Here is a 72,089-nt window from a genome sequence, read left to right as displayed (position 1 = left end):
AACAGTAACAAAGCTTTTTACAACTTCAAATCAATGTTTTCTCGGTGTTACCATATTTCGGGACAAATTGGGTATAATTTTTGGCTAAACACATCAAATTCAAACCGAACTCTTATAATTAGTCATATTCATTGGATTGTTACATATTTTGACCCTAGAAACAGTAAAAACGCTGTTTACTGCTTCGAATCAATGTTTTCTTGGTTTAAGCCTGCTTTGGGATATAACGGGTTTAAGTGTTGTCAAACACTCCAAATTCATCCCAAACACTTACAATTAGTCAAATGCATTCGATTGTCACACGTTCTGACCCTAGAAACAGTAACAAAGCTGTTTACTGCTTCGAATCAACGTTTTCTCAGTTTTAGCCTGTTTTGGGACAAAATGGGTATAAATGTTGTCTAAACAGTTCAAACTCAACCCGAACTCTTGTAATTAGTCAAATGCTTTGGATTGTTAGATATTTTGACCCTATAAACATTAACAAAACAGGTTTAAGTGCTGTTTAAACATTCCAAATTCATCCCAAACACTTACAATTAGTCAAATGCATTCGATTGTCACACATTCTGACCCTAGAAACAGTAACAAAGCTGTTTACTGCTTCGAATCAATGTTTTCTCAGTTTTAGCCTATTTCGGGACAAAATGGGTATAAGTGTTGTCTAAACAGTTCTAATTCAACCCGAACTCTTGTAATTAGTCAAATGCTTTGGATTGTTAGATATTTTGACCCTATAAACATTAACAAAGCTGTTTACTGCTTCGAATCAATGTTTTCTCGGTTTAAGCCTGTTTTGGGATAAAACAGGTTTAAGTGTTGTCTAAACACTCCAAATTCATCCCAACCACTTACAATTAGTCAAATGCATTGGATTGTTACATATTTTGACCCTATAAACAGTAACAAAGCTGTTTACTGCTTCGAATCAATGTTTTCTCAGTTATAGCCTGTTTCGGGACAAAATGGGTATAAGTGTTGTCTAAACAGTTCAAATTCAACCCGAACTCTTGTAATTAGTCAAATGCTCGGGATTGTTACATATTTTGACCCTATAAACATTAACAATGCTATTTACTAATTCAAATCAATGTTTTCCTTGTTTTAGCCTGTTTTCTCGGTTTAAGCTTGTTTTGGGATAAAACGGGTTTAAGTGATATCTAAACACTCCAAATTCATCACGAACTCTTACAATTACTCAAATGAATTGGATTTTCACACATTCTAACCCAGAAACAGTAACAAAGCTTTTTACAACTTCAAATCAATGTTTTCTCGGTTTTAGCCTGTTCCGGGACAAAATGGGTATAATTGTTGTCTAAACACTTCAAATTCAACCCGAACTCTTATAATTAGTCAAATGCATTGGATTGTTACGTATTTTGACCCTAGAAACAGTAACAAATCTGTTTACTCCGTCGAAACAATGTTTTATCGGTTTTAGCTGGTTTTGGGATAAAGTAGGTTTAAGTGTTGTCTAAACACTCCAAATTCATCCCAAACACTTACAATTAGTCAAATGCATTCGATTGTCACACATTCTGACCCTAGAAACAGTAACAAAGCTGTTTACTGCTTTGAATCAATGTTTTGTCGGTTTTAGCCTGTTTCGAGACAAAATGGGTGTAAGTGTTGTCTAAACACTCCAAATTCAACCCGAACTCTTATAGTTAGTCAAATGCATTGGATTGTTACATATTTTGACCCTAGAAACAGTAACGAAGCTGTTTAATGCTTCGAATCAATGTTTTCTTGGTTTTAGCCTGTTTTCTCGGTTTAAGCCTCTTTTAGGATAAAACAGGTTTAAGTGTTATCAAAACACTCCAAATTCATCCCAAACTCTTACAATTAGTCAACTTCATTGGATTGACACACATTCTAACCCAGAAACAGTAACAAAGCTTTTTACAACTTCAAATCAATGTTTTCTCGGTTTTACCATATTTCGGGACAAATTGGGTATAATTGTTGGCTAAACACTTCAAATTCAAACCGAACTCTTATAATTAGTCATATTCATTGGATTGTTACATATTTTGACCCTAGAAACAGTAACAACGCTGTTTACTGCTTCGAATCAATGTTTTCTTGGTTTAAGCCTGCGTTGGGATATAACAGGTTTAAGTGTTGTCAAACACTCCAAATTCATCCCAAACACTTACAATTAGTCAAATGCATTTGATTGTCACATGTTCTGACCCTAGAAACAGTAACAAAGCTGTCTACTGCTTCGAATCAATGTTTTCTCAGTTTTAGCCTGTTTTGGGACAAAATGGGTATGAGTGTTGTCTAAACAGTTCAAACTCAACCCGAACTCTTGTAATTAGTCAAATGCTTTGGATTGTTAGATATTTTTACCCTATAAACATTAACAAAACAGCTTTAAGTGTTGTTTAAACACTCCAAATTCATCCCAAACACCTACAATTAGTCAAATGCATTCGATTGTCACACATTCTGACCCTAGAAACAGTAACAAAGCTGTTTACTGCTTCGAATCAATGTTTTCTCAGTTTTAGCCTATTTCGGGACAAAATGGGTATAAGTGTTGTCTAAAGAGTTCAAATTCAACCCGAATTCTTGTAATTAGTCAAATGCTTTGGATTGTTAGATATTTTGACCCTATAAAAACATTAACAAAGCTGTTTACTGCTTCGAATCAATGTTTTCTCGGTTTAAGCCTGTTTTGGGATAAAACAGGTTTAAGTGTTGTCTAAACACTCCAAATTCATCCCAACCACTTACAATTAGTCAAATGCATTGGATTGTTACATATTTTGACCCTATAAACAGTAACAAAGCTGTTTACGGCTTCGAATCAATGTTTTCTCAGTTATAGCCTGTTTCGGGACAAAATGGGTATAAGTGTTGTCTAAACAGTTCAAATTCAACCCGAACTCTTGCAATTAGTCAAATGCTCGGGATTGTTACATATTTTGACCCTATAAACATTAAAAAAGCTATTTACTAATTCAAATCAATGTTTTCTTTGTTTTAGCCTTTTTTCTCGGTTTAAGCCTGTTTTGGGATAAAACGGGTTTAAGTGATGTCTAAACACTCCAAATTCATCACGAACTCTTAAAATTAGTCAAATGAATTGGATTGTCACACATTCTAACCCCGAAACAGTAACAAAGCTTTTTACAACTTCAAATCAATGTTTTCTCGGTTTTACCCTTTATCGGGACAAAATGGGTATAATTGTTGTCTAAACACTTCAAATTCAACCCGAACTCTTATAATTAGTCATATTCATTGGATTGTTACATATTTTGACCCTAGAAACCGTAACAAAGCTGTTTACTGATTCGAATCAATGTTTTCTCGGTTTAAGCCTGTTTTGGGATATAACAGGTTTAAGTGTTATCTAAACACTCCACATTCATCCCAAAAACTTAAAATTAGTCAAATGCATTCGATTGTCACACATTCTGACCCTAGAAACAGTAACAAAGCTGTTTACTGCTTCGAATCAATGTTTTCTCGGTTTTAGCCTGTTTCGAGACAAAATAGGTGTAAGTGTTGTCTAAACACTACAAATTCAACCCGAACTCTTATAATTAGTCAACTGCATTGGATTGTTACATATTTTGACCCTAGAAATAGTAACGAACCTGATTTGAATCAATGTTTTCTCGGTTTTAGCCTGTTTTCTCGGTTTAAGCCTCTTTTGGGATAAAACAGGTTTAAGTGTTGTCTAAACACTCCAAATTCATCCCAAACTCTTACAATTAGTCGAATGCATTGGATTGACACACATTATGACCCTAGAAACAGTAACAAAGCTGTTTACTACTTCGAATCAATGTTTTCTCGGTTTTAGCCTGTTTCGGGACAAAATGGGTATAAGTGTTGTCTAAACATTCCAAATTCAACCCGAACTCGTATAATTAGTCAAATGCATTGGATTGTTACATATTTTGACCCTATAAACAGTAACAAAGCTGGTTACTGCTTCGAATCAATATTTTCTCTGTTTTAGCCTGTTTCAGGACAAAATGGGTATAAGTGTTGTGTAAACAATTCAAATTCAACCCGAACTCTTGTAATTAGTCAAATGCTTTGGATTGTTACATATTTTGACCCTATAAAAAATAAAAAAGCTGTTTACTAATTCAAATCAATGTTTTCCTTGTTTTAGCCTTTTTCTCGGTTTAAGCCTATTTTGGGATAAAACGGGTTTAAGTGATGTCTAAACACTCCAAATTCATCACTAACTCTTACAATTAGTCAAATGAATTGGATTGTCACATATTCTCACCCAGAAAGAGTAATAAAGCTTTTTACTACTTCAAATCAATGTTTTCTCGGTTTTAGCCTGTTTCGGGACAAAATGGGTATAATTGTTGTCTAAACACTTTAAATTCAACCCAAACTCTTATAATTAGTCAAATTCATTGGATTGTTACATATTTTGACCCTAGAAACAGTAACAAAGCTTTTTACTGCTTCGAATCAATGTTTTCTCGGTTTAAGCCTGTTTTGGGATAAAACAGGTTTAAGTGTTTTCTAAACACTCCAAATTCATCCCAAACACTTACAATTAGTCAAATGCATTCGATTGTCACACATTCTGACCCTAGAAACAGTACAAAGCTGTTTACTACTTCGAATCAATATTTTCTCAATTTTAGCCTGTTTCGAGACAAAATGGGTATAAGTGTTGTCTAAACAATTCAAATTCAACCTGAACTCTTCTAATTAGTCAAATGCTTTGGATTGTTACATATTTTGACCCTACAAACATTAACAAAGCTGTTTACAGATTCGAATCAATGTTTTCCTTGTTTTAGCATGTTTTCTCAATTTATGTCTGTTGATGGATAAAACGGGTTTAAGTGATGTCTAAACACTCCAAATTCATCACGAACTATTACAATTAGTCAAATGAATTGGATTGTCACACATTCTCACCCAGAAACATTAACAATGTTATTGACTACTTCAAATCAATATTTTCTCGGTTTTACCCTCTTTCGGGACAAAATGGGTTTAAGTGTTGTCTAAACACTCCAAATTCATCTCAAACACTTACAATTAGTCAAATGCATTCGATTGTCACACATTCTGACCCTAGAAACAGTAACAAAGCTGTTTACTGCTTCGAATCAATGTTTTCTTGGTTTTAGCCTGTTTTGGGATCAAACAGGTTTAAGTGTTGTCTAAACATTCCAAATTCATCCCAAACACTTACAATTCGTCAAATGCATTTGATTGTCACACATTCTGACCCTTGAAACAGTAACAAAGCTGTTTACTGCTTCGAATCAATGTTTTCTCATTTTTAGCCTGTTTCGGGACAAAATGGGTATAACTGTTGTCTAAACAATTCAAATTCAACCCGAACTCTTCTAATTAGTCAAATGCTTTGGATTGTTACATATTTTGACCCTTTAAACATTAAAAAAACTGTTTACTGATTCGAATCAATGTTTTCCTTGTTATAGCCTGTTTTCTCGTTTTAAGCTTGTTTTGAGAGAAAACAAGTTTAAATGTTGTCTAAACACTCCAAATTCATTACGAACTCTTACAATTAGTTAAATGCATTCGATTGTCACACATTCTAACCCTAGAAACAGTGACAAAGCTGTTTACTGCTTGAAATCAATGTTTTCTTGGTTTTAGCCTGTTTCGAGACAAAATGGATGTAAGTGTTGTCTAAACACTCCAAATTCAACCTGAACTCTTATAATTAGTCAAATGCATTGGATTGTTACATATTTTGACCCTAGATATAGCAACGAAGTTGTTTACTGCTTCAAATCAATGTGTCTCGGTTTTAGCCTGTTTTCTAGGTTTAAGCCTCTTTTGGGATAAAACAGGTTTAAGTGTTGTCTAAACACTCCAAATTCATCCCAAACTCTTAGGATTAGTCAAATGCATTGGATTGACACACATTATGACCCTAGAAACAGTAACAAAGCTGTTTACTACTTCGAATCAATATTTTCTAGGTTTTAGCCTGTTTCGGGACAAAATGGGTATAAGTGTTGTCTAAACATTCAAAATTCAACCCGAACTCTTATAATTAGTCAAATGCATTGGATTTTTACATATTTTGACCTTATAAACAGTAACAAAGCTGGTTACTGCTTCGAATCAATATTTTCTCGGTTTTAGCCTGTTTCAGGACAAAATGGGTATAAGTGTTGTGTAAACAATTCAAATTCAACACGAAGTCTTGTAACTAGTCAAATGCTTTGGATTGTTACATATTTTGATCCGATAAACATTAACAAAGCTGTTTACTAATTCGAATCAATGTTTTCCTTGTTTTAGCCTGTTTTCTCGGTTTAAGCTTGTTTTGGGATAAAACGGGTTTAAGTGATATCTAAACACTCCAAATTCATCACGAACTCTTACAATTAGTCAAATGAATTGGACTGTCACACATTCTAACCCAGAAACAGTAACAAAGCTTTTTACAACTTCAAATCAATGTTTTCTCGGTTTTAGCCTGTTTAGGGACAAAATGGGTATAATTGTTGTCTAAACACTTCAAATTCAACCCGAACTCTTATAATTAGTCAAATGCATTGGATTGTTACATATTTTAACCCTAGAAACAGTAACAATGCTGTTTACTGCTTCGAATCAATGTTTTATCGGTTTAACCTTGTTTTGGGATGAAGCTAGTTTAAGTGTTGTCTTAACACTCCAAATTCATCCCAAACACTTACAATTAGTCAAATGCATTCGATTGTCACAAATTCTGACCCTAGAAACAGTACAAAGCTGTTTACTACTTCGAATCAATGTTTTCTCGGTTTTACCTGTTTCGAGACAAAATGGGTGTAAGTGTTGTCTAAACACTCCAAATTCAACCCAAACTCTTACAATTAGTTAAATGCATTCGATTGTCACACATTCTAACCCTAGAAACAGTGACAAAGCTGTTTACTGCTTCAAATCAATGTTTTCCCGGTTTTAGCCTGTTTCGAGACAAAATGTGTGTAAGTGTTGTCTAAACACTCCAAATTCAACCTGAACTCTTGTAATTAGTCAAACGCATTGGATTGTTACATATTTTGACCCTAGAAACAGTAACGAAGCTGTTTACTGCTTCGAATCAATGTTTTCTCGGTTTTAGCCTGTTTTCTAGGTTTAAGCCTGTTTTGGGATAAAACAGGTATAAGTGTTGTCTAAACACTCCAAATTCATCCCAAACTCTTACAATTAGTCAAATGCATTGGATTGACACACATTTTGACCCTACAAACAGTAACAAAGCTGTTTATTGCTTCGAATCAATGTTTTCTCGGTTTTAGCCTGTTTCGGGGTAAAACAGGTTTAAGTGTTATCTAATCACTTCAAATTCATCCCAAACACTTACAATTAGTCAAATGCATTCGAGTGTCACACATTCTGACCCTAGAAACAGTAACAAAGCTGTTTACTGCTTCGAATCAATATTTTCTTGGTTTTAGCTTGTTTCGAGACAAAATGGGTGTAAGTGTTGTCTAAACACTACAAATTCATTACGAATTCTTACAATTAGTCAAATGAATTGGATTGTCACATATTTATACCCATAAACTGTAACAAAGCTTTTTATAACTGGTTTAAGTGTTGTCTAAACACTCCAAATTCATCCCAAACACTTACAATTAGTCAAATGCATTCGATTGTCACACATTCTGACCCTAAAAACAGTAACAAAGCTGTTTACTGCTTCGAATCAATGTTTTCTCGGTTTTAGCCTGTTTCGAAACAAAATGGGTGTAAGTGTTGTCTAAACACTCCAAATTCAACCCGAACTCTTATAATTAGTCAAATGCATTGGATTGTTACATATTTTGACCCTAGAAACAGTAACGAAGCTGTTTAATGCTTCGAATCAATGTTTTATCGATTTTAGCCTGTTTCGGGACAAAATGGGTATAACTGTTATCTAAACCATTCAAATTCAACCCAAACTCTTGTAATTAGCAAATGCTTTGGATTGTTACATATTTTGACCCATTAAACATTAACAAAGCTGTTTACTAATTCGAATCAATGTTTTCCTTGTTTTAGCCTGTTTTCTCGGTTTAAGCTTGTTTTGGGATAAAACGGGTTTAAGTGATATCTAAACACTCCAAATTCATCACGAACTCTTACAATTAGTCAAATGAATTGGACTGTCACACATTCTAACCCAGAAACAGTAACAAAGCTTTTTACAACTTCAAATCAATGTTTTCTCGGTTTTAGCCTGTTTAGGGACAAAATGGGTATAATTGTTGTCTAAACACTTCAAATTCAACCCGAACTCTTATAATTAGTCAAATGCATTGGATTGTTACATATTTTGACCCTAGAAACAGTAACAATGCTGTTTACTGCTTCGAATCAATGTTTTATCGGTTTAACCTTGTTTTGGGATGAAGCTAGTTTAAGTGTTGTCTTAACACTCCAAATTCATCCCAAACACTTACAATTAGTCAAATGCATTCGATTGTCACAAATTCTGACCCTAGAAACAGTACAAAGCTGTTTACTACTTCGAATCAATGTTTTCTCAGTTTTAGCCTGTTTCGAGACAAAATGGGTATAAGTGTTGTCTAAACAATTCGAATTCAACCCGAACTCTTCTAATTAGTCAAATGCTTTGGATTGTTACATATTTTGACCCTATAAACATTAACAAAGCTGTTTACAGATTCGAATCAATGTTTTCCTTGTTTTAGCATGTTTTCTCAATTTATGTCTATTTTGGGATAAAACGGGTTTAAGTGATGTCTAAACAGTCAAATGAATTGGATTGTCACACATTCTCACCCAGAAACATTAACAAAGCTTTTTACTACTATAAATCAATGTTTTCTCGGTTTTGCCCTGTTTCGGGACAAAATGGGTATAATTGTTGTCTAAACCCTTCAAATTCAACCCGAACTCTTACAACTAGTCAAATTCATTGGATTGTTACATATTTTGACCCTGGAAACAGTAAGAAAGCTGTTTACTGCTTCGAATCAATGTTTTCTCGATTTAAGCCTGTTTTGGGATCAAACAGGTTTAAGTGTTGTCTAAACATTCCAAATTCATCCCAAACACTTACAATTAGTCAAATGTATTCGATTATCACACATTCTGACCCTTGAAACAGTAACAAAGCTGTTTACTGCTTCGAATCAATGTTTTCTCAGTTTTACCTGTTTCGGGACAAAATGGGTATAAGTGTTGTCGAAACAATTCAAATTCAACCCGAACTCTTCTAATTAGTCAAATGCTTTGGATTGTTACATATTTTGACCCTTTAAACATTACCAAAACTGTTTACTGATTAGAATCAATGTTTTCCTTGTTATAGCCTGTTTTCTCGTTTTAAGCTTATTTTGGGATAAAACAAGTTTAAGTGTTGTCTAAACACTCCAAATTCGTTACGAACTCTTACAATTAATTAAATGCATTCGATTGTCACATATTCTAACCCTAGAAACAGTGACAAAGCTGTTTAGTGCTTCAAATCAATTTTTTCTCGGTTTTAGCCTGTTTCGAGACAAAATGGGTGTAAGTGTTGTCTAAACACTCCAAATTCATCTCAAACTCTTATAATTAGTCAAATGCATTGGATTATTACATATTTTGACCCTAGAAACAGTAATGAAGCTGTTTACTGCTTCGAATCAATGTTTCTCGGTTTTAGCCTGTTTCCTAGGTTTAAGCCTGTTTTGGGATAAAACAGGTTTAAGTGTTGTCTAAACACTCCAAATTCATCCCAAACTCTTACAATTAGTCAAATACATTGGATTGACACACATTCTGACCGAACAAACAGTAAAAAAGCTGTTAACTACTTGGAATCAATGTTTTCTCGGTTTTAGCCTGTTTCAGGACAAAATGGGTATAAGTGTTGTCTAAACATTCCAAATTCATCCCGAACTCTTATAATTAGTCAAATAAATTGGATTGTCACATATTATAACCCTAGAAACAGTAACGAAGCTGTTTACTGCTTTGAATCAATGTTTTCTCGGTTTTAGCCTGTTTTCTAGGTTTAAGCCTGTTTTGGGATAAAACAGGTATAAGTGTTGTCTAAACACTCCCAATTCATCCCAAACTCTTAAAATTAGTCAAATGCATTGGATTGACACACATTTTGACCCTACAAACAGTAACAAAGCTGTTTACTGCTTCGAATCAATGTTTTCTCGGTTTTAGCCTGTTTTGGGATAAAACATGTTTAAGTGTTATCTAAACACTCCAAATTCATCCCAAACACTTACAATTAGTCAAATGCATTCGAGTGTCACACATTCTGACCCTAGAAACTGTAAGAAAGCTGTTTACTGCTTCGAATCAATATTTTCTCGGTTTTAGCCAGTTTCGAGACAAAATGGGTGTAAGTGTTGTCTAAACACTCCAAATTCATTACGAATTCTTACGATTAGTCAAATGAATTGGATTGTCACATATTCTAACCCATAAACTGTAACAAAGCATTTTACAACTTCAAATCAATGTTTTCTCGGTTTTACCCTGTTTTGGGACAAAATGGGTATAATTGTTGTCTAAACACTTCAAATTCAAACCAAACTCTTATAATTAGTCAAATTCATTGGATTGTTACATATTTTAACCCTAGAAATAGTAACAAAGCTGTTTACTGCTTCGAATCAATGTTTTCTTGGTTTAAGCCTGTTTTGGGATATAACAGGTTTAAATGTTGTCTAAACACTCCAAATTCATCCCAAACACTTACAATTAGTCAAATGCATTCGATTGTCACACATTCTGACCCTAAAAACAGTAACAAAGCTGTTTACTGCTTCGAATCAATGTTTTCTCGGTTTTAGCCTGTTTCGAGACAAAATGGGTGTAAGTGTTGTCTAAACACTCCAAATTCATTACGAATTCTTACGATTAGTCAAATGAATTGGATTGTCACATATTCTAACCCATAAACTGTAACAAAGCATTTTACAACTTCAAATCAATGTTTTCTCGGTTTTACCCTGTTTTGGGACAAAATGGGTATAATTGTTGTCTAAACACTTCAAATTCAAACCGAACTCTTATAATTAGTCAAATTCATTGGATTGTTACATATTTTAACCCTAGAAATAGTAACAAAGCTGTTTACTGCTTCGAATCAATGTTTTCTTGGTTTAAGCCTGTTTTGGGATATAACAGGTTTAAGTGTTGTCTAAACACTCCAAATTCATCCCAAACACTTACAATTAGTCAAATGAATTCGATTGTCACACATTCTGACCCTAAAAACAGTAACAAAGCTGTTTACTGCTTCGAATCAATGTTTTCTCGGTTTTAGCCTGTTTCGAGACAAAATGGGTGTAAGTGATGTCTAAACACTCCAAATTCACCCCGAACTCTTATAATTAGTCAAATGCATTGGATTGTTACATATTTTGACCCTAGAAACAGTAACGAAGCTGTTTAATGCTTCGAATCAATGTTTTATCGGTTTTAGCCTGTTTCGGGACAAAATGGGTATAACTGTTATCTAAACAATTCAAATTCAACCCGAACTCTTGTAATTAGCAGATGATTTGGATTGTTACTTATTTTGACCCTATAAACATTAACAAAGCTGTTTACTAATTCGAATCAATGTTTTCCTTGTTTTAGCCTGTTTTCTCGGATTAAGCATGTTTTGGGATAAAACGGGTTTAAGTGATATCTAAACACTCCAAATTCATCACGAACTCTTACAATTAGTCAAATAAATTACATTGTCACACATTCTCACCCAGAAACAGTAACAAAGCTTTTTACTACTTCAAATCAATGTTTTCTCGGTTTTAGCCTGTTTTGGGACAAAATAGGTATAATTGTTGTCTAAACACTTCAAATTCAACCCGAACTCTTATAATTAGTCAAATGCATTGGATTGTTACATATTTTGACCCTAGAAACAGTAACAAAGCTGTTTATTGCTTCGAATCAATGTTTTCTCGGTTTAAGCTTGTTTTGGGATAAAACAGGTTTAAGTGTTTTCTAAACACTCCAAATTCATCCCAAACACTTACAATTAGTCAAATGCATTCGATTGTCACACATTCTGACCCTAGAAACAGTAACAAAGCTGTTTACTGCTTCGAATCAATATTTTCTCGGTTTTAGCCTCTTTCGGGACAAAATGGGTATAACTGTTGTCTAAACAATTCTAATTCAACCGGAACAATTGTAATTAGTCAAATTCTTTGGATTCTTACATATTTTGACCCTTTAAACATTAACAAAACTGTTTACTGATTCGAATCAATGTTTTCCTTGTTATAGCCTGTTTTCTCGTTTTAAGCTTGTTTTGGGATAAAACAAGTTTAAGTGTTGTCTAAACACTCCAAATTCATTACGAACTCTTACAATTATTTAAATGCATTCGATTGTCACACATTCTAACCCTAGAAACAGTGACAAAGCTGTTTACTGCTTCAAATCAATGTTTTCTCGGTTTTTGCCTGTTTCGAGACAATATGGGTGTAAGTGTTGTCTAAATACTCCAAATTCAACCTGAACTCTTATAATTAGTCAAATGCATTGGATTGTTACATATTTTGACCCTAGAAACAGTAACAAATCTGCTTACTGCTTCGAATCAATGTTTCTCGCTTTTAGCCTGTTTCCTAGGTTTAAGCCTGTTTAGGGATAAAACAGGTTTAAGTGTTGTCTAAACACTCCAAATTCATCCCAAACTCTTACAATTAGTCAAATGCATTGGATTGACACACATTCTGACCCTACAAACAGTAACAAAGCTGTTTACTACTTCAAATCAATGTTTTCTCGGTTTTACCCTGTTTCGGGACAAAATGGGTATAATTGTTGTCTAAACACTTCAAATTCAACCCGACCTCTTATAATTAGTCAAATTGATTGGATTGTTACATATTTTGACCCTGGAAACAATAACAAAGCAGTTTCCTGCTTCGAATCAATGTTTTCTCGGTTTAAGCCTGTTTTGGGATCAAACAGGTTTAAGTGTTGTCTAAACATTCCAAATTCATCCCAAACACTTACAATTAGTCAAATGCATTTGATTATCACACGTTCTGACCCTTGAAACAGTAACAAAGCTGTTTACTGCTTCGAATCAATATTTTCTCAGTTTTAGCCTGTTTTAGGACAAAATGGGTATAAGTGTTGTCTAAACCATTCAAATTCAACCCGAACTCTTCTAATTAGTCAAATGCTTTTGATTGTTATATATTTTGACCCTTTAAACATTAACAAAACTTGTTACTGATTCGAATCAATGTTTTCCTTGTTATAGCCTGTTTTCTCGTTTTAAGCCTATTTTGGGATAAAACGGGTTTAAGTGTTGTCTAAACACTCCAAATTCATTACGAACTCTTACAATTAGTTAAATGCAGTCGATTGTCACACATTCTAACCCTAGAAACAGTGACAGAGCTGTTTACTGCTTCGAATCAATGTTTTCTTGGTTTTAGCCTGTTTCGAGACAAAATGGGTGTAAGTGTTGTCTAAACACTCCAAATTCAACCTGAACTCTTATAATTAGTCAAATGCATTGGATTATTACATATTTTGACCCTAGAAACAGTAATGAAGCTGTTTACTGCTTCGAATCAATGTTTCTCGGTTTTACCTGTTTCCTAGGTTTAAGCTCGTTTTGGGATAAAACAGGTTTAAGTGTTGTCTAAACACTCCAAATTCATCCCAAACTCTTACAATTAGTCAAATACATTGGATTGACACACATTCTGACCGTACAAACAGTAAAAAAGCTGTTAACTACTTGGAATCAATGTTTTCTCGGTTTTAGCCTGTTTCGGGACAAAATGGGTATAAGTGTTGTCTAAACATTCCAAATTCATCCCAAACTCTTATAATTAGTCAAATGCATTGGATTGTTACATATTTTGACCCTAGAATCAGTAACGAAGCTTTTTACTGCTTCGAATCAATGTTTTCTTGGTTTAAGCCTGTTTTGGGATCAAATAGGTTTAAGTGTTGTCTAAACATTCCAAATTCATCCCAAACACTTACAATTAGTCAAATGCATTTGATTATCACACGTTCTGACCCTTGAAACAGTAACAAAGCTGTTTACTGCTTCGAATCAATATTTTCTCAGTTTTAGCCTGTTTCAAGACAAAATGGGTATAAGTGTTGTCTAAACAATTCAAGTTCAACCCGAACTCTTCTAATTAGTCAAATGCATTTGATTGTTATATATTTTGACCCTTTAAACATTAACAAAACTTGTTACTGATTCGAATCAATGTTTTCCTTGTTATAGCCTGTTTTCTCGTTTTAAGCCTATTTTGCGATAAAACGGGTTTAAGTGTTGTCTAAACACTCCAAATTCATTACGAACTCTTACAATTAGTTAAATGCAGTCGATTGTCACACATTCTAACCCTAGAAACAGTGACAGAGGTGTTTACTGCTTCGAATCAATGTTTTCTCGGTTTTAGCCTCTTTCGAGACAAAATGGGTGTAAGTGTTGTCTAAACACTCCAAATTCAACCTGAACTCTTATAATTAGTCAAATGCATTGGATTATTACATATTTTGACCCTAGAAACAGTAATGAAGCTGTTTACTGCTTCGAATCAATGTTTCTCGGTTTTAGCCTGTTTCCTAGGTTTAAGCCTGTTTTGGGATAAAACAGGTTTAAGTGTTGTCTAAAGACTCCAAATTCATCCCAAACTCTTACAATTAGTCAAATACATTGGATTGACACACATTCTGACCGTACAAACAGTAAAAAAGCTGTTAACTACTTGGAATCAATGTTTTCTCGGTTTTAGCCTGTTTCGGGACAAAATGGGTATAAGTGTTGTCTAAACATTCCAAATTCATCCCAAACTCTTATAATTAGTCAAATGCATTGGATTGTTACATATTTTGACCCTAGAATCAGTAACGAAGCTTTTTACTGCTTCGAATCAATGTTTTCTTGGTTTAAGCCTGTTTTGGGATCAAACAGGTTTAAGTGTTGTCTAAACATTCCAAATTCATCCCAAACACTTACAATTAGTCAAATGCATTTGATTATCACACGTTCTGACCCTTGAAACAGTAACAAAGCTGTTTACTGCTTCGAATCAATATTTTCTCAGTTTTAGCCTGTTTCAGGGCAAAATGGGTATAAGTGTTGTCTAAACAATTCAAATTCAACCCGAACTTTTTAAACATTAACAAAACTTGTTACTGATTCGAATCAATGTTTTCCTTGTTATAGCCTGTTTTCTCGTTTTAAGCCTATTTTGGGATAAAACGGGTTTAAGTGTTGTCTAAACACTCCAAATTCATTACGAACTCTTACAATTAGTTAAATGCAGTCGATTGTCACACATTCTAACCCTAGAAACAGTGACAGAGCTGTTTACTGCTTCGAATCAATGTTTTCTTGGTTTTAGCCTGTTTCGAGACAAAATGGGTGTAAGTGTTGTCTAAACACTCCAAATTCAACCTGAACTCTTATAATTAGTCAAATGCATTGGATTATTACATATTTTGACCCTAGAAACAGTAATGAAGCTGTTTACTGCTTCGAATCAATGTTTCTCGGTTTTACCTGTTTCCTAGGTTTAAGCCTGTTTTGGGATAAAACAGGTTTAAGTGTTGTCTAAACACTCCAAATTCATCCCAAACTCTTACAATTAGTCAAATACATTGGATTGACACACATTCTGACCGTACAAACAGTAAAAAAGCTGTTAACTACTTGGAATCAATGTTTTCTCGGTTTTAGCCTGTTTCGGGACAAAATGGGTATAAGTGTTGTCTAAACATTCCAAATTCATCCCAAACTCTTATAATTAGTCAAATGCATTGGATTGTTACATATTTTGACCCTAGAATCAGTAACGAAGCTTTTTACTGCTTCGAATCAATGTTTTCTTGGTTTAAGCCTGTTTTGGGATCAAACAGGTTTAAGTGTTGTCTAAACATTCCAAATTCATCCCAAACACTTACAATTAGTCAAATGCATTTGATTATCACACGTTCTGACCCTTGAAACAGTAACAAAGCTGTTTACTGCTTCGAATCAATATTTTCTCAGTTTTAGCCTGTTTCAAGACAAAATGGGTATAAGTGTTGTCTAAACAATTCAAGTTCAACCCGAACTCTTCTAATTAGCCAAATGCATTTGATTGTTATATATTTTGACCCTTTAAACATTAACAAAACTTGTTACTGATTCGAATCAATGTTTTCCTTGTTATAGCCTGTTTTCTCGTTTTAAGCCTATTTTGCGATAAAACGGGTTTAAGTGTTGTCTAAACACTCCAAATTCATTACGAACTCTTACAATTAGTTAAATGCAGTCGATTGTCACACATTCTAACCCTAGAAACAGTGACAGAGGTGTTTACTGCTTCGAATCAATGTTTTCTCGGTTTTAGCCTCTTTCGAGACAAAATGGGTGTAAGTGTTGTCTAAACACTCCAAATTCAACCTGAACTCTTATAATTAGTCAAATGCATTGGATTATTACATATTTTGACCCTAGAAACAGTAATGAAGCTGTTTACTGCTTCGAATCAATGTTTCTCGGTTTTAGCCTGTTTCCTAGGTTTAAGCCTGTTTTGGGATAAAACAGGTTTAAGTGTTGTCTAAAGACTCCAAATTCATCCCAAACTCTTACAATTAGTCAAATACATTGGATTGACACACATTCTGACCGTACAAACAGTAAAAAAGCTGTTAACTACTTGGAATCAATGTTTTCTCGGTTTTAGCCTGTTTCGGGACAAAATGGGTATAAGTGTTGTCTAAACATTCCAAATTCATCCCAAACTCTTATAATTAGTCAAATGCATTGGATTGTTACATATTTTGACCCTAGAATCAGTAACGAAGCTTTTTACTGCTTCGAATCAATGTTTTCTTGGTTTAAGCCTGTTTTGGGATCAAACAGGTTTAAGTGTTGTCTAAACATTCCAAATTCATCCCAAACACTTACAATTAGTCAAATGCATTTGATTATCACACGTTCTGACCCTTGAAACAGTAACAAAGCTGTTTACTGCTTCGAATCAATATTTTCTCAGTTTTAGCCTGTTTCAGGGCAAAATGGGTATAAGTGTTGTCTAAACAATTCAAATTCAACCCGAACTCTTCTAATTAGTCAAATGCTTTTGATTGTTATATATTTTGACCCTTTAAACATTAACAAAACTTGTTACTGATTCGAATCAATGTTTTCCTTGTTATAGCCTATTTTCTCGTTTTAAGCCTATTTTGGGATAAAACGGGTTTAAGTGTTGTCTAAACACTCCAAATTCATTACGAACTCTTACAATTAGTTAAATGCAGTCGATTGTCACACATTCTAACCCTAGAAACAGTGACAGAGGTGTTTACTGCTTCGAATCAATGTTTTCTCGGTTTTAGCCTGTTTCGAGACAAAATGGGTGTAAGTGTTGTCTAAACACTCCAAATTCAACCTGAACTCTTATAATTAGTCAAATGCATTGGATTATTACATATTTTGACCCTAGAAACAGTAATGAAGCTGTTTACTGCTTCGAATCAATGTTTCTCGGTTTTAGCCTGTTTCCTAGGTTTAAGCCTGTTTTGGGATAAAACAGGTTTAAGTGTTGTCTAAAGACTCCAAATTCATCCCAAACTCTTACAATTAGTCAAATACATTGGATTGACACACATTCTGACCGTACAAACAGTAAAAAAGCTGTTAACTACTTGGAATCAATGTTTTCTCGGTTTTAGCCTGTTTCGGGACAAAATGGGTATAAGTGTTGTCTAAACATTCCAAATTCATCCCAAACTCTTATAATTAGTCAAATGCATTGGATTGTTACATATTTTGACCCTAGAATCAGTAACGAAGCTTTTTACTGCTTCGAATCAATGTTTTCTTGGTTTAAGCCTGTTTTGGGATCAAACAGGTTTAAGTGTTGTCTAAACATTCCAAATTCATCCCAAACACTTACAATTAGTCAAATGCATTTGATTATCACACGTTCTGACCCTTGAAACAGTAACAAAGCTGTTTACTGCTTCGAATCAATATTTTCTCAGTTTTAGCCTGTTTCAGGGCAAAATGGGTATAAGTGTTGTCTAAACAATTCAAATTCAACCCGAACTCTTCTAATTAGTCAAATGCTTTTGATTGTTATATATTTTGACCCTTTAAACATTAACAAAACTTGTTACTGATTCGAATCAATGTTTTCCTTGTTATAGCCTATTTTCTCGTTTTAAGCCTATTTTGGGATAAAACGGGTTTAAGTGTTGTCTAAACACTCCAAATTCATTACGAACTCTTACAATTAGTTAAATGCAGTCGATTGTCACACATTCTAACCCTAGAAACAGTGACAGAGGTGTTTACTGCTTCGAATCAATGTTTTCTCGGTTTTAGCCTGTTTCGAGACAAAATGGGTGTAAGTGTTGTCTAAACACTCCAAATTCAACCTGAACTCTTATAATTAGTCAAATGCATTGGATTATTACATATTTTGACCCTAGAAACAGTAATGAAGCTGTTTACTGCTTCGAATCAATGTTTCTCGGTTTTAGCCTGTTTCCTAGGTTTAAGCCTGTTTTGGGATAAAACAGGTTTAAGTGTTGTCTAAAGACTCCAAATTCATCCCAAACTCTTACAATTAGTCAAATACATTGGATTGACACACATTCTGACCGTACAAACAGTAAAAAAGCTGTTAACTACTTGGAATCAATGTTTTCTCGGTTTTAGCCTGTTTCGGGACAAAATGGGTATAAGTGTTGTCTAAACATTCCAAATTCATCCCAAACTCTTATAATTAGTCAAATGCATTGGATTGTTACATATTTTGACCCTAGAATCAGTAACGAAGCTTTTTACTGCTTCGAATCAATGTTTTCTTGGTTTAAGCCTGTTTTGGGATCAAACAGGTTTAAGTGTTGTCTAAACATTCCAAATTCATCCCAAACACTTACAATTAGTCAAATGCATTTGATTATCACACGTTCTGACCCTTGAAACAGTAACAAAGCTGTTTACTGCTTCGAATCAATATTTTCTCAGTTTTAGCCTGTTTCAGGGCAAAATGGGTATAAGTGTTGTCTAAACAATTCAAATTCAACCCGAACTCTTCTAATTAGTCAAATGCTTTTGATTGTTATATATTTTGACCCTTTAAACATTAACAAAACTTGTTACTGATTCGAATCAATGTTTTCCTTGTTATAGCCTATTTTCTCGTTTTAAGCCTATTTTGGGATAAAACGGGTTTAAGTGTTGTCTAAACACTCCAAATTCATTACGAACTCTTACAATTAGTTAAATGCAGTCGATTGTCACACATTCTAACCCTAGAAACAGTGACAGAGGTGTTTACTGCTTCGAATCAATGTTTTCTCGGTTTTAGCCTGTTTCGAGACAAAATGGGTGTAAGTGTTGTCTAAACACTCCAAATTCAACCTGAACTCTTATAATTAGTCAAATGCATTGGATTATTACATATTTTGACCCTAGAAACAGTAATGAAGCTGTTTACTGCTTCGAATCAATGTTTCTCGGTTTTAGCCTGTTTCCTAGGTTTAAGCCTGTTTTGGGATAAAACAGGTTTAAGTGTTGTCTAAAGACTCCAAATTCATCCCAAACTCTTACAATTAGTCAAATACATTGGATTGACACACATTCTGACCGAACAAACAGTAAAAAAGCTGTTAACTACTTGGAATCAATGTTTTCTCGGTTTTAGCCTGTTTCGGGACAAAATGGGTATAAGTGTTGTCTAAACATTCCAAATTCATCCCAAACTCTTATAATTAGTCAAATGCATTGGATTGTTACATATTTTGACCGTAGAATCAGTAACGAAGCTTTTTACTGCTTCGAATCAATGTTTTCTTGGTTTAAGCCTGTTTTGGGATCAAACAGGTTTAAGTGTTGTCTAAACATTCCAAATTCATCCCAAACACTTACAATTAGTCAAATGCATTTGATTATCACACGTTCTGACCCTTGAAACAGTAACAAAGCTGTTTACTGCTTCGAATCAATATTTTCTCAGTTTTAGCCTGTTTTAGGGCAAAATGGGTATAAGTGTTGTCTAAACAATTCAAATTCAACCCGAACTCTTCTAATTAGTCAAATGCTTTTGATTGTTATATATTTTGACCCTTTAAACATTAACAAAACTTGTTACTGATTCGAATCAATGTTTTCCTTGTTATAGCCTGTTTTCTCGTTTTAAGCCTATTTTGGGATAAAACGGGTTTAAGTGTTGTCTAAACACTCCAAATTCATTACGAACTCTTACAATTAGTTAAATGCAGTCGATTGTCACACATTCTAACCCTAGAAACAGTGACAGAGCTGTTTACTGCTTCGAAACAATGTTTTCTCGGTTTTAGCCTGTTTCGAGACAAAATGGGTGTAAGTGTTGTCTAAACACTCCAAATTCAACCTGAACTCTTATAATTAGTCAAATGCATTGGATTATTACATATTTTGACCCTAGAAACAGTAATGAAGCTGTTTACTGCTTCGAATCAATGTTTCTCGGTTTTAGCCTGTTTCCTAGGTTTAAGCCTGTTTTGGGATAAAACAGGTTTAAGTGTTGTCTAAACACTCCAAATTCATCCCAAACTCTTACAATTAGTCAAATACATTGGATTGACACACATTCTGACCGAACAAACAGTAAAAAAGCTGTTAACTACTTGGAATCAATGTTTTCTCGGTTTTAGCCTGTTTCGGGACAAAATGGGTATAAGTGTTGTCTAAACATTCCAAATTCATCCCAAACTCTTATAATTAGTCAAATGCATTGGATTGTTACATATTTTGACCCTAGAATCAGTAACGAAGCTTTTTACTGCTTCGAATCAATGTTTTCTTGGTTTAAGCCTGTTTTGGGATCAAACAGGTTTAAGTGTTGTCTAAACATTCCAAATTCATCCCAAACACTTACAATTAGTCAAATGCATTTGATTATCACACGTTCTGACCCTTGAAACAGTAACAAAGCTGTTTACTGCTTCGAATCAATATTTTCTCAGTTTTAGCCTGTTTCAGGGCAAAATGGGTATAAGTGTTGTCTAAACAATTCAAATTCAACCCGAACTCTTCTAATTAGTCAAATGCTTTTGATTGTTATATATTTTGACCCTTTAAACATTAACAAAACTTGTTACTGATTCGAATCAATGTTTTCCTTGTTATAGCCTGTTTTCTCGTTTTAAGCCTATTTTGGGATAAAACGGGTTTAAGTGTTGTCTAAACACTCCAAATTCATTACGAACTCTTACAATTAGTTAAATGCAGTCGATTGTCACACATTCTAACCCTAGAAACAGTGACAGAGCTGTTTACTGCTTCGAATCAATGTTTTCTCGGTTTTAGCCTGTTTCGAGACAAAATGGGTGTAAGTGTTGTCTAAACACTCCAAATTCAACCTGAACTCTTATAATTAGTCAAATGCATTGGATTATTACATATTTTGACCCTAGAAACAGTAATGAAGCTGTTTACTGCTTCGAATCAATGTTTCTCGGTTTTAGCCTGTTTCCTAGGTTTAAGCCTGTTTTGGGATAAAACAGGTTTAAGTGTTGTCTAAACACTCCAAATTCATCCCAAACTCTTACATTTAGTCAAATACATTGGATTGACACACATTCTGACCGAACAAACAGTAAAAAAGCTGTTAACTACTTGGAATCAATGTTTTCTCGGTTTTAGCCTGTTTCGGGACAAAATGGGTATAAGTGTTGTCTAAACATTCCAAATTCATCCCAAACTCTTATAATTAGTCAAATGCATTGGATTGTTACATATTTTGACCCTAGAATCAGTAACGAAGCTTTTTACTGCTTCGAATCAATGTTTTCTTGGTTTAAGCCTGTTTTGGGATCAAACAGGTTTAAGTGTTGTCTAAACATTCCAAATTCATCCCAAACACTTACAATTAGTCAAATGCATTTGATTATCACACGTTCTGACCCTTGAAACAGTAACAAAGCTGTTTACTGCTTCGAATCAATATTTTCTCAGTTTTAGCCTGTTTCAGGGCAAAATGGGTATAAGTGTTGTCTAAACAATTCAAATTCAACCCGAACTCTTCTAATTAGTCAAATGCTTTTGATTGTTATATATTTTGACCCTTTAAACATTAACAAAACTTGTTACTGATTCGAATCAATGTTTTCCTTGTTATAGCCTGTTTTCTCGTTTTAAGCCTATTTTGGGATAAAACGGGTTTAAGTGTTGTCTAAACACTCCAAATTCATTACGAACTCTTACAATTAGTTAAATGCAGTCGATTGTCACACATTCTAACCCTAGAAACAGTGACAGAGCTGTTTACTGCTTCGAATCAATGTTTTCTCGGTTTTAGCCTGTTTCGAGACAAAATGGGTGTAAGTGTTGTCTAAACACTCCAAATTCAACCTGAACTCTTATAATTAGTCAAATGCATTGGATTATTACATATTTTGACCCTAGAAACAGTAATGAAGCTGTTTACTGCTTCGAATCAATGTTTCTCGGTTTTAGCCTGTTTCCTAGGTTTAAGCCTGTTTTGGGATAAAACAGGTTTAAGTGTTGTCTAAACACTCCAAATTCATCCCAAACTCTTACAATTAGTCAAATACATTGGATTGACACACATTCTGACCGAACAAACAGTAAAAAAGCTGTTAACTACTTGGAATCAATGTTTTCTCGGTTTTAGCCTGTTTCGGGACAAAATGGGTATAAGTGTTGTCTAAACATTCCAAATTCATCCCAAACTCTTATAATTAGTCAAATGCATTGGATTGTTACATATTTTGACCCTAGAATCAGTAACGAAGCTTTTTACTGCTTCGAATCAATGTTTTCTTGGTTTAAGCCTGTTTTGGGATCAAACAGGTTTAAGTGTTGTCTAAACATTCCAAATTCATCCCAAACACTTACAATTAGTCAAATGCATTTGATTATCACACGTTCTGACCCTTGAAACAGTAACAAAGCTGTTTACTGCTTCGAATCAATATTTTCTCAGTTTTAGCCTGTTTCAGGGCAAAATGGGTATAAGTGTTGTCTAAACAATTCAAATTCAACCCGAACTCTTCTAATTAGTCAAATGCTTTTGATTGTTATATATTTTGACCCTTTAAACATTAACAAAACTTGTTACTGATTCGAATCAATGTTTTCCTTGTTATAGCCTGTTTTCTCGTTTTAAGCCTATTTTGGGATAAAACGGGTTTAAGTGTTGTCTAAACACTCCAAATTCATTACGAACTCTTACAATTAGTTAAATGCAGTCGATTGTCACACATTCTAACCCTAGAAACAGTGACAGAGCTGTTTACTGCTTCGAATCAATGTTTTCTCGGTTTTAGCCTGTTTCGAGACAAAATGGGTGTAAGTGTTGTCTAAACACTCCAAATTCAACCTGAACTCTTATAATTAGTCAAATGCATTGGATTATTACATATTTTGACCCTAGAAACAGTAATGAAGCTGTTTACTGCTTCGAATCAATGTTTCTCGGTTTTAGCCTGTTTCCTAGGTTTAAGCCTGTTTTGGGATAAAACAGGTTTAAGTGTTGTCTAAACACTCCAAATTCATCCCAAACTCTTACAATTAGTCAAATACATTGGATTGACACACATTCTGACCGAACAAACAGTAAAAAAGCTGTTAACTACTTGGAATCAATGTTTTCTCGGTTTTAGCCTGTTTCGGGACAAAATGGGTATAAGTGTTGTCTAAACATTCCAAATTCATCCCAAACTCTTATAATTAGTCAAATGCATTGGATTGTTACATATTTTGACCCTAGAATCAGTAACGAAGCTTTTTACTGCTTCGAATCAATGTTTTCTTGGTTTAAGCCTGTTTTGGGATCAAACAGGTTTAAGTGTTGTCTAAACATTCCAAATTCATCCCAAACACTTACAATTAGTCAAATGCATTTGATTATCACACGTTCTGACCCTTGAAACAGTAACAAAGCTGTTTACTGCTTCGAATCAATATTTTCTCAGTTTTAGCCTGTTTCAGGGCAAAATGGGTATAAGTGTTGTCTAAACAATTCAAATTCAACCCGAACTCTTCTAATTAGTCAAATGCTTTTGATTGTTATATATTTTGACCCTTTAAACATTAACAAAACTTGTTACTGATTCGAATCAATGTTTTCCTTGTTATAGCCTGTTTTCTCGTTTTAAGCCTATTTTGGGATAAAACGGGTTTAAGTGTTGTCTAAACACTCCAAATTCATTACGAACTCTTACAATTAGTTAAATGCAGTCGATTGTCACACATTCTAACCCTAGAAACAGTGACAGAGCTGTTTACTGCTTCGAATCAATGTTTTCTCGGTTTTAGCCTGTTTCGAGACAAAATGGGTGTAAGTGTTGTCTAAACACTCCAAATTCAACCTGAACTCTTATAATTAGTCAAATGCATTGGATTATTACATATTTTGACCCTAGAAACAGTAATGAAGCTGTTTACTGCTTCGAATCAATGTTTCTCGGTTTTAGCCTGTTTCCTAGGTTTAAGCCTGTTTTGGGATAAAACAGGTTTAAGTGTTGTCTAAACACTCCAAATTCATCCCAAACTCTTACAATTAGTCAAATACATTGGATTGACACACATTCTGACCGAACAAACAGTAAAAAAGCTGTTAACTACTTGGAATCAATGTTTTCTCGGTTTTAGCCTGTTTCGGGACAAAATGGGTATAAGTGTTGTCTAAACATTCCAAATTCATCCCAAACTCTTATAATTAGTCAAATGCATTGGATTGTTACATATTTTGACCCTAGAATCAGTAACGAAGCTTTTTACTGCTTCGAATCAATGTTTTCTTGGTTTAAGCCTGTTTTGGGATCAAACAGGTTTAAGTGTTGTCTAAACATTCCAAATTCATCCCAAACACTTACAATTAGTCAAATGCATTTGATTATCACACGTTCTGACCCTTGAAACAGTAACAAAGCTGTTTACTGCTTCGAATCAATATTTTCTCAGTTTTAGCCTGTTTCAGGGCAAAATGGGTATAAGTGTTGTCTAAACAATTCAAATTCAACCCGAACTCTTCTAATTAGTCAAATGCTTTTGATTGTTATATATTTTGACCCTTTAAACATTAACAAAACTTGTTACTGATTCGAATCAATGTTTTCCTTGTTATAGCCTGTTTTCTCGTTTTAAGCCTATTTTGGGATAAAACGGGTTTAAGTGTTGTCTAAACACTCCAAATTCATTACGAACTCTTACAATTAGTTAAATGCAGTCGATTGTCACACATTCTAACCCTAGAAACAGTGACAGAGCTGTTTACTGCTTCGAATCAATGTTTTCTCGGTTTTAGCCTGTTTCGAGACAAAATGGGTGTAAGTGTTGTCTAAACACTCCAAATTCAACCTGAACTCTTATAATTAGTCAAATGCATTGGATTGTACATATTTTGACCCTAGAAACAGTAATGAAGCTGTTTACTGCTTCGAATCAATGTTTCTCGGTTTTAGCCTGTTTCCTAGGTTTAAGCCTGTTTTGGGATAAAACAGGTTTAAGTGTTGTCTAAACACTCCAAATTCATCCCAAACTCTTACAATTAGTCAAATACATTGGATTGACACACATTCTGACCGAACAAACAGTAAAAAAGCTGTTAACTACTTGGAATCAAGGTTTTCTCGGTTTTAGCCTGTTTCGGGACAAAATGGGTATAAGTGTTGTCTAAACATTCCAAATTCATCCCAAACTCTTATAATTAGTCGAATGCATTGGATTGTTACATATTTTGACCCTAGAATCAGTAACGAAGCTTTTTACTGCTTCTAATAAATGTTTTCTTGGTTTTAGCCTGTTTCGGGACAAAATGGGTATAATTGTTATCTAAACAATTCAAATTCAACCCGAACTCTTGTAATTAGAAAATGCTTTGGATTGTTACATATTTTCACCCTATAAACATTAACAAAGCTGTTTACTGATTCGAATCAATGTTTTCCTTGTTTTAGCCTGTTTTCTCGGTTTAAGCCTATTTTGGGAAAAAACGGGTTTAAGTGATGTCTAAACACTCCATATTCATCACGAACTCTTACAATTAGTCAAATGAATTGGATTGTCACACATTCTCACCCAGAAACAGAAACAGTAACAAAGCTTTTTACTACTTCAAATAAACGTTTTCTCGGTTTTAGCCTGTTTCAGGACAAAATGGGTATAATTGTTGTCTAAACACTTTAAATTCAACCCGAACTCTTATAATTAGTCAAATGCATTGGATTGTTACATATTTTGACCCTAGAAACAGTAACAAAGCTGTTTACTGCTTCGAATCAATGTTTTCTCGGTTTAAGCTTGTTTTGGGATAAAACAGGTTTAAGTGTTGTCTAAAGACTCCAAATTCATCCCAAACACTTACAATTAGTCAAATGCATTCAAGTGTCACAAATTCTGACCCTAGAAACAGTAACAAAGCTGTTTACTGCTTCGAATCGATATTTTCTCGGTTTTAGCCTGTTTCGGGACAAAATGGGTATAAGTGTTGTCTAAACAATTCGAATTCAACCCGAACTCTTCTAATTAGTCAAATGCTTTGGATTGTTACATATTTTGACCCTATAAACATTAACAAAGCTGTTTACTTATTCGAATCAATGTTTTCCTTGTTTTAGCATGTTTTCTCAATTTAAGTCCGTTTTGGGATAAAACGGGTTTAAGTGATATCTAAACACTCCAAATTCATCTCAAACTCATACAATTAGTCAAATGCATTGGATTGACACACTCTGACCCTAGAAACAGTAACAAAGATGTTTACTACTTCGAATCAATGTTTTCTCGGTTTTCCCCTATTTCGTGACAAAATGGCTATAAGTGTTGTCTAAACATTCCAAATTCTATCCAAACTCTTATAATTAGTCAAATTCAATGGATTGTTACATATTTTGACCGTATAAACAGTAACAAAGCTGGTTACTGCTTCGAATCAATATTTTCTCGGTTTTAGCCTGTTTTGGGACAAAATGGGTATAAGTGTTGTCTAAACAATACAAATTTAACCCGAACTCTTGTAATTAGTCAAATTATTTGGATTGTTACATATTTTGACCCTAGAAACAGTAACGAAGCTGGTTACTGCTTCGAATCAATGTTTTCTCAGTTTTAGCCTGTTTTCTAGGTTTAACCTTGTTTTGGGATAAAACAGGTTTAAATGTTGTCTAAACACTCCAAATTCATCCCAAACTCTTACAATTAGTCAAATGCATTGGATTGACACACATTCTGACCCTACAAACAGTAACAAAGCTGTTTACTGCTTCGAATCAATGTTTTCTCGGTTTTAGCCTGTTTCGGGAAAAAATGGGTATAAGTGTTGTCTAAACATTCCAAATTCATCCCGAACTCTTATAATTAGTCAAATGCATTGGATTGTTACATCTTTTGACAATAGAAACAGTAACGAAGCTGCTTACTGCTTCGAATCAATGTTTTCTCGGTTTTAGCCTGTTCTGGGATAAAACAGGTTTAAGTGTTGTCTAAACACTCCAAATTCATCCCAAACACTTACAATTAGTCAAATGCATTTGAGTGTCACAAATTCTGACCCTAGAAACATTAACAAAGCTGTTTACTGCTTCGAATCAATATTTTCTCGGTTTTAGCCTCTTTCGGGACAAAATGGGTATAACTGTTGTCTAAACTATTCTAATTCAACCGGAACAATTGTAATTAGTCAAATGCTTTGGATTGTTACATATTTTGACCCTATAAACATTAACAAAGCTTTTTACTGATTCGAATCAATGTTTTCCCTGTTTTAGCTTGTTTTCTCGGTTTAAGCATGTTTTGGGATAAAGTGGGTTTAAGTGATGTCTAAACACTCCAAATTAATCACGAACTCTTACAATTAGTCAAATGAATTGGATTGTCACACATTCTCACCCAGAAAAAGTAACAAAGCTGTTTACTGCTTCGAATCAATGTTTTCTCGGTTTAAGCTTGTTTTGGGATAAAACAGGTTTAAGTGTTGTCTAAACACTCCAAATTCATCCCAAACACTCAGAATTAGTCAAATGCATTCGAGTGTCACACATTCCGACCCTAGAAACAGTAACAAAGCTGTTTACTGCTTCGAATCAATGTTTTTCTCGGTTTTACCCTGTTTCGGGACAAAATGGGTATAAGTGTTGTCGAAACAATTCAAATTCAACCCGAACTCTTCTAATTAGTCAAATGCTTTGGATTGTTACATATTTTGACCCTATAAACATTAACAAAGCTGTTTACTGATTCGAATCAATGTTTTCCTTGTTTTAGCCTGTTTTCTCAATTTAAGTCTGTTTTGGGATAAAACGGGTTTAAGTGATGTCTAAACACTCCAAATTCATCTCAAACTCATACAATTAGTCAAATGCATTGGATTGACACACTCTGACCCTAGAAACAGTAACAAAGATGTTTACTACTTCGAATCAATGTTTTCTTGGTTTTAGCCTATTTCGTGACAAAATGGGTATAAGTGTTGTCTAAACATTCCAAATTCATCCCAAACACGTACAAATAGTCAAAAGCATTCAATTATCACACATTCTGACCCTTGAAACAGTAACAAAGCTGCTTACTGCTTCGAATCAATGTTTTCTCAGTTTTAGCCTGTTTCGGGACAAAATGGGTATAAGTGTTGTCGAAACAATTCAAATTCAACCCAAACTCTTCTAATTAGTCAAATGCTTTGGATTGTTACATATTTTGACCCTTTAAACATTAACAAAACTGTTTACTGATTCAAATCAATGTTTTCCTTGTTATAGCCTGTTTTCTCGTTTTAAGCTTGTTTTGGGATAAAACAAGTTTAAGTGTTGTCTAAACACTCCAAATTCATTACGAACTCTTACAATTAGTTAAATGCATTCGATTGTCACACATTCTAACCCTAGAAACAGTGACAAAGCTGTTTACTGCTTCAAATCAATGTTTTCTCGGTTTTTGCCTGTTTCGAGACAATATGGGTGTAAGTGTTGTCTAAATACTCCAAATTCAACCTGAACTCTTATAATTAGTCAAATGCATTGGATTGTTACATATTTTGACCCTAGAAACAGTAACAAATCTGCTTACTGCTTCGAATCAATGTTTCTCGCTTTTAGCCTGTTTTCTAGGTTTAAGCCTGTTTTGGGATAAAACAGGTTTAAATGTTGTCTAAACACTCCAAATTCATCCCAAACTCTTACAATTAGTCAAATGTATTGGATTGACACACATTCTGACCCTACAAACAGTAACAAAGCTGTTTAGTGCTTCGAATCAATGTTTTCTCGGTTTTAGCCTGTTTCGGGACAAAATGGGTATAAGTGTTGTCTAAACATTCCAAATTCATCCCGAACACTTATAATTAGTCAAATGCATTGGATTGTTACATATTTTGACCCTAGAATCAGTAACGAAGCTTTTTACTGCTTCGAATAAATGTTTTCTTGGTTTTAGCCTGTTTCGGGACATAATGGGTATAACTGTTATCTAAACAATTCAAATTCAACCTGAAACTGACTTTCTTTGTATCCGGCTTCTGGCTCGATCAAGTGCTCAATCACAGCTCGGTCGAGTAGGTGGTCGAGCTGGTACCGGAAACACAAAACAGCCAAGCAAAGGAAGATTCGAGTTCAGTAACTTCACAAGTGTTTAAACGAACTTAATCTTAGACTAATAATGATCCTAAATGTCAAAAACACACTCAAATGGGCAACGGCGCCAAATTGAAACTGACTTTCTTTGTGGTGTGTGAATGAATGATGTATGGAATGATGATGTATGGAATGAATAGAAGTCAGGATGTTTCAATTCCCCTTATGCAGTTGCAGTATAAGAGGTGTCAATCCTATCTGAGTGATTGTGAACAATTAAGATGTGCATATGAGTCTAAGTCAAGCCAATTGTAAAGATTGTTTGTCACTAACAATCCTAAAATGAGATATGAAATGCAGAAAGTAAAAACAACTAGAACAAGATACTAAATGCAAACAGAACAGACAAATTAAAGCTATAATGAAACTAGAACAGAGATAGACACTATGCTAATGAACTAATGCAAGACAAGTAATGATCAGGAAACTAAGTGAATGCAATGGAAATGAAACAGGAATGAAACAAGACAATCACAAATCAAAAACACAAGTTCTGGGGATGAACTCGAGCAGCACTCGACCGAGTGTAGGTCGAGTACGTGGTCGAGCTAGACTTAAACGTGAAAACAGAGCAACACAAGAAAAACAGAGCAATGCAAAAACTAATCAAACAACAAGCAAGCAATGATATTTAGACTAAGATATCAATAAACAAAGAAGGCCTTGAGGAGGGATTCATGGGCTGAGTTAATCACTGTGGTTATCTAACTTGGTCAACAAATCTCAAGAAAACTTTGAGCTGATCTCTAGACATACTATTCTAAGACATGTTTAATCCACTCTCATGGCAAGAAACAATCAAACCTATGCATTTCTAGACTTGTTCTCACAAAGTAAAGAATCTACACAAGCAGGCATTAAGTAATACATCTCAAACCAAACAAGACTTCTAATCTCTTAGCAAGCCTAATGGTAAGCTCTAGATCTAGCCTTATCTATGCTCCTTAGACATTGGTGTGATGCTAAGATGCTTGAAATCAAACCCTACCTTCTCAGATATATGATCATCATTAAGATCATCTAGCCTAGAAGAGATCTACAACAATCAAGCTTGACCAAATCAAACAAACCACAAGATCAACCCAGCCTAACCCATCCTCAAGGTCCTAAGCAAACTACTCACAAGAACACATGGTGAAATATGTCAAAAACCCAGAAAATAATGAAACTTGCATCATTAGAAAGATGAAACAGAGATCTACAATGTTGATGAAGAAATAAAACTCGAAATCTTAATATTTTGAAAGTTATAAAACAAACAAAATACAAGGATCTAGTCTTTCTTTCTTAAACAAGTACAAAATCTAAAAATAAAAGAAAGTGCAAAAGGAATAAAATCTAAAAAAGGTAAAAACTAGGTTTTAGACTCTCTAAAAAGCTGGACTCTTTGGTGGCTGCAGGTACAAGGGCCTTATATAGGAGGTGAGGTGGAAGCCCTAAAAATACAAAAAGTCAAAGTAGTCAACCGCTCGGTCAACTCGACCAGTGCTCGGTCGAGTGGCTGGTCGAGCTGGCTTCTCTCGTGCATTCTCCACTCGGTCGAGTCCTCCTCAGCACACGGTCGAGTGGTGGTCGAGTGGTGCAGTCGAGTTGGACTCCGGACCTTGATTCTACAGCCTTAACTCTCTTGTTTTCTCCTCAGGATTGCTTCACTTCTCCTCAGCATTGCTTCCATGCTCCTTAAGCTCCAAAATCACCTGTTTATGCATGAAAAGATGCAAATGCAATGCAACTATACTCTAATGCATGATTAGTCCTAAAGCTACACAATAATGGGCTAAATGGATAGCAAAAGATGCAAAAGTTGTGAATAAACTAAGGGAAAACAAGGTAAAATATATGAACATCAACACCCCCAAACTTAGTGTTTGCTTGCCCTCAAGCAAATAATCAAGACAAAAAAAGGTAGGTGAGGTTTGAAAGTGGGATGTCAGCTGCTAAAGCTTGCAAATAGACTATCTAGAATCAATGTCCAAGTTACTAGTACTATGATGCAAGTTGAATGAGCTATACTTAAAGACTTTAGACAAGCATATCACAACCTTTACTGATTTGAGCCTTAGATGTCAACATGCATTCAAATCATTTCCTTTAACATTCATTAATCAAGAACATGAATCAATTATGTGCAATGCTTAAACTCATTTGGCTTGGCAGTAAAAGGTTTAGAGACAATGATGGTCTCTTTTTAGAGTAGGGCTTATCAATATCAAGGTTCTCTCATAAAAAATGGATTGAGCTTTAGAAGAATGCTAAAGGTAAGAACACTTAGACACATACAAGAACAAAACCATGTCTACCCAAAGGCACCCAAAGTGTTTATCCTATCAATCTAAACCCAATTGATCCTAGTGCTACCCTTTAACTTCTTTTCTTCTTTTTTCACTCTTTTCTCTTTTGGTTTTAAAGTCTTAGGAGAGGTTTCTTATTTGATCTTTCTAGTGGAATGGGGGATTCTTACTTATTTGCTATGGTTCTCTTTTCTTCTTATTCTTAAGACATATAAGCATTTTGCTAGACTTCTCTTTTCTTTCTTTCTTTTCTTTAACTAGAACCATCTTTAAACAACCTTATTCTTCCCATTCTTTCACTAGACTTTAAATTTTCTTAAACACATTCCCCTCCTAAAGACTCTAACCTTTTCTTTCTCTTTTTCCTCTTTTCTTTTCATAATAGCCAAGTACCAAACCCAACAAGTGAACCACCTAGTCCTATCTAGTTTGAAAAATGCAAACTAGAACTACACAAGGCTGTACTCTTGTCAGTTCAAACCTAACACTTTCTACCAAGCTCAATCCCAAAAATAGGCCTCTCACACACAAGAATAAACATGGCTTGAAAGAAGGTTTGGTTGAGGGGTAGGGGAACTGATTCTAATGATTCAATCAGCTACTTGGATCAACAAGAGTGGTAAAAAGGAAGAAGATGATCCAAATATGTATATGGTATCCATGAGTTTAAAGCAATGCACACATTGATAATTGAAAGTCAATATTAGGTTCTTATAAATAGGAAATGGTTTCAAATCTCAACATGCTTCAATTTAGACCAAATGCAATGTAGGAATTCAAGGCTTGGTTCAATCTTATTCTTCTAACCACTCAACTAGCATCAAAGTACTATTAACTTGGGCATTGATCCTAGTATAGTGAATAAACAAGCTAAAAAGGGAATACTCATCATAGATCCCTAATGCAAAATACTATACAATCCTACATGAAACATGCTAAACAAGATCCTAATGTGCAGTGCAAACTACATGAACACTCTTTTTTTATAAAGATTTTTGCAAAATATTTCAAATTTTTAGGGTTTTTCTATGCCTTAGATGATATGCAAGTATTAACATGATGATGCTAAAAATTTGAAATAAGAATCACAAAACACAATGTCAAATGCTATCTCAAACCCTCCCCCAAACTTAAATCACACAGTCCCTGTGTGAAAGAAATTTGATTGAGGATTCAAGATGAAAAACAAAAAACAAAACACAATGTCAAATGCAATGATATCTACAAGTGAAGGTGATAGTGGTACCTTAGGGATTGTGGAAGTAGTTGTCCACATTCATCTGCATGTTGTCATAGGAGTAGTTGGGGTCTTGCTGGTGACTTGGAGGTGGAGATTGGGGCAGCTCGACGATGGGAATCGACCGGGACTGGGTCGAGTACGTGCTCGAGTGGGGGGGTCGAGCTGGACCACGAGTGTCAAAATGTTGACCTTGCTGCTGGTAGAACTGCTGGTAGAGTGCTGGATCCATGAAGTACTGGGGTGAGATGGGAGGGTAACCTTGATATCCTGGATAAGCAGCTGGAGGTGGGAAGCCATAGGTTGATCTGGGCTGGAACTCGGCCGAGTGCATTGGAGGTGCTCGGTCGAGTGGGTGCTCGAGTGACCCGGTCGAGTACCTTAAAAATGGTTGTTCTCGGGTACTTGAGCACCTCTTCCTCTGATTTGGCTCATACATTGAAGCCCTAGCTGGTTCCACAGGGTTCACAACTCTAGAAAGTGCTCTAGTTGAGCTACTCCTCCTCAAAGGGCTTGATGGTGTAGGTGAAGAATTCCCACTCTTCAACTCAGCAATCTCCTTCTTTAAGCCCTTGATAGACTTAGCCATGTTGGTCACCTTCTTCTTCAGCTTATCAAACCTCTTCCCATGCCATTTGTTCCATTTTTGCAAAAGGGTTAATCTCTTGGTAGCCTCCCTCACTTCTCTACTATCTCTTGGGTTGAACTCATAATCCTCAAAGTAAAATTGCTCCTCCCCATCTGCCATTTGCACATCTCCAGCTTCATCAACTCTAAATTGAACTATCCCATCAAACAAATGCTCCTCAGCTGGCCAAAAGTCATTGTTGGCTCCTTCTTGAATGGTGGTGAGCTCTTGGTTAGGCAAAATCAGTTGCTTTTTCCCAAGTATTGGAAGTTCAAAGTTGAAAATGTGATTCCCTTGATGCATCTCCTTGGCTAGGATGAGAGTAGAGGTGAGGTAGCTAGAGTCAATCCATCTTGGTGAAACCCTTTCTCCTCTAAGTGGAACCTTAGCAGCTTGTAGGATTGGAGTAATGATGCCTCCAATGGTTAGTGCTCCTCTTGATCCTTTATTCTCCAACTTGCCTACCCAACTTCTCAAGTAAATCATGTGGTCAATGAGCACCATTGCTAGGTCAGTCTCCACAGTGCTCCCAAGAATGATGGTACCATTTCTTGCTTGGAAGATGACTCCATTGAGAGCCAAATCAATCATCTTTAGCTCCCCCTCATTAATGTTCCCAGTTTCCTTCCTAGCAAAGAAGGTGTTGGCAAAAGCTTTGTGGAAGTATCTTAGGACTGGGCTCCTTATCCTTGAACTCTTGGAATTGGAGGATGAGTAGTATTTGTTGTCCCCAATGGTTTCCCACACAGCATAGAGCTCTTCTCTTGGAATCATCAAACTCCTATTGCTCCCAACCTCAAAACCAAACACATTGGCTATCTTCTTCATTGAAAGTTCATACCTTTTCCCCTTGATTGTGAAAGCAATGTGACCAGCTCCAAACTCAGCATCCTTCCTTGCATATGTATGCAGCTTGACTGTGGCTAGAAACTCACAACTATCTTCTTTGTAGCCCTCCATGCAAAGCCCCATAAACTTCCTCAACTCTCTCTCTCCTTGGACGCGACATCTGGCTCGACCGGCTGCTCGAACCACCACTCGGTCGAGTGCATGATCGAGTGGGGCGTCGAGTGGCCCTTCCAGCTTCTTCTCTTGATTCAAGGCTAGCATCATGACGTTCCATGGAGGTTGCAGCGGTTTGTTGAGACTTCCTAGTGATTCTTGAAGACATTTTTCAAATAGAACTGAAGGGAATAGACTCAAAGCTCAAAGTTAATAGGTTAGTGAACCAAAAACTTGAAAGAACTAAGCTTGAGCAAAAGATAAGCTATGAGAGAGACTTTAAAACTTGAATTCAATGGTTTTGAGCAAATGAGAGAATGTGAGAGGTATAATTTCGTGCAAGGTCTATATAAAGAAGCTAAGGGGACAAAGAGACAAGGGTGGAGCGTCCATACCATTCAAATTTGAAATGGGAATCTTTGACCTGCTTTTTGCTGCCACTCGACCCCACACTCGACTGTACACGGTCGAGCACCTTGACCAAATTTTGAAATTTCAAAATTTTTCTTCTTGTTCTTCCCTCCACTCGATCGTTCTAGCGATTTGAAGATCAAATGGGCCTCAATTCCTTTCCAGCTCGGTCGAGTACCTCTCGTGGGTAGGTCGGGTGGGCTTGCGAGTCTCCTTCTCCAAGTCTAAATCTCTCCTTACCCAACTACATTCTCACCTAAAGGCCTGTCCAACACCAACATAAAAGAAAACACATCAAAATTACAAGGAAAATAAACCATATTTACAAAGGATACCTTAGGGACTTCCTCCCTAGTGAGCTTGTTTAAAGTCACTAAGCTTGACTTTGGTGTCCTTTTTAGACTTGGTTTAGATACCAAGGAGGTGATGAAATCTTCCCTGGAACCTCTTGATCACTGTGAAGTTGATCCTTGATCACCTCACCCTTAACACACAAACCATGTTTCTTCTTGATTTTGAGCCTTGGTCTTGCCTTCCTTAAGGACCTCTTGTTCAGCTTAACTTGAAGATCCTCAACCATACTAGTCAACTCTTGACTGACCTCTTAAGCTTTTCCACAGAATCATCTTGAAAGGAGAGCTTAGCCTTTGGAGTTGCTTCACCACTTGAACGTTCTTGACCTCCTTTGTCCTTGATAGTAAAAGGTTGATCATCAATGGTAGGAAGGTTGGTTGGGTTATAGATGTTAAACTTCATGGCTATATCTTCAGCAATGTTCAAGGTCACAAGACCCTCTTTGACATCAATAACTGCTCCAACAGTGGCTAGGAATGGCCTTCCAAGAATGATTGGATCTTCAGGTTCCTTGTCCATCTCCAACACCACAAAATCAGTGTGAACCCTTGCCTTCCCTATCTTGACTGGAACATTCTCCAACCTTCCAACTATCTCCTTGTTTGACCCATCAGCTAGACATATATGAAGGTTGGTGGATTTGAAATCAGTTCTCCCAAGCTTTTGTGCTATGGAGTATGGCATCACACTTGTTGAAGCGCCCAAATCACAAAGGCATTGGTTGTAGTGAAGATAGCTAAGTGTGCAAGGCAGATAGAATGGACCTGGATCCTTAAGCTTGATTGGAATGATAACTCCTCCAAGGTCCTCAAGATCCTTCTTATCTTGAGCTTCAACCTTCTTCTTTGACAAATCAAGCAAAAAGTCTTTGTAGAGAGGATATGGATCATACTGTTCCAAGGCAGGTCCTCTCTCTTCTTCTTGGTAAGCAATGGTGATCTCTTGTATGGCTAACACTTCTTCTTTTTTCTCAATCACAACCACTTCCTTCAAAGCCTTCTCTTCCTCTTGTTGCTTAGCCATCATCTCCTTTCTCTCAATGATTTCCCTAAGCTCCTTAATCTTTTGTGCTTTGAAACGTCCTGGGAATGGAAGAGGTGGCTTGTAGGCAGGAGGAATGTACGTAGCAGGCTTGGCAGCTTCTGAATCTGCAACTCGATCGACCACTCGAGCATGCACTCGGTCGAGTGGCTGTTCGAGTACTTGGTCGAGTGCAATAACAGACTCCGGTTGCTTTGCACAAACGTCACTTGGGGCTTCAGTAACTAATGAATTCCCCCAAACTTGGACTTCACTGTCCTCAGTGACTTCCTCATCAGAGATATGAATGGCTTTTGCAGTGAACTCCCTTGGATTTTGAACAGCTTTTCCAGGGAGTTGGTTGGGTTTAGGAGCTGAAGTAGAGGCAATGTTACTCTCCATATACTTCATTCTGGAGTTGAGACCTTCAAACTTCATGTTCAGATCATTGTACTGTGATGTGAGCCTTTGATTCAACTCAGCAAACTGTTTGGCTTCCTCAATCTTGCCTTGTGTTTGCCCAATCAACAACTGTTGCATCATTGTTCTTAAGTCTTGTTCTTGGCCTTGGTTAGTCTGAAACCCTGGTGGGGGACACAATTGGGGCTGGAACACTTGGTGTTGTTGCTTGGGGATGTAGTTTTGTTGCTGTTGAGGTTGTTGAGGTGGATAGACCTGGTCTTGAGGGTTGGCCACATTGGTGCTCCTATAAGAGAGATTGTTGTTTTTGAAACCTCCTTGGTTATAGCCTTTGAATCCTCCCTGGTTTTGCATGTAGCACAACTCAGCAAATTCAGGCTCCCCCTCTTGAACTGGAGCTTCCTCTTCACCAATGAAGTGAATGGACTTGGATGGCTGAGGAGTATCTTGTCAAGCTTCTCATTGACCATCTTCAAATCCTTCTTATACTTGTCCTCTTGATCAGTTGAGGAGCTCCTTATGGTCCTATCATAATCCTCATTATAATTGCCATCAGATTGAGCAAGATTCTCAACTAATTCCCATCCTTCTTCCACATTCTTGTTGAGGAAGTTGCCATTAGAGGCTGTGTCAAGAAGCATTCTTATCTTGGGAAGCACTCCTCTATACAAGGTGCTTAGAAGTGACTCATTGCTGAAGCCATGGTGAGGACACTGAGTTTGGAATCCTTTAAACCTCTCCCAAGCTTCACAAAAGCTCTCATTATTCCTTTGAGCAAACCCAAAAATCTCATTCCTCAGCCTAGCAATCCTTGCATTGGAGAAGAACTTGGCCAGAAAAGCTTTCTTGCATGCATCCCATGTGGTGATAGCTCCAGTAGGAAGAGTCTTCTCCCAAAGGTGAGCTTTGTCTCCAAGAGAAAATGGGAAGAGCCTTAATTTGAATCCATCTTCACTCACTCCATTGATCTTAGTGAGTCCACATATTCTGTCAAACTCATCAAGGTGATCTAGTGGATCCTCCATTGGCAACCCATGAAACTTGTTGGCTTGTATCATTGAGATCAATCCACTCTTGATCTCAAAGTTATTGTTTGCTACTGAAGGTGGCACAATTCCAGCCCTTTGGTTGTGGGTATTGGGTGCATCTCCTGCACCAATGTGCCTTGGTCTTTGCTCATGGATAGCTTGTTGCTCCATGATGTCTTGACCTTGTTGTTGTTGAACTACTCTTCCTTGCTTATGTCTCAAACCCTTTTGTAGCCTGTGGATGTTGTCAATAGGCTGTTGAAGACTGTCTTTGCCTTTTGACCTTGTGTGCATCAACAAACTCTACTATAGACTCGAACAGGTACACGGTTGAGCGCAGGCTCGAGTGGGTGGTCGAGTCGACTGGGAAGTAATGGCTAATTGTATCCGGCTTCTGGCTCGATCAAGTGCTCAATCACAGCTCGGTCGAGTAGGTGGTCGAGCTGGTACCTGAAACACAAAACAGCCAAGCAAAGGAAGATTCGAGTTCAGTAACTTCACAAGTGTTTAAACGAACTTAATCTTAGACTAATAATGATCCTAAATGTCAAAAACACACTCAAATGGGCAACGGCGCCAAATTGAAACTTACTTTCTTTGTGGTGTGTGAATGAATGATGTATGGAATGATGATGTATGGAATGAATAGAAGTCAGGGTGTTTCAATTCCCCTTATGCAGTTGCAGTATAAGAGGTGTCAATCCTATCTGAGTGATTGTGAACAATTAAGATGTGCATATGAGTCTAAGTCAAGCCAATTGTAAAGATTGTTTGTCACTAACAATCCTAAAATGAGATATGAAATGCAGAAAGTAAAAACAACTAGAACAAGATACTAAATGCAAACAGAACAGACAAATTAAAGCTATAATGAAACTAGAACAGAGATAGACACTATGCTAATGAACTAATGCAAGACAAGTAATGATCAGGAAACTAAGTGAATGCAATGGAAATGAAACAGGAATGAAACAAGACAATCACAAATCAAAAACACAAGTTCTGGGGATGAACTCGAGCAGCACTCGACCAAGTGTAGGTCGAGTACGTGGTCGAGCTAGACTTAAACGTGAAAACAGAGCAACACAAGAAAAACAGAGCAATGCAAAAACTAATCAAACAACAAGCAAGCAATGATATTTAGACTAAGATATCAATAAACAAAGAAGGCCTTGAGGAGGGATTCATGGGCTGAGCTAATCACTGTGGTTATCTAACTTGGTCAACAAACTTTGAGCTGATCTCTAGACATACTATTCTAAGACATGTTTAATCCACTCTCATGGCAAGAAACAATCAAACCTATGCATTTCTAGACTTGTTCTCACAAAGTAAAGAATCTACACAAGCAGGCATTAAGCAATACATCTCAAACCAAACAAGACTTCTAATCTCTTAGCAAGCCTAATGGTAAGCTCTAGATCTAGCCTTATCTATGCTCCTTAGACATTGGTGTGATGCTAAGATGCTTAAAATCAAACCCTACCTTCTCAGATATAGGATCAGCATTAAGATCATCTAGCCTAGAAGAGATCTACAACAATCAAGCTTGACCAAATCAAACAAACCACAAGATCAACCCAGCATAACCCATCCTCAAGGTCCTAAGCAAACTACTCACGAGAACACATGGTGAAATATGTCAAAAACCCAGAAAATAATGAAACTTGCATCATTAGAAAGATGAAACAGAGATCTACAATGTTGATGAAGAAATAAAACTCGAAATCTTAATATTTTGAAAGTTATAAAACAAACAAAATACAAGGATCTAGTCTTTCTTTCTTAAACAAGTACAAAATCTAAAAATAAAAGAAAGTTCAAAAGGAATAAAATCTAAAAAAGGTAAAAACTAGGTTTTAGACTCTCTAAAAAGCTGGACTCTTTGGTGGCTGCAGGTACAAGGGCCTTATATAGGAGGTGAGGTGGAAGCCCTAAAAATACAAAAAGTCAAAGTAGTCAACGGCTCGGTCAACTCGACCAGTGCTCGGTCGAGTGGCTGGTCGAGCTGGCTTCTCTCGTGCATTCTCCACTCGGTCGAGTCCTCCTCAGCGCACGGTTGAGTGGTGGTCGAGTGGTGCGGTGGAGTTGGACTCCGGACCTTGATTCTACAGCCTTAACTCTCTTGTTTTCTCCTCAGGATTGCTTCACTTCTCCTCAGCATTGCTTCCATGCTCCTTAAGCTCCAAAATCACCTGTTTATGCATGAAAAGATGCAAATGCAATGCAACTATACTCTAATGCATGATTAGTCCTAAAGCTACACAATAATGGCCTAAATGGATAGCAAAAGATGCAAAATTTGTGAATAAACTAAGGGAAAACAAGGTAAAATATATGAACATCACAACCCGAACTCTTTTAATTAGCAAATGCTCTGGATTGTTACATATTTTGACCCTATAAACATTAACAAAGCTATTTATTGATTCGAATCAATGTTTTCCTTGTTTTAGCCTGTTTTCTCGGTTTAAGCCTATTTTGGGATAAAACGGGTTTAAGTGATGTCTAAACACTCCAAATTCATCACGAACTCATACAATTAGTCAAATGAATTGGATTGTCACACTCTGACCCTAGAAACAGTAACAAAGATGTTTACTACTTCGAATCAATGTTTTCTCGGTTTTAGCCTATTTCGTGACAAAATGGGTATAAGTGTTGTCTAAACATTCCAAATTCAACCCGAACTCTTATAATTAGTCAAATGCATTGGATTGTTACATATTTTGACCGTATAAACAGTAACAAAGCTGGTTACTGCTTCGAATCAATATTTTCTCGGTTTTAGCCTGTTTCGGGACAAACTGTTTATAAGTGTTGTCTAAACAATTCAAATTTAACCCAAACTCTTGTAATTAGTCAAATTCTTTGGATTGTTACATATTTTGACCCTAGAAACAGTAACGAAGCTGGTTACTGCTTCGAATCAATGTTTTCTCGGTTTTAGCCTGTTTTCTAGGTTTAAGCCTGTTTTGGGATAAAACAGGTTTAAGTGTTGTCTAAACACTCCAAATTCATCCCGAACTCTTATAATTAGTCAAATGCATTGGATTGTTACATATTTTGACAATAGAAACAGTAACGAAGCTGTTTACTGCTTCGAATCAATGTTTTCTCGGTTTTAGCCTGTTTTCTAGGTTTCAGCCTGTTCAGGGATAAAACAGGTTTAAGTGTTGTCTAAACACTCCAAATTCATCCCAAACTCTTGCAATTAGTCAAATGCATTGGATTGACACATATTCTGACCCTACAAACAGTAACAAAGCTGTTTACTGCTTTGAATCAATGTTTTCTTGGTTTTAGCCTGTTTTGGGATAAAACAGGTTGAAGTGTTATCTAAACACTCCAAATTCATCCCAAACACTTACAATTAGTAAAATGCATTTGAGTGTCACAAATTCTGACCCTAGAAACAGTAACAAAGCTGTTTACTGCTTCGAATCAGTATTTTCTCGGTTTTAGCCTCTTTTGGGATAAAATGGGTATAAGTGTTGTCTAAACAATTCTAATTCAACCGAAACAATTGTAATTAGTCAAATGCTTTGGATTGTTACATATTTTGACCCTATAAACATTAACAAAGCTGTTTGAATCAATGTTTTCCTTGTTTTAGCCTGTTTTCTCGGTTTAAGCCTATTTTGGGATAAACCGGGTTTAAGTGATGTCTAAACACTCCAAATTCATCACGAACTATTACAATTAGTCAAATGCATTCGAGTGTCACACACTCTGACCCTAGAAACAGTAACAAAGCTGTTTACTGCTTCGAATCAATGTTTTCCCGGTTTTAGCCTGTTTCGGGACAAAATGGGTATAATTGTTGTCTAAACACTTTAAATTCAACCCGAACTCTTCTAATTAGTCAAATGCATTGGATTGTTACATATTTTGACCCTAGAAACAGTAACAAAGCTGTTTACTGCTTCGAATCAGTGTTTTCTCGGTTTAAGCTTGTTTTGGGATAAAACAGGTTTAAGTGTTGTCTAAACACTCTAAATTCATCCCAAACACTCACAATTAGTCAAATGCATTCGAGTGTCACACATTCTGACCCTAGAAACAGTAACAAAGCTGTTTACTGCTTCGAATCAATGTTTTCTCGGTTTTAGCCTGTTTCGGGACAAAATGGGTATAAGTGTTGTCTAAACAATTCGAATTCAACCCGAACTCTTCTAATTAGTCAAATGCTTTGGATTGTTACATATTTTGACCCTATAAACATTAACAAAGCTGTTTACTGATTCGAATCAATGTTTTCCTTGTTTTAGCCTGTTTTCTCAATTTAAGTCTGTTTTGGGATAAAACGGGTTTAAGTGATGTCTAAACACTCCAAATTCATCTCAAACTCATACAATTAGTCAAATGCATTGGATTGACACACTCTGACCCTAGAAACAGTAACAAAGATGTTTACTACTTCGAATCAATGTTTTCTCGGTTTTAGCCTCTTTCGGTACGAAATGGGTATAATTGTTGTCTAAACACTTTAAATTCAACCCGAACTCTTATAATTAGTCAAATGCATTGGATTGTTACACATTCTGACCCTAGAAACAGTAACAAAGCTGTTTACTGCTTCGAGTCAATGTTTTCTCGGTTTTAGCCTCTTTCGGGACAAAATGGGTATAAGTGTTGTCTAAACAATTCAAATTTAACCCGAACTCTTATAATTAGTCAAATTCTTTGGATTGTTACATATTTTGACCCTAGAAACAGTTACGAAGCTGGTTACTGCTTCAAATCAATGTTTTCTCGGTTTTAGCCTGTTTCGGGACAAAATGGGTATAATTTTTGTCTAAACACTTTAAATTCAACCCGAACTCTTCTAATTAGTCAAATGCATTGGATTGTTACATATTTTGACCCTAGAAACAGTAACAAAGCTGTTTACTGCTTCGAATCAGTGTTTTCTCGGTTTAAGCTTGTTTTGGGATAAAACAGGTTTAAGTGTTGTCTAAACACTCCAAATTCATCCCAAACACTCACAATTAGTCAAATGCATTCGAGTGTCACACATTCTGACCCTAGAAACAGTAACAAAGCTGTTTACTGCTTCGAATCAATGTTTTCTCGGTTTTAGCCTGTTTCGGGACAAAATGGGTATAAGTGTTGTCTAAACAATTCGAATTCAACCCGAACTCTTCTAATTAGTCAAATGCTTTGTATTGTTACATATTTTGACCCTATAAACATTAACAAAGCTGTTTACTCATTCGAATCAATGTTTTCCTTGTTTTAGCCTGTTTTCTCAATTTAAGTCTGTTTTGGGATAAAACGGGTTTAAGTGATGTCTAAACACTCCAAATTCATCTCAAACTCATACAATTAGTCAAATGCATTGGATTGACACACTCTGACCCTAGAAACAGTAACAAAGATGTTTACTACTTCGAATCAATGTTTTCTCGGTTTTAGCCTATTTCGTGACAAAATGGGTATAAGTGTTGTCTAAACATTCCAAATTCAACCCGAACTCTTATAATTAGTCAAATGCATTGGATTATTACATATTTTGAGCGTATAAACAGTAACAAAGCTGGTTACTGCTACGAATCAATATTTTCTCGGTTTTAGCCTGTTTCGGGACAAAATGTGTATAAGTGTTGTCTAAACAATTCAAATTTAACCCGAACTCTTATAATTAGTCAAATTCTTTGGATTGTTACATATTTTGACCCTAGAAACAGTAACGAGGCTGGTTACTGCTTCAAATCAATGTTTTCTCGGTTTTAGCCTGTTTTCTAGGTTTAAGTCTGTTTTGGGATAAAACAGGTTTAAGTGTTGTCTAAATACTCCAAATTCATCCCAAACTCTTACAATTAATCAAATGCGTTGGATTGACACACATTCTGACCCTACAAACAGTAACAAAGCTGTTTACTGCTTCAAATCAATGTTTTCTCGGTTTTAGTCTGTTTTGGGATAAAACAGGTTTAAGTGTTATCTAAACACTCCAAATTCATCCCAAACACTTACAATTAGTCAAATGCATTTGAGTGTCACAAATTCTGACCCTAGAAACAGTAACAAAGCTGTTTACTGCTTCGAATCATATTTTCTCGGTTTTAGCCTCTTTCGGGACAAAATGGGTATAAGTGTTGTCTAAACAATTCGAATTCAACCCGAACTCTTCTAATTAGTCAAATGCTTTGGATTGTTACATATTTTGACCCTATAAACATTAACAAAGCAGTTTACTGATTCAAATCAATGTTTTCCTTGTTTTAGCCTGTTTTCTCAATTTAAGTCTTATTTGGGATAAAACGGGTTTAAGTGATGTATAAACACTCCAAATTCATCTCAAACTCATACAATTAGTCAAATGCATTGGATTGACACACTCTGACCCTAGAAACAGTAACAAAGATGTTTACTACTTCGACTCAATGTTTTCTCGGTTTTAGCCTATTTCGTGACAAAATGGGTATAAGTGTTGTCTAAACATTCAAAATTCAACCCGAACTCTTATAATTAGTCAAATGCATTGGATTATTACATATGTTGAGCGTATAAACACTAACAAAGCTGGTTACTGCTACGAATCAATATTTTCTCGGTTTTAGCCTGTTTCGGGACAAAATGTGTATAAGTGTTGTCTAAACAATTCAAATTTAACCCGAACTCTTATAATTAGTCAAATTCTTTGGATTGTTACATATTTTGACCCTAGAAACAGTAACGAAGCTGGTTACTGCTTCAAATCAATGTTTTCTCGGTTTTAGCCTGTTTTCTAGGTTTAAGTCTGTTTTGGGATAAAACAGGTTTAAGTGTTGTCTAAATACTCCAAATTCATCCCAAACTCTTACAATTAATCAAATGCATTGGATTGACACACATTCTGACCCTACAAACAGTAACAAAGCTGTTTACTGCTTCAAATCAATGTTTTCTCGGTTTTAGCCTGTTTTGGGATAAAACAGGTTTAAGTGTTATCTAAACACTCCAAATTCATCCCAAACACTTACAATTAGTCAAATGCATTTGAGTGTCACAAATTCTGACCCTAGAAACAGTAACAAAGCTGTTTACTGCTTCGAATCATATTTTCTCGGTTTTAGCCTCTTTCGGGACAAAATGGGTATAAGTGTTGTCTAAACAATTCGAATTCAACCCGAACTCTTCTAATTAGTCAAATGCTTTGGATTGTTACATATTTTGACCCTATAAACATTAACAAAGCAGTTTACTGATTCAAATCAATGTTTTCCTTGTTTTAGCCTGTTTTCTCAATTTAAGTCTTATTTGGGATAAAACGGGTTTAAGTGATGTATAAACACTCCAAATTCATCTCAAACTCATACAATTAGTCAAATGCATTGGATTGACACACTCTGACCCTAGAAACAGTAACAAAGATGTTTACTACTTCGAATCAATGTTTTCTCGGTTTTAGCCTATTTCGTGACAAAATGGGTATAAGTGTTGTCTAAACATTCAAAATTCAACCCGAACTCTTATAATTAGTCAAATGCATTGGATTATTACATATTTTGAGCGTATAAACAGTAACAAAGCTGGTTACTGCTACGAATCAATATTTTCTCGGTTTTAGCCTGTTTCGGGACAAAATGTGTATAAGTGTTGTCTAAACAATTCAAATTTAACCCGAACTCTTATAATTAGTCAAATTCTTTGGATTGTTACATATTTTGACCCTAGAAACAGTAACGAAGCTGGTTACTGCTTCAAATCAATGTTTTCTCGGTTTTAGCCTGTTTTCTAGGTTTAAGTCTGTTTTGGGATAAAACAGGTTTAAGTGTTGTCTAAATACTCCAAATTCATCCCAAACTCTTACAATTAATCAAATGCATTGGATTGACACACATTCTGACCCTACAAACAGTAACAAAGCTGTTTACTGCTTCGAATCAATGTTTTCTCGGTTTTAGCCTTTTTTGGGATAAAACAAGTTTAAGTGTTATCTAAACACTCCAAATTCATCCCAAACACTTACAATTAGTCAAATGCATTTGAGTGTCACAAATTCTGACCCTAGAAACAGTAACAAAGCTGTTTACTGCTTCGAATCAATATTTTCTCGGTTTTAGCCTCTTCCGGGACAAAATGGGTATAAGTGTTGTCTAAACAATTCTAATTCAACCCGAACAATTGTAATTAGTCAAATGCTTTGGATTGTTACATATTTTGACCCTATAAACATTAACAAAGCTGTTTTCTGATTCGAATCAATGTTTTCCTTGTTTTAGCCTGTTTTCTCGGTTTAAGCCTATTTTGGGATAAAACGGGTTTAAGTGATGTCTAAACACTCCAAATTCATCACGAACTCTTACAATTAGTCAAATGAATTGGATTGTCACACATTCTCACCCAGAAAAAGTAACAAAGCTTTTTACTACTTCAAATCAATGTTTTCTCGGTTTTAGCCTGTTTCGGGACAAAATGGGTATAATTGTTGTCTAAACACTTTAAATTCAACCCGAACTCTTATAATTAGTCAAATGCATTGGATTGTTACATATTTTGACCCTAGAAACAGTAACAAAGCTGTTAACTGCTTTGAATCAATGTTTTCTCGGTTTAAGCTTGTTTTGGGATAAAACAGGTTTAAGTGTTGTCTAAACACTCCAAATTCATCCCAAACACTCACAATTAGTCAAATGCATTCGAGTGTCACACATTCTGACCCTAGAAACAGTAACAAACCTGTTTACTGCTTCGAATCAATGTTTTCTCGATTTTAGCCTGTTTCGGGACAAAATGGGTATAAGTGTTGTCTAAACAATTCAAATTCAAGCCGAACTCTTCTAATTAGTCAAATGCTTTGGATTGTTACATATTTTGACCCTATAAACATTAACAAAGCTGTTTACTGATTCGAATCAATGTTTTCCTTGTTTTAGCATGTTTTCTCAATTTAATTCTGTTTTGGGATAAAACAAGTTTAAGTGATGTCTAAACACTCCAAATTCATCTCAAACTCATACAATTAGTCAAATGTATTGGATTGACACACTCTGACCCTAGAAACAGTAACAAAGATGTTTACTACTTCGAATCAATATTTTCTCGGTTTTAGCCTGTTTCGGGACAAAATGTGTATATGTGTTGTCTAAACAATTCAAATTTAACCCGAACTCTTATAATTAGTCAAATTCTTTGGATTGTTACATATTTTGACCCTAGAAACAGTAACGAAGCTGGTTACTGCTTCGAATCAATGTTTTCTCGGTTTTAGCTTGTTTTCTAGGTTTAAGCCTGTTTTGGGATAAAACAGGTTTAAGTGTTGTCTTAAATACTCCAAATTCATCCAAACTCTTATAATTAATCAAATGCATTGGATTGACACACATTCTGACCCTACAAACAGTAACAAAGCTGTTTACTGCTTCGAATCAATGTTTTCTCGGTTTTAGCCTGTTTTAGGATAAAACAGGTTTAAGTGTTATCTAAACACTCCAAATTCATCCCAAACACTTATAATTAGTCAAATGCATTTGAGTGTCACAAATTCTGACCCTAGAAACAGTAACAAAGCTGTTTACTGCTTCGAATCAATATTTTCTCGGTTTTAGCCTCTTTCGGGACAAAATGGGTATAAGTGTTGTCTAAATAATTCTAATTCAACCCGAACAATTGTAATTAGTCAAATGCTTTGGATTGTTACATATTTTGACCCTATAAACATTAACAAAGCTGTTTACTGATTCGAATCAATGTTTTCCTTGTTTTAGCCTCTTTTCTCGGTTTAAGCCTATTTTGGGATAAAACGGGTTTATGTGATGTCTAAACACTCCAAATTCATCACGAACTCTTACAATTAGTCGAATGAATTGGATTGTCACGCATTCTCACCCAGAAACAGTAACAAAGCTTTTTACTACTTCAAATCAATGTTTTCTCGGTTTTAGCCTGTTTCGGGACAAAATGGGTATAATTGTTGTCTAAACACTTTAAATTCAACCCGAACTCTTATAATTAGTCAAATGCATTGGATTGTTACATATTTTGACCCTAGAAACAGTAACAAAGCTGTTTACTGCTTCGAATCAATGTTTTCTCGGTTTAAGCTTGTTTTGGGATAAAACAGGTTTAAGTGTTGTCTAAACACTCCAAATTCATCCCAAACACTTACAATTAGTCAAATACATTCGAGTGTCACACATTCTGAGCCTAGAAACAGTAACAAAGCTGTTTACTTCTTCGAATCAATGTTTTCTCGATTTTAGCCTGTTTTAGGACAATATGGGTATAAGTGTTGTCTAAACAATTCGAATTCAACCCGAACTCTTCTAATTAGTCAAATGCCTTGGATTGTTACATATTTTGACCCTATAAACATTAACAAAGCTGTTTACTGATTCGAATCAATGTTTTCTTTGTGTTAGCCTGTTTTCTCAATTTAAGTCTGTTTTGGGATAAAACAGGTTTAAATGATGTCTAATCACTCTAAATTCATCTCAAACTCATACAATTAGTCAAATGCATTGGATTGACACACTCTGACCCTAGAAACAGTAACAAAGCTTTTTACTAGTTCGAATCAATGTTTTCTCGGTTTTAGCCTGTTTCGGGACAAAATGGGTATAAGTGTTGTCTAAACAATTCAAATTCAACCCGAACAATTGTAATTAGTCAAATGCTTTGGATTGTTACATATTTTGACCCTATAAACATTAACAAAGCTGTTTACTGATTCGAATCAATGTTTTCCTTGTTTTAGCCTGTTTTCTCGGTTTAAGCCTATTTTGGGATAAAACGGGTTTAAGTGATGTCTAAACACTCCAAATTCATCACGAACTCTTACAATTTGTCAAATGAATTGGATTGTCACACGTTCTCACCCAGAAACAGTAACAAAGCTTTTTACTACTTCAAATCAATGTTTTCTCGGTTTTAGCCTGTTTCGGGACAAAATGGGTATAATTGTTGTCTAAACACTTTAAATTCAACCCGAACTCTTATAATTAGTCAAAAGCATTGGATTGTTACATATTTTGACTCTAGAAACAGTAACAAAGCTGTTTACTGCTTCGAATCAATGTTTTCTTGGTTTAAGCTTGTTTTGGGATAAAACAGGTTTAAGTGTTGTCTAAACACTCCAAATTCATCCCAAACACTTACAATTAGTCAAATACATTCGAGTGTCACACATTCTGACCCTAGAAACAGTAACAAAGCTGTTTACTTCTTCGAATCAATGTTTTCTCGGTTTTAGCCTGTTTCAGGACAAAATGGGTATAAGTGTTGTCTAAACAATTCGAATTCAACCCGAACTCTTCTAATTAGTCGAATGCTTTGGATTGTTACATATTTTGACCCAAACATTAACAAATCTGTTTACTGATTCGAATCAATGTTTTCCTTGTTTTAGCCTGTTTTCTGAATTTAAGTCCGTTTTGGGATAAAACGGGTTTAAGTGATGTCTAAACACTCCAAATTCATCTCAAACTCATACAATTAGTCAAATGCATTGGATTGACACACTCTGACCCTAGAAACAGTAACAAAGATGTTTACTACTTCGAATCAATGTTTTCTCGGTTTTAGCCTATTTCGTGACAAAATGGGTATAGGTGTTGTCTAAACATTCCAAATTCAACCCGAACTCTTATAATTAGTCAAATGCATTGGATTGTTATATATTTTGACCGTATAAACAGTAACAAAGCTGGCTACTGCTTCGAATCAATATTTTCTCGGTTTTAGCCTGTTTCGGGACAAAATGGGTATAAGTGTGGTCTAAACAATTCAAATTTAACCCGAACTCTTATAATTAGTCAAATTCTTTGGATTGTTACATATTTTGACCCTAGAAACAGTAACGAAGCTGATTACTGCTTCGAATCAATGTTTTCTCGGTTTTAGCCTATTTTCTAGGTTTAAGCCTGTTTTGGGATAAAACAGGTTTAAGTGTTGTCTAAATACTCCAAATTCATCCCAAACTCTTACAATTAATCAAATGCATTGGATTGACACACATTCTGACCCTACAAACAGTAACAAAGCTGTTTACTGCTTCGAATCAATGTTTTCTCGGTTTTAGCCTGTTTTGGGATAAAACAGGTTTAAGTGTTATCTAAACACTCCAAATTCACCCCAAACACTTACAATTAGTCAAATGCATTTGAGTGTCACAAATTCTGACCCTAGAAACAGTAACAAAGCTGTTTACTGCTTCGAATCAATATTTTCTTGGTTTTAGCCTCTTTCGGGACAAAATGGGTATAAGTGTTGTCTAAACAATTCTAATTCAACTCGAACAATTGTAATTAGTCAAATGCTTAGGATTGTTACATATTTTGACCCTATAAACATTAACAAAGCTGTTTACTGATTCGAATCAACGTTTTCCTTGTTTTAGCCTGTTTTCTCGGTTTAAGCCTATTTTGGGATAAAACGGGTTTAAGTGATGTCTAAACACTCCAAATTCATCATGAACTCTTACAATTAGTAAAATGAATTGGATTGTCACACATTCTCACCCAGAAACAGTAACAAAGCTTTTTACTACTTCAAATCAATGTTTTCTCGGTTTTAGCCTGTTTCGGGACAAAATGGGTATAATTGTTGTCTAAACACTTTAAATTCAACCCAAACTCTTATAATTAGTCAAATGCATTGGGTTGTTACATATTTTGACTCTAGAAACAGTAACAAAGCTGTTTACTGCTTCGAATCAATGTTTTCTCGGTTTTAGCCTGTTTCGGGACAAAATGGGTATAAGTGTTGTCTAAACAATTCAAATTCAAGCCGAACTCTTCTAATTAGTCAAATGCTTTGGATTGTTACATATTTTGACCCTATAAACATTAACAAAGCTGTTTACTGATTCGAATCAATGTTTTCCTTGTTTTAGCATGTTTTCTCAATTTAAGTCTGTTTTGGGATAAAACAGGTTTAAGTGATGTCTAAACACTCCAAATTCATCTCAAACTCATACAATTAGTCAAATGTATTGGATTGACACACGCTGACCCTAGAAACAGTAACAAAGATGTTTACTACTTCGAATCAATGTTTTCTCGGTTTTAGCCTATTTCGTGACAAAATGGGTATAAGTGTTGTCTAAACATTCCAAATTCAACCTGAACTCTTATAATTAGTCAAATGCATTGGATTGTTACATATTTTGACCGTATAAACAGTAACAAAGCTGGTTACTGCTTTGAATCAATATTTTCTCGGTTTTAGCCTGTTTCGGGACAAAATGGGTATAAGTGTGGTCTAAACAATTCAAATTTTACCCGAACTCTTATAATTAGTCAAATTCTTTGGATTGTTACATATTTTGACCCTAGAAACAGTAACGAAGCTGGTTACTGCTTCGAATCAATGTTTTCTCGGTTTTAGCTTGTTTTCTAGGTTTAAGCCTGTTTTGGGATAAAACAGGTTTAAGTGTTGTCTTAAATACTCCAAATTCATCCAAACTCTTACAATTAATCAAATGCATTGGATTGACACACATTCTGACCCTACAAACAGTAACAAAGCTGTTTACTGCTTCGAATCAATGTTTTCTCGGTTTTAGCCTGTTTTAGGATAAAACAGGTTTAAGTGTTATCTAAACACTCCAAATTCATCCCAAACACTTATAATTAGTCAAATGCATTTGAGTGTCACAAATTCTGACCCTAGAAACAGTAACAAAGCTGTTTACTGCTTCGAATCAATATTTTCTCGGTTTTAGCCTCTTTCGGGACAAAATGGGTATAAGTGTTGTCTAAATAATTCTAATTCAACCCGAACAATTGTAATTAGTCAAATGCTTTGGATTGTTACATATTTTGACCCTATAAACATTAACAAAGTTGTTTACTGATTCGAATCAATGTTTTCCTTGTTTTAGCCTCTTTTCTCGGTTTAAGCCTATTTTGGGATAAAACGGGTTTATGTGATGTCTAAACACTCCAAATTCATCACGAACTCTTACAATTAGTCGAATGAATTGGATTGTCACGCATTCTCACCCAGAAACAGTAACAAAGCTTTTTACTACTTCAAATCAATGTTTTCTCGGTTTTAGCCTGTTTCGGGACAAAATGGGTATAATTGTTGTCTAAACACTTTAAATTCAACCCGAACTCTTATAATTAGTCAAATGCATTGGATTGTTACATATTTTGACCCTAGAAACAGTAACAAAGCTGTTTACTGCTTCGAATCAATGTTTTCTCGGTTTAAGCTTGTTTTGGGATAAAACAGGTTTAAGTGTTGTCTAAACACTCCAAATTCATCCCAAACACTTACAATTAGTCAAATACATTCGAGTGTCACACATTCTGAGCCTAGAAACAGTAACAAAGCTGTTTACTTCTTCGAATCAATGTTTTCTCGATTTTAGCCTGTTTTAGGACAATATGGGTATAAGTGTTGTCTAAACAATTCGAATTCAACCCGAACTCTTCTAATTAGTCAAATGCCTTGGATTGTTACATATTTTGACCCTATAAACATTAACAAAGCTGTTTACTGATTCGAATCAATGTTTTCTTTGTGTTAGCCTGTTTTCTCAATTTAAGTCTGTTTTGGGATAAAACAGGTTTAAATGATGTCTAATCACTCTAAATTCATCTCAAACTCATACAATTAGTCAAATGCATTGGATTGACACACTCTGACCCTAGAAACAGTAACAAAGCTTTTTACTAGTTCGAATCAATGTTTTCTCGGTTTTAGCCTGTTTCGGGACAAAATGGGTATAAGTGTTGTCTAAACAATTCAAATTCAACCCGAACAATTGTAATTAGTCAAATGCTTTGGATTGTTACATATTTTGACCCTATAAACATTAACAAAGCTGTTTACTGATTCGAATCAATGTTTTCCTTGTTTTAGCCTGTTTTCTCAGTTTAAGCCTATTTTGGGATAAAACGGGTTTAAGTGATGTCTAAACACTCCAAATTCATCACGAACTCTTACAATTTGTCAAATGAATTGGATTGTCACACATTCTCACCCAGAAACAGTAACAAAGCTTTTTACTACTTCAAATCAATGTTTTCTCGGTTTTAGCCTGTTTCGGGACAAAATGGGTATAATTGTTGTCTAAACACTTTAAATTCAACCTGAACTCTTATAATTAGTCAAAAGCATTGGATTGTTACATATTTTGACTCTAGAAACAGTAACAAAGCTGTTTACTGCTTCGAATCAATGTTTTCTTGGTTTAAGCTTGTTTTGGGATAAAACAGGTTTAAGTGTTGTCTAAACACTCCAAATTCATCCCAAACACTTACAATTAGTCAAATACATTCGAGTGTCACACATTCTGACCCTAGAAACAGTAACAAAGCTGTTTACTTCTTCGAATCAATGTTTTCTCGGTTTTAGCCTGTTTCAGGACAAAATGGGTATAAGTGTTGTCTAAACAATTCGAATTCAACCCGAACTCTTCTAATTAGTCGAATGCTTTGGATTGTTACATATTTTGACCCTATAAACATTAACAAAGCTGTTTACTGATTCAAATCAATGTTTTCTTTGTGTTAGCCTGTTTTCTCAATTTAAGTCTGTTTTGGGATAAAACAGGTTTAAATGATGTCTAAACACTCCAAATTCATCTCAAACTCATACAATTAGTCAAATGCATTGGATTGACACACTCTGACCCTAGAAACAGTAACAAAGCTGTTTACTAGTTCGAATCAATGTTTTCTCGGTTTTAGCCTGTTTCGGGACAAAATGGGTATAAGTGTTGTCTAAACATTCCAAATTCAACCCGAACTCTTGTAAATAGTCAAATGCTTTGGATTGTTACATATTTTGACCCTATAAACATTAACAAAGCTGTTTACTGATTTGAATAAATGTTTTCCTTGTTTTAGCCTGTTTTCTCGGTTTAAGCCTATTTTGGGATAAAACGGGTTTAAGTGATGTCTAAACACTCCAAATTCATCACGAACTCTTACAATTAGTCAAATGAATTGGATTGTCACACATTCTCACCCAGAAACAGTAACAAAGCTTTTTACTACTTCAAATCAATCTTTTCTCGGTTTTAGCCTCTTTCGGTACGAAATGGGTATAATTGTTGTCTAAACACTTTAAATTCAACCCGAACTCTTATAATTAGTCAAATGCATTGGATTGTTACACATTCTGACCCTAGAAACAGTAACAAAGCTGTTTACTGCTTCGAGTCAATGTTTTCTCGGTTTTAGCCTCTTTCGGGACAAAATGGGTATAAGTGTTGTCTAAACAATTCGAATTCAACCCGAACTCTTCTAATTAGTCAAATGCTTTGGATTGTTACATATTTTGTCCCTATAAACATTAACAAAGCTGTTTACTGATTCGAATCAATGTTTTCCTTGTTTTAGCCTGTTTTCTCAATTTAAGTCTGTTTTGGGATAAAACGGGTTTAAGTGATGTCTAAACACTCCAAATTCATCTCAAACTCATACAAGTAGTCAAATGCATTGGATTGACACACTCTGACCCTAGAAACAGTAACAAAGGTGTTTACTTCTTCGAATCAATGTTTTCTCGGTTTTAGCCTATTTCGTGACAAAATGGGTATAAGTGTTGTCTACACATTCCAAATTCAACCTAAACTCTTATAATTAGTCAAATGCATTGGATTGTTACATATTTTGACCGTATAAACAGTAACAAAGCTGGTTACTGCTTCGAATCAATAGTTTCTCGGCTTTAGCCGGTTTCAGGACAAAATGGGTATAAGTGTTGTCTAAACAATTCAAATTTAACCCGAACTCTTGTAATTAGTCAAATTCTTTGGATTGTTACATATTTTGACCCTAGAAACAGTAACAAAGCTGGTTACTGCTTCGAATCAATGTTTTCTCAGTTTTAGCCTGTTTTCTAGGTTTAAGCCTGTTTTGGGATAAAACAGGTTTAATTGTTGTCTAAACACTCCAAATTCATCCCAAACTCTTACAATTAGTCAAATGCATTGGATTGACACACATTCTGACCCTACAAACAGTAACAAAGCTATTTACTGCTTCGAATCAATGTTTTCTCGGTTTTAGCCTGTTTTGGGATAAAACAGGTTTAAGTGTTATCTAAACACTCCAACTTCATCCCAAACACTTACAATAAGTCAAATGCATTTGAGTGTCACAAATTCTGACCCTAGAAACAGTAACAAAGCTTTTTATTGCTTCGAATCAATATTTTCTCGGTTTTAGCCTCTTCTGGGACAAAATGGGTATAAGTGTTGTTTAAACAATTCTAATTCAACCCGAACTCTTCTAATTAGTCAAATGCTTTGAATTGTTACATATTTTGACCGTATAAACAGTAACAAAGCTGGTTACTGCTTCGAATCATTATTTTCTTGGTTTTAGCCTGTTTCGGGACAAATTGGGTATAAGTGTTGTCTAAACAATTCAAATTGAACCCGAACTCTTGTAATTAGTCAAATTCCTTGGATTGTTACATATTTTGACCCTATAAACATTAACAAAGCTGTTTACTGATTCGAATAAATGTTTTCCTTGTTTTAGCCTGTTTTCTCGGTTTAAGCCTATTTTGGGATAAAACGGGTTTAAGTGATGTCTAAACACTCCAAATTCATCACGAACTCTTACAATTAGTCAAATGAATTGGATTGTCACACATTCTCACCCAGAAACAGTAACAAAGCTTTTTACTACTTCAAATCAATGTTTTCTCGGTTTTAGCCTCTTTCGAGACAAAATGGGTATAATTGTTGTCTAAACACTTTAAATTCAACCCGAACTCTTATAATTAGTCAAATGCATTGGATTGTTACATATTTTGACCCTAGAAACAGTAACAAAGCTGTTTACTGCTTCGAATCAATGTTTTCTCGGTTTAAGCTTGTTTTAGGATAAAACAGGTTTAAGTGTTGTCTAAACACTCCAAATTCATCCCAAACACTTACAATTAGTCAAATGCATTCGAGTGTCACACATTCTGACCCTAGAAACAGTAAAAAAGCTGTTTACTGCTTCGAGTCAATGTTTTCTCGGTTTTAGCCTGTTTCGGGACAAAATGGGTATAAGTGTTGTCTAAACAATTCGAATTCAACCCGAACTCTTCTAATTAGTCAAATGGTTTGGATTGTTACATATTTTGACCCTATAAACATTAACAAAGCTGTTTACTGATTTGAATCAATGTTTTCCTTGTTTTAGCATGTTTTCTCAATTTAAGTCTGTTTTGGGATAAAACGGGTTTAAGTGATGTCTAAACACTCCAAATTCATCTCAAACTCATACAAGTAGTCAAATGCATTGGATTGACACACTCTGACCCTAGAAACTGTAACAAAGATGTTTACTACTTCGAATCAATGTTTCTCGGTTTTAGCCTATTTCTGACAAAATGGGTATAAGTGTTGTCTAAACATTCCAAATTCAACCCGAACTCTTCTAATTAGTCAATTGCATTGGATTGTTACATATTTTGACCGTATAAACAGTAACAAATCTGGTTACTGCATCGAATCAATAGTTTCTCGGTTTTAGCCTGTTTCGGGACAAAATAGGTATAAGTGTTGTCTAAACAATTCAAATTTAACCCGAACTCTTGTAATTAGTCAAATTCTTTGGATTGTTACATATTTTGACCCTAGAAACAGTAACGAAGCTGGTTACTGCTTCGAATCAATGTTTTCTCGGTTTTAGCCTGTTTTCTAGGTTTAAGCCTGTTTTGGGATAAAACAGGTTTAATTGTTGTCTAAACACTCCAAATTCATCCCAAACTCTTACAATTAGTCAAATGCATTGGATTGACACACATTCTGACCCTACAAACAGTAACAAAGCTGTTTACTGCTTCGAATCAATGTTTTCTCGGTTTTAGCCTGTTTCGGGACAAAATGGGTATAAGTGTTGTCTAAACATTCTTAATTCATCCCGAACACTTATAATTAGTCAAATGCATTGGATTGTTACATCTTTTGACCCTAGAAACAGTAACGAAGCTGTTTACTGCTTCGAATCAATGTTTTCTCGGTTTTAGCCTGTTTTCTAGGTTTAAGCCTGTTTTGGGATAAAACAGGTTTAAGTGTTGTCTAAACACTCCAAATTCATCCCAAACTCTTACAATTAGTCAAATGCATTGGATTGACACACATTCTGACCCTACAAACAGTAACAAAGCTGTTACTGCTTCGAATCAATGTTTTCTCGGTTTTAGCCTGTTTTGGGATAAAACAGGTTTAAGTGTTATCTAAACACTCCAACTTCATCCCAAACGCTTACAATAAGTCAAATGCATTTTAGTGTCACAAATTCTGACCCTAGAAACAGTAACAAAGCTTTTTATTGCTTCGAATCAATATTTTCTCGGTTTTAGCCTCTTCCGGGACAAAATGGGTATAAGTGTTGTTTAAACAATTCTAATTCAACCCGAACTCTTCTAATTAGTCAAATGCTTTGAATTGTTACATATTTTGACCGTATAAACAGTAACAAAGCTGGTTACTGCTTCGAATCATTATTTTCTCGGTTTTAGCCTGTTTCGGGACAAAATGGGTATAAGTGTTGTCTAAACAATTCAAATTGAACCCGAACTCTTGTAATTAGTCAAATTCCTTGGATTGTTACATATTTTGACCCTATAAACATTAACAAAGCTGTTTACTGATTCGAATAAATGATTTCCTTGTTTTAGCCTGTTTTCTCGGTTTAAGCCTATTTTGGGATAAAACGGGTTTAAGTGATGTCTAAACACTCCAAATTCATCACGAACTCTTACAATTAGTCAAATGAATTGGATTGTCACACATTCTCACCCAGAAACAGTAACAAAGCTTTTTACTACTTCAAATCAATGTTTTCTCGGTTTTAGCCTCTTTCGGGACAAAATGGGTATAATTGTTGTCTAAACACTTTAAATTCAACCCGAACTCTTATAATTAGTCAAATGCATTGGATTGTTACATATTTTGACCCTAGAAACAGTAACAAAGCTGTTTACTGCTTGGAATCAATGTTTTCTCGGTTTAAGCTTGTTTTGGGATAAAACAGGTTTAAGTGTTGTCTAAACACTCCAAATTCATCCCAAACACTTACAATTAGTCAAATGCATTCGAGTGTCACATATTCTGACCCTAGAAACAGTAAAAAAGCTGTTTACTGCTTCGAGTCAATGTTTTCTCGGTTTTAGCCTGTTTCGGGACAAAATGGGTATAAGTGTTGTCTAAACAATTCGAATTCAACCCGAACTCTTCTAATTAGTCAAATGGTTTGGATTGTTACATATTTTGACCCTATAAACATTAACAAAGCTGTTTACTGATTTGAATCAATGTTTTCCTTGTTTTAGCATGTTTTCTCAATTTAAGTCTGTTTTGGGATAAAACGGGTTTAAGTGATGTCTAAACACTCCAAATTCATCTCAAACTCATACAAGTAGTCAAATGCATTGGATTGACACACTCTGACCCTAGAAACAGTAACAAAGATGTTTACTACTTCGAATCAATGTTTCTCGGTTTTAGCCTATTTCGTGACAAAATGGGTATAAGTGTTGTCTAAACATTCCAAATTCAACCCGAACTCTTATAATTAGTCAATTGCATTGGATTGTTACATATTTTGACTGTATAAACAGTAACAAATCTGGTTACTGCTTCGAATCAATAGTTTCTCGGTTTTAGCCTGTTTCGGGACAAAATGGGTATAAGTGTTGTCTAAACAATTCAAATTTAACCCGAACTCTTGTAACTAGTCAAATTCTTTGGATTGTTACATATTTTGACCCTAGAAACAGTAACGAAGCTGGTTACTGCTTCGAATCAATGTTTTCTCGGTTTTAGCCTGTTTTCTAGGTTTAAGCCTGTTTTGGGATAAAACAGGTTTAAGTGTTGTCTAAACACTCCAAATTCATCCCAAATTCTTACAATTAGTCAAATGCATTGGATTGACACACATTCTGACCCTACAAACAGTAACAAAGTTGTTTACTGCTTCGAATCAATGTTTTCTCGGTTTTAGCCTGTTTCGGGACAAAATGGGTATAAGTGTTGTCTAAACATTCCAAATTCATCCCGAACTCTTATAATTAGTCAAATGCATTGGATTGTTACATCTTTTGACCCTAGAGACAGTAACGAAGCTGTTTACTGCTTCGAATCAATGTTTTCTCGGTTTTAGCCTGTTTTCTAGGTTTAAGCCTGTTTTGGGATAAAACAGGTTTAAGTGTTGTCTAAACACTCCAAATTCATCCCAAACTCTTACAATTAGTCAAATGCATTGGATTGACACACATTCTGACCCTACAAACAGTAACAAAGCTGTTACTGCTTCGAATCGATGTTTTCTCGGTTTTAGCCTGTTTTGGGATAAAACAGGTTTAAGTGTTATCTAAACACTCCAAATTCATCCCAAACACTTACAATTAGTCAAATGCATTTGAGTGTCACAAATTCTGACCCTAGAAACAGTAACAAAGCTGTTTATTGCTTCGAATCAATATTTTTTCGGTTTTAGCCTCTTTCGGGACAAAAGTGGTATAAGTGTTGTCTAAACAATTCTAATTCAACCCGAACTCTTCTAATTTGTCAAATGCTTTGGATTGTTACATATTTTGACCGTATAAACTGTAACAAAGCTGGTTACTGCTTCGAATCAATATTTTCTTGGTTTTAGCCTGTTTCGGGACAAAATGGGTATAAGTGTTGTCTAAACAATTCAAATTTAACCCGAACTCTTGTAATTAGTCAAATTCCTTGGATTGTTACATATTTTGACCCTAGAAACAGTAACGAAGCTGGTTACTGCTTCGAATCAATGTTTTCTCGGTTTTAGCCTGTTTTCTAGGTTTAAGCCTGTTTTGGGATAAAACAGGTTTAAGTGTTGTCTAAACACTCCAAATTCATCCTAAACTCTTACAAGTAGTCAAATGCATTGGATTGACACACATTCTGACCCTACAAACAGTAACAAAGCTGTTTACTGCTTCGAATCAATGTTTTCTCGGTTTTAGCCTGTTTTGGGACAAAATGGGTATAAGTCTTGTCTCAGCACTTCAAATTCAAGCCGAACTCTTATAATTAGTCAAATACATTGGATTGTTACATATTTTAACCCATAAACAGTAGCAAAGCTGTTTACTGCTTCGAATCAATGTTTTCTCGGTTTTAGCCTTTTTCGGGACAAAATGGGTATAAGTGTTGTCTAAACACTTCAAATTTAACCCGAACTCTTGTAATTAGTCAAATGCTTTGGATTGTCACATATTTTGACCCTATAAACATTAAAAAGGCTGTTTACTGATTCGAATCAATGTTTTCCTTATTTTAGCATGTTTTCTCAATATAAGCCAGGTTTTGGGATAAAACGGGTTTAAGTGATATCTAAACAGTCCAAATTCATCACGAACTATTACAATTAGTCAAATGAATTGGATTGTCACACATACTCACCCAGAAACATTAACAAAGCTTTTTACTACTTCAAATCAATGATTTCTCGGTTTTACCCTGTTTCGGGTCAAAATGGGTATAATTGTTGTCTAAACACTTCAAACTCAACCCGAACTCTTATAAATAGTCAAATGCATTGGACTGTTACATATTTTGACTCTGTAAACAGTAGCAAAACTGTTTACTGCTTCGAATCAATGATTTCTCGGATTTAGCCTGTTTCGGGACAAAATGGGTATAATTGTTGTCTATACAATTCAAATTCAACCCGAACTCTTGTAATTAGTCAAATTCTTTGGATTGTTACATATTTTACCCTATAAACATTAACAAAGCTGTTTACTGATTCGAATCAATGTTTTCCTTGTTTTAGCTTGTTTTATCGGTTTAAGCCTGTTTTAGGATAAAACGGGTTTAAGTGATGTCTAAACACTCCAAATTCATCATGAACTCTTACAATTAGTCAAATGAATTGGATTTTCACACATTCTCACCCAGAAACAGTAACAAAGCTTTTTACTACTTCAAATCAATTTTCTCGGTTTTAGCCTGTTTCGGGACAAAATGGGTATAATTGTTGTCTAAACACTTCAAATTCAACCAGAACTCTTATAATTAGTCAAATTCATTGGATTGTTCCATATTTTGACCCTAGAAACAGTAACAAAGCTGTTTACGGCTTTGAATCAATGTTTTCTCGGTTTATGCCTGTTTTGGGATATACCAGGTTTAAGTGTTGTCTAAACACTCCAAATTCATCCAAAACACTTACAATTAGTCAAATGCATTCGATTGTCACACATTCTGACCTCTAGAAACAGTAACAAAGCTGTTTACTGCTACAAATCAATATTTTTTCGGTTTTAGCCTGTTTCGGGACAAAATGGGTATAAGTGTTGTCTAAACAATTCAAATTCAACCCGAACTCTTCTAATTAGTCCAATGCTTTGGATTGTTACATATTTTGACCCAATCAACATTAACAAAGCTGTTTACTGATTCGAATCAATGTTTTCCTAATTTTAGCCTATTTTCTCGGTTTAAGCCTCTTTTGGAATAAAACGGGTTTAAGTGATGTCTAAACAGTCCAAATTCATCACGAACTATTACAATTAGTCAAATGAATTGGCTTTTCACACATTATCACCCAGAAATAGTAACAAAGCTTTTTACTACTTCAAATCAATATTTGCTCGGTTTTAGCCTCTTTTGGGACAAAATGGGTATAATTGTTGTCTAAAGACTTCAAATTCAACCCGAACTCTTATAATTAGTCAAATGCATTGGATTGTTACATATTTTTACCCTATAAACAGTAACAATGCTGTTTACTGCTTTGAATCAATGTTTTCTAGGTTTTAGCTTTTTTCGGGACAATTAGTCAAATGAATTGGATTGTCAAACATTCTCACCCAGAAACATTAACAAAGCTTTTTACTACTTCAAATCAATGTTTTCTCGGTTTTACTGATGTTCTTATATTTTACCTTGTTTTCCCTTAGTTTATTCACAACTTTTGCATCTTTTGCTATCCATTTAGGCCATTATTGTGTAGCTTTAGGACTAATCATGCAATAGAGTATAGTTGCATTGCATTTGCATCTTTTCATGCATAAACAAGTGATTTTGGAGCTTAAGGAGCATGGAAGCAATGCTGAGGAGAAGTGAAGCAATCATGAGGAGAAAACAAGAGAGTTAAGGCTGAAGAATCAAGGTCCAGAGTCCAACTCGACCGCACACTCGACCTGACACTCGACCGTGTGCTGAGAAGGACTCGACCGAGTGGAGAATGCACGAGAGAAGCCAGCTCGACCAGCCACTCGACCGAGCACTGGTCGAGTTGACCGAGCCGTTGACTGCTTTGACTTTTTGTATTTTTAGGGCTTCCACCTCATCTCTTATATAAGGCCCTTGTACCTGCAGCCGCCAAGGCCCAGCTTTTTAGAGAGTCTAAAACCTAGTTTTTACCTTTTTTAGAATTATTCCTTTTGCACTTTTATTTTGATAGATCTTGTACTTCTTTTAAAAGGAGAAAAAACAAAGGATTCTTGGGTTTTGTTGGTTCCATAACTTTCAAGATATTAAGAATTCGTGTTTGATTCCTTCTTCAATATTGTAGATCTTTGCTTTATCTATCTAATCATGCAAGTTTCACATTTTCTGGGTTTATGACTTTGATGTTCATCATGTGTTCTTGTGAGTAGTTGCTTAGGATCTTGAGGATGGGTTAGGCTGGGCTGTGTTTGTGGTTTGTTTGATTTGGTCAAGCTTGATTGTTGTAGATCTCTTCTAGGCTAGATGTTCTTAATGCTGATCCTATATCTGAGAGGGTAGGATCTGATTTCAAGCCTCTTAGCATCACACCAATGTCTAAGGAGCATAGATAAGGCTAGATCTAGAGATTATCATTAGGCTTGCTAAGAGATTAGAAGTCTTGTTTGATTTTTGACATATTGCTTAATGCCTGCTTGTGTAGATTCTTTACTTTGTGAGAACAAGTCTAGAGATGCATGAGTTTGATTGTTTCTTGCCACGAGAGTGGATTAAACATGTCTTAGAAATATATGTCTAGAGATTAGCTCAAGTTGTTTGAGATTTGTTGACCAACTTAGATGACCTCAATCATAATCCAGCCCATGAATCCCTCCTCAAGACCTTCCTTGTTTATTGATTTCTTAGCTTAAATCCTGTTGTTTGATTCGTTTTGGTATTGCTCTGTTTTTCTTTTGTTGCTCTGTTTTGCGTATTTGTCCAGCTCGACCCTGCACTCGATCAGCACTCGATCGAGTGCTTGCTCGAGTTCTAACCCAGAACTTGTGTTTATGATTTGTGTTTGTCTTGTCTCACCCTAGTTGCATTTCTGTTGCATTCATTTAGTATCCTGTTCATTACTTACCTTGCATTAGTTCAATACTTGCATTTCCATAGTTTCTATTTCTTTTTGTCATAATCACTCTGTTCCATTTGCATTTACCTCCTAGTTCTTGTAGTTTTACTTTCTGCACTTTCCATTTCATCATAGGATTGTTAGTGACAAACAACCTTTACATCTGGCTTGACTTAGACTCATATGCACATCTTGATTGTTCACAAACACTCAGATTGGATTGACACCTCTTATACTACAATTGTATAAGGGGAATTGAAACACCCTGACATCCATTCATTCATAAGTCATCATTCCATACATCATTCAACCACCACACCACAAAAATAGTCAGTTTCAATTACCCTGTTTCGGGTCAAAATGGGTATAATTGTTGTCTAAACACTTCAAACTCAATCCGAACTCTTATAATTAGTCGAAGAGAGAATTACACGCAGACCTACTTTTCTCAAACTCCCTTCCATCCACACCCACTTCTTGAGTATGATGTACTTTTGGGGGTGTGTTTGTTGGTTTTACATAAAACCAAGACATATTTGCCCCTGTCCTTCATTTTGAGACATAAGAATTAACAGATGTGTAACTTTTACTAGCCATTTGATATTTACAAAGAAGATCCAATGGACAGAAATCAATGTCGGAAAAAGATGGGACTCAATATTAAAACAAATTTAAACAAAACCTATCGATTGTTCCTTTCCCCCACCCCCTCACACCTCTCTCTCTCTTTCTTCTTTCTTTTATTTTCATTGTTATTAATTTATATAGCTATTATCAAAAAATTATATATATCTTTTTGCACAATAGATAATGATTGCATTTTTTCTACATTCTAAGATCCATTTTGCTATATTTCAGGTGAATAAATTATATATTATCCATTTTTAGCTGAATATTTATTCGTTGATGAGTGGATAGTATTTTTATGGATATGTTATTTTGATAGATAATGTGTCTATGTTTTAGATTCAATCTTTAAAATGTTTATAGTTCAAAATGTAGGGTTTAGGATTTATCATACAATTCATGGATGCTAGTGACACATCACCATGTGATGATTTAGGGTTCATGTGGTAGGATTTAGGGTTTTGGGTTTTGGATTTTTGGAAAAATTCATGGTTTAGGTTGTAGTGTTTAAGGTTTTATATTATAAGATTTATGTTTTAGGACTTATGTGGATTATGTGTTAATGTTTTGAGTTTAGGGTTTAAGGGGTTTAGAGCTTAAATTTAGGGTTTAGGATATAATGACAGCATCAAATCCATATATCTATGGTCATGTGGATATCAGTAGAATATTACACCTAAATCTTTAAGCCTAACACACTAAATACTAAACACAAAATGTGGAATCCTAACCATGTCTATTAAAAAGTGAACATTAATACACTAACTCCATATGTATTTGAAGGTACTATACACATGTGCTATTTGTATCCACGAATTATAATAGTATCCATATGGATTCGATGTGTCATTGTACCCAAACCATAAAAGTAGACCTAGACACATGGGTAGATGAAAACAAGTTTTGGAAAAGTAGGTGTATGCCATTGTCTCTATTATTTTTGGTTTCTTGTTATAGTGTATGGTGTAACTATGTTTTTAGGGTATATTTTCTTTTGTTGTTTAGGTCTAGTTTTTGGAGATATTGTGTTGCTCACGTCTAAAATGAATGTGTCTTGGTTGGAAAACCTGTTTTGACTGTTTCGTTTTTTGTTTAATTTGATTTTTTTCATACAATGCTAGGTTTTTTATAAGTATGAACAACAAAGATGAGTAAGTCAGATTTCATAATTGCTCGTAGAGTTGCAATCAATAGGAGATGGGGAGGATCAAGATGGAAAGATGAGATCTCTACTTTAAAGACCATGTGTTGATTCCACAAGGATCAGTTCATATGGTTACTAGCGTGTGGATATACAAAGTAGATGGTGATAATCATTGGATGGAGAAAATATAGATGGTGAAAAAGTTGTGATGAAGGCAGTCCAGGTGTACAAAGTAAAGTAGATGATAATTAAAATGATGAACAAATTTTTCCTAAAATCATGTATTATTGAAATTTTCATTGTGGATGGCTTATCATGGATTTGATATTATGGTTGCCTTCTCTACCGTGGTGGTTGTGATGCAGTATTGTTGTCCATAAAGTAATGTCCACATGTTCATGTTTTTAGTAAAATCAAATAAAAACAAAAGAAGAACAATCTCGATAATTTCATCTTCTCAGTTGAGGAAAAACGGTTTTTTTATTACCTGGACAATTCCAATATGTTCGATTCATACATCGGACTATTAAGTATGCGAAAATATATATTGACACTTAAAATATTTGAATTACATACCTAGGCTTACTATTTTGTGCTTAATTATACAAAAACGTGAATAATTAGTATCTCTGTTAATTTCACCGTTAGACCAATCTGACGTGGATTCTACGTGAAGAAAATATTAAAACGACGTCGTTTTAGTCGTTTGAACAAAAATAAAATAAAAAAAGTAATACCCTGGACTCGAACATGCATACGCAGTTTATTTAACACTTAACCGCTATGACATCAACCATTTTTCCCCTTTAGTAAACAAAACTTTAAAATTTCGTATTTTGTGTCTCTTCTTCTTCTCCTCTAACTGTTTTTCCATGGCCGACCATGACCTTTTCCCACTTTAATTTTCAGCGGTGGCTGCACTGAGAACTACTAAAATGAAGATGGAGACGAAGGGTGAAAATGAATTAGGGCTATTAAATCCATAGTCAAGCTTGTTTTTGTTTCCAATTTAAATTTCAGATTTCAGAAGAAAACAAATTCCCAAATACTCAGTTATCAGTTTCTTTTACAAATCTGATTCGCAAATAACCACAACTAGCAACCACGGCAGAGAAGCCAAGCGCTGCTCTATCGATAACTCAGGCCCTCCACGAAGATCTGGGAAAACCCAAGGGTAAAGAGAGATTTATTAAGGATTTCAAAGTTTGATGCTTTTGAAAGAGAAAGAGAGGAAGAGAGATTGCAAGTCTTATGGGTATGGAGCTAGAATAAGAGTTTCGATTAAATGAGAATTTTGTTGATTTGTTTCTTTTAAATTTAATAAAATATTAGTGAGTAAAAAGTATAAATTGAAACGAAAAGTTAAAAGTGAAAAGAAGTAATTTGAAGGGGCAACATGTAATTTTATATGGGTAATGTATAATAGCAGTAGAAAGTGGATGTGTTTGTTGTTAGATGTTTGGAAAGTAGGTCTTGATGCAATTTTCTCTTAGTCAAATGTATTGTACTGTTACATATTTTGACCCTATAAACAATAACGAAGCTGTTTACTGTTTCGAATCAATGTTTTCTTGGTTTTAGCATGTTTCAGGATAAAATGGCTATAAGTGTTGTCTAAACAATTCAAATTCAACCTGAACTCTTGTAATTAGTCAAATGCTTTGGATTGTTACATATTTTGACCCTATAATCATTAACAAAGCTGTTTACTAATTCGTATCAATGTTTTCCTTGTTTTAGTCTGTTTTCTCGGTTTAAGCTTGTTTTGGGATAAAACGGGTTTAAGTGATGTCTAAACACTCCAAATTCATCACAAACTCTTACAATTAGTCAAATGAATTGGATTGTCACTCATTCTCACCTAGAAACAGTAACAAAGCTTTTAACTACTTCATATCAATGTTTTCTTGGTTTTAGCCTATTTCGGGACAAAATGGGTATAATTGTTGTCTAAACACTTCAAATTCAACCCGAACTCTTACAATTAGTCAAATGCATTGGATTGTCACACATGATGACCCAAGAAACAGTAACAAAGCTGTTTACTGCTTCGAATTAATGTTTTCTTGGTTTTAGCCTATTTTAGGACAAAATGGGTATAAGTGTTGTCCAAACACTCCAAATTCAACCCGAACTCTTATAATTAGCCAAATGCATTGGATTGTTACATTTTTTGACCCTAAAAACAGTAAAAAATCTGTTTACTGCTTCGAATCAATGTTTTCTCGGTTTTACCTTTTTCTCGGTTTAAGCCTTTTTGGGATAAAACAGGTTTAAGTGTTGTCTAAACACTCCAAATTCATCCCAAACTCTTACAATTAGTCAAATGCATTGGATTGTCACACATTCTGACCCTAGAAACAGTAACAAAGCTGTTTACTAGTTCGAATCAATGTTTTCTCGGTTTTAGCCTGTTTCGGGACAAAATGGGTGTAAGTGTTGTCTAAACATTCCAAATTCAACCCGAACTCTTGTAAATATTCAAATGCTTTGGATTGTTACATATTTTGACCCTATAATCATTAACAAAGCTGTTTACTAATTCGTATCAATGTTTTCCTTGTTTTAGTTTGTTTTCTCGGTTTAAGCTTGTTTTGGGATAAAACGGGTTTAAGTGATGTCTAAACACTCCAAATTCATCATGAACTCTTACAATTAGTCAAATGAATTGGATTGTCACACATTCTCACCCAGAAACACTGACAAAGCTTTTTACTACTTCAAATCAATTTTTTCTCGGTTTTAGCCTGTTTATGGACAAAATGAGTATAATTGTTGTCTAAACATTTTAAATTCAACCTGAACTCTTACAATTAGTAAAATGCATTCGATTGTCACACAATTTGACCCTAGAAACAGTAACAAAGCTGTTTACTCCTTCAAATCAATGTCTTCTCAGTTTTAGCCTGTTTCGGGACAAAAATGGGTATAAGTATTGTCTAAACACTCCAAATTCATCACGAACTCTTACAATTAGTCAAATGAATTGGATTGTCACTCATTCTCACCTAGAAACAGTAACAAAGCTTTTAACTACTTCATATCAATGTTTTCTTGGTTTTAGCCTATTTCGGGACAATATGGGTATAAGTGTTGTCCAAACACTCCAAATTCAACCCGAACTCTTATAATTAGCCAAATGCATTGGATTGTTACATTTTTTGACCATAGAAACAGTAAAAAATCTGTATACTGCTTCGAATTAATGTTTTCTCGGTTTTACCTTTTTCTCGGTTTAAGTGTTGTCTAAACACTCCGAATTCATCCCAAACTCTTACAATTAGTCAAATGCATTGGATTGTCACACATTCTGACCCTAGAAACAGTAACAAAGCTGTTTACTAGTTCGAATCAATGTTTTCTCGGTTTTAGCCTGTTTCGGGACAAAATGGGTATAAGTGTTGTCTAAACATTCCAAATTCAACCCGAACTCTTGTAAATAGTCAAATGCTTTGGATTGTTACATATTTTGACCCTATAATCATTAACAAAGCTGTTTACTAATTCGTATCAATGTTTTCCTTGTTTTAGTCTGTTTTTTCGGTTTAAGCCTGTTTTGGGATAAAACGGGTTTAAGTGATGTCTAAACACTCCAAATTCATCATGAACTCTTACAATTAGTCAAATGAATTGGATTGTCATACATTCTCACCCAGAAACACTAACAAATCTTTTTACTACTTCAAATCAATTTTTTCTCGGTTTTAGCCTGTTTATGGACAAAATGAGTATAATTGTTGTCTAAACACTTTAAATTCAACCCGAACTCTTACAATTAGTCAAATGCATTCGATTGTCACACATTTTGACCCTAGAAACAGTAAAAAAGCTGTTTACTTCTTCAAATCAATGTCTTCTTGGTTTTAGCCTGTTTCGGGACAAAATGGGTATAAGTATTGTCTAAACATTCCAAATTCAACCCGAACTCTTATAATTAGTCAAATGCATTGGATTGTTACATATTTTGACCCTATAAGCAGTAACAAAGCTGTTTAATGCTTCGAATCAATGTTTTCTCGGTTTTAGCCACTTTTGAAACAAAATGGGTATAAGTGTTGTGTAAACAATTCAATACTGTTTACTAAGTCGAATCGATGTTTTCCTTGTTTTAGCCTGTTTTCACGGTTTAAGCCTCTTTTGGGATAAAACGGGTTTAAGTGATGTCTAAACACTCCAAATTCATCACGAACTCTTACAATTAGTCAAATGAATTGGATTGTCACTCATTCTCACCTAGAAACAGTAACAAAGCTTTTAACTACTTTATATCAATGTTTTCTTGGTTTTAGCCTATTTCGGGACAATATGGGTATAAGTGTTGTCCAAACACTCCAAATTCAACCCGAACTCTTATAATTAGCCAAATGCATTGGATTGTTACATTTTTTGACACTAGAAACAGTAAAAAATATGTATACTGCTTCGAATTAATGTTTTCTCGGTTTTACCTTTTTCTCGGTTTAAGCCTTTTTGGGATAAAACAGGTTTAAGTGTTGTCTAAACACTCCAAATTCATCCCAAACTCTTACAATTAGTCAAATGCATTGGATTGTCATACATTCTGACCCTAGGAACATTAACAAAGCTATTTATTGATTCGAATCAATGTTTTCCTTGTTTTATCATGTTTTCTCAATTTAAGCCTGTTTTGGGATAAAACGGGTCTAAGTGATGTCTAAACACACCAAATTCATCACGAACTCTAACAATTAGTCAAATGAATTGGATTGTCACTCATTCTCACCTAGAAACAGTAACAAAGCTTTCAACTATTTCATATCAATGTTTTCTTGGTTATAGCCTATTTCCGGACAAAATGGGTATAAGTGTTGTCCAAACACTCCAAATTCAACCCGAACTCTTATAATTAGCCAAATGCATTGGATTGTAACATTTTTTGACCCTAGAAACAGTAAAAAATCTGTTTCCTGCTTCGAATCAATGTTTTGTCGGTTTTAACTTTTTCTCGGTTTAAGCCTTTTTGGGATAAAACAGGTTTAAGTGTTGTCTAAACACTCCAAATTCATCCCAAACTCTTACAATTAGTCAAATGCATTGGATTGTCACACATTCTGACCCTAGGAACAGTAACAAAGCTGTTTACTACTTTGAATCAATTTTTTCTTGGTTTTAGCCTGTTTCAGGACAAAATGGGTATAACTAAATAATTCAAATTCAACCCGAACTCTTGCAATTAGTCAAATGCTTTGGATTGTTACATATTTTGACCCTATAAGCATTAACAAAGCTGTTTACTGATTCGAATCAATGTTTTCCTTGTTTTAGCCTGTTTTCTCGGTTTAAGCCTGTTTTGGGATAAAACAAGTTTAAGTGTTGTCAAAACACTCCAAATTCATCCCAAACTCTTACAATTAGTCAAATGCATTCGATTGTCATACATTATGACCCTAGGAATAGTAACAAAGCTGTTTACTCCTTCGAATCATTGTTTTCTCGGTTTAGCCTATTTCGGGACAAAATGGGTACTAGTGTTGTCTAAACACTCCACATTCAACCCGAACTCTTATAATCAGTCAAATGCATTGGATTGTTACATATTTTGACCCTAGAAACAGTAAAAAATCTGTTTCCTGCTTCGAATCAATGTTTTGTCGGTTTTAACTTTTTCTCGGTTTAAGCCTTTTTGGGATAAAACAGGTTTAAGTGTTGTCTAAACACTCCAAATTCATCCCAAACTCTTACAATTAGTCAAATGCATTGGATTGTCATACATTCTGACCCTAGGAACATTAACAAAGCTATTTATTGATTCGAATCAATGTTTTCCTTGTTTTATCATGTTTTCTCAATTTAAGCCTGTTTTGGGATAAAACGGGTCTAAGTGATGTCTAAACACACCAAATTCATCACGAACTCTAACAATTAGTCAAATGAATTGGATTGTCACTCATTCTCACCTAGAAACAGTAACAAAGCTTTCAACTATTTCATATCAATGTTTTCTTGGTTTTAGCCTATTTCCGGACAAAATGGGTATAAGTGTTGTCCAAACACTCCAAATTCAACCCGAACTCTTATAATTAGCCAAATGCATTGGATTGTAACATTTTTTGACCCTAGAAACAGTAAAAAATCTGTTTCCTGCTTCGAATCAATGTTTTGTCGGTTTTAACTTTTTCTCGGTTTAAGCCTTTTTGGGATAAAACAGGTTTAAGTGTTGTCTAAACACTCCAAATTCATCCCAAACTCTTAAAATTAGTCAAATGCATTGGATTGTCACACATTCTGACCCTAGGAACAGTAACAAAGCTGTTTACTACTTTGAATCAATTTTTTCTTGGTTTTAGCCTGTTTCAGGACAAAATGGGTATAACTAAATAATTCAAATTCAACCCGAACTCTTGCAATTAGTCAAATGCTTTGGATTGTTACATATTTTGACCCTATAAACATTAACAAAGCTGTTTACTGATTCGAATCAATGTTTTCCTTGTTTTAGCCTGTTTTCTCGGTTTAAGCCTGTTTTGGGATAAAACAAGTTTAAGTGTTGTCAAAACACTCCAAATTCATCCCAAACTCTTACAATTAGTCAAATGCATTCGATTGTCATACATTATGACCCTAGGAATAGTAACAAAGCTGTTTACTCCTTCGAATCATTGTTTTCTCGGTTTAGCCTATTTCGGGACAAAATGGGTACTAGTGTTGTCTAAACACTCCACATTCAACCCGAACTCTTATAATTAGTCAAATGCATTGGATTGTTACATATTTTGACCCTAGAAACAGTAAAAAAGCTTTTTACTGCTCGGAATCAATGTCTTCTCAGTTTTAGCATTTTTCTTAGTTTTAGCATTTTTTCTTGGTTTAAGCATGTTTTGGGATAAAACAGGTTTAAGTGTTGTATAAACACTCCAAATTCATCCCAAACTCCTAAAATTAGTTTAATGCATTGGATTGTCACACATTATGACCCTAGAAACAGTGACAAAGCTGTTTAATGCTTCGAATCAACGTCTGTTTGGTTTTCGCTTGTTTGGTGACAAAATGGGTATAAGTGTTGTCTAAACACTTCAAATTCAACCCGAACTCTTATAATTAGTCAAATGCATAGGACTGTTACATATTTTGACCCTATAAACAGTAACAAGCTGTTTACTGCTTCGAATCAATGTTTTCTCAGTTTTAGCCTG

At 35.1% G+C, this 72,089-nt stretch overlaps 1 non-coding gene across 1 annotated transcript; it reads left to right on the top strand.

Annotated features, from left to right (window-relative positions):
• The first annotated feature begins 37,621 nt into the window (after positions 1-37,621).
• On the top strand, positions 37,622-37,728 carry LOC147940045 (small nucleolar RNA R71). The gene has a single exon (XR_015564800.1). It is a non-coding gene; the product is annotated as a small nucleolar RNA R71 (small nucleolar RNA).
• The last annotated feature ends 34,361 nt before the right edge of the window (positions 37,729-72,089 follow it).

This window comes from Camelina sativa, chromosome 8 (assembly GCF_030686135.1).
Source record: "Camelina sativa cultivar CO46 ecotype springtype chromosome 8, ASM3068613v1".
NCBI classification, from domain to species: Eukaryota; Viridiplantae; Streptophyta; class Magnoliopsida; order Brassicales; family Brassicaceae; genus Camelina; species Camelina sativa.
This window is presented reverse-complemented; position numbering and strand designations above follow the sequence as displayed.